Source organism: Triticum aestivum, chromosome 3D (genome assembly GCF_018294505.1).
Source record: "Triticum aestivum cultivar Chinese Spring chromosome 3D, IWGSC CS RefSeq v2.1, whole genome shotgun sequence".
Classification (NCBI taxonomy): Eukaryota; Viridiplantae; Streptophyta; class Magnoliopsida; order Poales; family Poaceae; genus Triticum; species Triticum aestivum.
In genome coordinates, this window is record NC_057802.1 from 165,561,021 (window position 1) to 165,633,109 (window position 72,089).

Consider the following 72,089-nt stretch of genomic DNA (forward strand, 5'->3'; position numbering starts at 1 on the left):
TGACACTCTACCGGCCACTCCGACACACTCCCCACTGGGCTAGTCCTCGGTGGCCCGGTGTCTACCAAAGACACCAACGGCCACCGTCGTGGCCAAAACAATAAACCGTCCCAAACGCGGACAAACTCTTATCATCCAACTACGGGCACACAAGGTTATGTCTGCTTACCAGGCCAGGGTACCGCACGCCCATAACCTTCCCTCGTTGGAGGCACCGGCGAGAGGCATGACAATAGCATCGCATTAGGGCCTTCCCATAAAGGCAAATGTGGTTGCACTGGAGAAAGCCCGGTTCGGTGGCACCTGACCAACTTAATGACGGAATTTATCCCCAAAAATATAACTGTGATACTGATACTCCAATATCAACTATCAAACTATAATCCAAGTCATGGCAATATCCAACAAATAATCCAAAACATACCATCGACATAACAAAATACTCCAAGGATAGCATAACATCTCTATCATAATGAATCCAAGAACAATAATACTACTACTCAAATATCAAGAACTAGCTACCCAACTATGATCCACATGCAAGCATCATCTCCAACATCATACTCCCAAAACCTAATATCAACTAGCATCATGATGAAAATAACACTAGTCACTAATAATCCAAAGGCAACATGATATCCAAAGTAATACTCCAAAATAATACCAGATACCATCATGAAAATAATCATAATAGCCACTAAGAATCCAAAGGCACATGTCATCCACATAATCATCAAAACATAAGTCCTAGAACTCCAAGCAATATCATGGCAATATCAAGATCAAAACAATACTCCGGGAAATGCCATGAACAAATCATACATACCCAATGCAATATTATAAACAAGTTCAAATGAATAAACCATTTCACTGCATTGCAATCATGCAAATGGAGGGTGTGGCTTGCCTGGGGTGGAAGAAATCACCGGGAGAAAGTGCGAGAAGCTCGCGGAAAGAATCGCCGGAAAACGTTCTCTCTCGGAGGGGCTGGTTAACGGCAAGGGCAAGATGGTCATTTTCAGAATGTTTAAAAATAATGAAAATGATACCAACAGAACGGGCTCGACAAAACGAAGAAGTGGGCTTTGGATTCACCTCATTTGGAGTGGTGGTTGAAAAGTTATAAAGTGTTTTTTGCCAGGGACCCATCTGTAAAGAAATATTTTTCAGCCTGGGCCTAAACAGAAAAACTGAAAGCGTAAAAGGAGGAATACGCTTTCCTAGAACTGAAAATGCATTCCGCCACTTGACGCTTCCACTTACCCAGTCAGCAGAGGTGGGACCGGGTGCACGGTCGCTGACGGGCGGGTCCCACGGGGTGGGGCCCGTCACTTATCCACGTGGGCAGACCGGGTCAATGCGCAGCAGCGGGACCGGCCGCCTGGGTCGCTGCCAGGTGGGGCCAGGGGGCGGGCTGACCAGGTCATCGTCCTCTTCCTTGCTCCCCTCCCCCCGACCAGAAGCAGAGGAAGCCAAGGGAGGGCGCGACGCCGGCGGGGGCCTGGCCAGCTCCGGCCGTCTCAGGCCAGGGGGAGGCAACCGGCGGCCGCGGGCAGATTCCCTGCTCCCGTTGAGACCATTCATGGCGGCCGGGAAGGAGCAGCGGGGCGACGGGGTTCGCGGCGTCCGAGGACAGAGGCGGCGGCCAAGTCTTGGGGTCGCGGCCACAGTGGCTCCGGCGACGAAACGAGGACCTGGGAGGGTCCGCCAGAGTTTGGTGGGGCTCTTGGAGGTGGAAAGAAGGAGAGGGAGGCATGGTTGGCCGGAATTTAGGCCGGAGGGGACGGCGGCCATGGCGGCGATGGTGGATACAGAGAGCTCCTCGAGCTCGACTGAGAGGCTGGGGAGGGGTGTGGTGTGTGGGGAGGCTGCTGGTGTGCTCGAACGGCTCGGGGGAGGCCTATATATAGGCAGGCGAGAGGGATGGGCTCGGGTGCCGCCGGGCATGTCCGGTCGAGGCTCTGGCGGCAGCCAGCGGGCATGGGAGGGCGCGGGAACACAACAAGGGAGGCAACGGACGAGCTACAGAAGTGCACAGGGTAAGGGGGGCCGAGGGCGCAGAGGAGAAGCGGCCACGACGCCTTTAAAGCTCGGTCGGCCACAGTGCGCCCGAGGGCGCGCGGCGACGAGCGCTGACGGAGGGGCTGACGGAGGGGGAGATGGCTCCAGGAGGACGGCGACGACGCGGTAAAACTGCTAGACACACTTACGAGCGCGAAGACGACGAGATGGAGAGGGGCCGGAGCTAGAAGACGCCCTGGACGCGGCCAACGCCAGCAGAGCGCGCGCATTGCATGCCAAAGCTTGTGATCACCGCGTGCACTGGTGCACACAGTGCCACATGGCCGGCCAAACGATGTGTGGGGGTTTGTCCTTCCTGGGGAGGTTACAACTGCGGTGGTAGTTTGGTTAAAAAGGCTCTGGTTAAATGGTAATCACCCTCTGAAGTTTACTGCAGTAAACTTGGATGAGAACTGCTGATCAACAGAAAGGAGTTTGGGAGCAATGGAGTTGTCTACGAGGTTTAGGGTAAGAAGGACTTTCATCCTGGTAACTTTGAGAAGATTTGGACCAATTGTTGATATAGTTGCTTTGCAACTGACCAAAATGGTCCAGAAACTTGAGCATGATGATGCACTCACATGAAGCATCAACTTGAGCTCAAATTTGGCAAGGCTTAGTGATTTGATCATATAAAGATGCTATAAAAGTTTCATACCAATTAGATTCACCAAAATGGTACTTGCTTCAGAAACATCTTTGCTGACCAGAATCTTGCAAGAATTTTGGAGAAATATTGGCTAGGTGAAATAGTGCCAAATTTGGTGGAGAGAGGTTATTTGGGTAGGAGAACAATCTGGTATTTTCTCAGAATTAATGAAGCAATATAAAATGCACTTGCTTCGCAACCTGAAAATATTGACAGAATCAAACATTTGGTCCTGTGCTCACATAGATCAAGGGATGGAGCTGAAATTTGAAGGAGGCTAATTATATGAGCACATGAAGAGGCATGCAAAATTTCAAGTTATTTGGGTACTCCTAGCTAGCACTTCCTTAACACTGGCTTCTGTTTGACAGAAACTTTGAAAAATCACTGAGGAAGATTGGCTAGGCAAATAAAGTTGAATTTTGGCATGAGGCAATTATTTGGACATAAGAAAATGCCCAAAAGGTTTGGGAGCAATCAGAAAAGGATAGGTGACACTTCCTTCACAGAAAGCCACACTGGACAAAAATGAAGAATAATTTTGGAGAATTATTCTTGGGCTAGAACAGGAAAGGTTGGGCATAGTTGAGCAATATATGACCCAAAGAGATTATGAGAATTAATTGAGATTTTTGGGAGTGACAGAAACGTAGGTTGCTTCACAACCTAGGGCAGACAGGGTTATTCCTTTAATAGAAAAAGGAATATTCCTGAGAAAAAGAAATTAGGGTTTGGTCAAGGAGTGAAGTGGCATGATCTTGGCAAGGTTTTGAGAATGATGAGCCACTTGGGAGAGGAAATGAAGATGATTTCCCAGGTGGCAAGGCCACAGAACCACTCCAAAAAGAAAAACAGAGCAAAAACCAATTAAATCAAAAGAAAAAGAAAAGGGCCAAAATCCAGGCTGTTACACGCAACCACCGGATCTAGGAACCAACCCCCGATCTGCCCTAGCGCTGACCGCCTCATGGCATGCTGCACCTGCACGCCAGCCCTCGACGCGCCTTGAGGAGTGCCATCCTCCGAGCAAGGATGCATGCACCTGCACCAACGCGCGCATCCACCAGCACCAACGTGGATCTGCGCGGAGCTCCACGCAACAGCCCGCTGAGGGACTCCTTGATTATGTGGTCGTCGGGTGTCCGGGCTATGTGATATGGGTCGGACTGATGGGCCGTGAAGATACAAGGTAGAAGACCTTCCCCCGTGTCCGGATAGGACTCTCCTATGCGTGGATGGCAAGATTGGCGTCCGGGTGTATGATTTCCTTCCTCGGCAAGCCGACTCTATACAACCCTAGGCCCCTCCGGTGTCTATATAAATCGGAGGGTTTATTCTGTAGAGGCTATCAGAATTAGTATAGGCTAGACATCTAGGGTTTAGCCATTACGATCTCGAGGTAGATCACCCCTATACTCATCAAAGTCAATCAAGCAGGAAGTAGAGTTTTACCTCCATTAAGAGGGCCCGAACCTGGGTAAACATCATGTCCCCTTTATCTCATGTTACCTTTGATCCTCAGACGCATAGTTCGGGACCCCCTACCCGAGATCGGCCGGTTTTGACACCGACATTGGTGCTTTCATTGAGAGTTCCACTGTGTCATCGGCAGAAGGTTCGATGGCTCGTTCGATCATCAACAACGATGTTGTTTCCGGGGAAACTTTCCTCCCCGGTCCACTTTTCATGTTCGACGTCTTCGCTCTGCGTGCCAATTCGATTGGTCACCTTGAACATATCGACAGCTACGCCCCTGGTCATCAGATCAGATTTGGGAGCCTGAATTATGTTGTTGATATCCGAGGAGACTTAATTTTCGAAGGGTTCATGGCCTCGACCACTGTCCCTCATCTCCAGGAAGGAAACCAATCGGATCCATCATCAGGCACCGCTCAAAACCAACTATCCTCCCTACCCTGGCCGTGGATCCAGAGCAGACCACCTCATCCGAAGATGGGAGTTTGAAACCCACTGGACTCTCTCCTACTACGGAGCTCTTTACCGGAGACCCAGAGGCGACCATATCTTCGGCAAGCCTGGAATCAAGCAGGACTTTCCCTGTCATCTGAGAGCCAAACTCACCCCTGGAGGCTAGCTCCAAACTCTCAAGGTCTGCGCCCGTAGAGCATGGCCAGGTGTCATGTACCACGCCCAGCTCTGCAGGACCTCAGTTCCTCGTCCGGCCTTCGTTGCTAAACGAGGCCCTGGACTTAATGTGATCTCTTGCCATTACAGAAGTATCACCTCCGAACTACGCCCAGCCCGGATTAGGGGCTGAGAGCGGGGAATTTTACGTCCCACCCACCACCCACATAATAGCCACTGTCGAAGACTTAACCGACATGCTAGATTACGCCTCCGAAGACATCGACGGTATGGACGACGATGTCGGAGACAAACCAGGCCAAGACCCGCCATTTATCGGGCGCTGGACGGCCACCTCCACATACAATGTGTATATAGTGGATACACCGAAAATGGACGACGACGACGGCTGCAAGGATCTGATCGAGGACAAGCCCATCGAGGCACCACCAAAACGTCGACGTCAACCGCACCGCTCAAAATCGCGCCGCAAAAAGGAAAGCAACACTGGCACCGGAGACGACAACACTCTGGATATGCCGAAGATCCCGCAGACCCCGCTGAGCCTGCATCCAAGTAGGATGAATGGGAGGAGGGACAAGTTAACCCCGATGAGCCAGTCGGGAATGAGGATTCAGAGGATAGTAACTATCTACCGATCTCCGAGGAGGATGTCAGCCTCGGCAATGAAGACTTCATCGTGCCAGAGGAACCCCTCGGGCAAGAGCGCTTTAAGCAACAGCTCATCGCAACTGCGAGGAGCCTGAAAAAGAAACAGCAATAGCTTCAAGCCGAATAGGATACGCTCAACGACAGATGGACCCATGTCCTAGCTGCCAAGGAATATGGCCTCGAGCGCCCAACAAAGTGTTATCCGAAGCATCGGCTACTGCCACAATTCGATGATGAGGCCCTTGAGCCAGTACCGTCAAGATATAATCGTGCTGATGAACCAGACCGACCACCACGTGGGCGAGACAAAGCGGCTGCTTATGCCGAACACCAGCCCGCACCACCTCGCCGTCGAGGCAGAGAGGTAGCGGCTCCGGGCTACACCTATGACTTACGCCAGGACCTGGACAATAGAGCCGGTCAGGCCAGATCAATCTACAGATCAAGGGGGCGTGCTCCAACGCGGGATGACGGCCATCAAGCCTGGCGCGACAAGCATAACCTCACCCAGGCTAAGAACCGAACACGGATGTCATCCGAACTCCGTCGTGATGTTGCCCGATATAGAGGCGCCGCACACCCCTTATGCTTTACCGATGAGGTAATGCAGCACTAGTTCCCAGAAGGGTTTAAACCCATAAACATTGAAGCATACGATGGAATGACAGATCCCGAGGTATGGATTAAAGACTTTCTTCTCCATATTCACATGGCTCGCGGTGACGATCTCCATGCCATTAAATACCTCCCCCTAAAGCTAAAAGGACCAGCACGACACTGGCTAAACGCCTCCCAGAGGACTCTATTGGTAGCTGGGAGGATTTGGAGGATGCATTTCGAGACAACTTCCAAGGTACTTATGTCCGGCCACCGGACGTCGATGACCTTAGTCACATAGTCCAGCAACCCGGAGAGTCAGCCCGCAAGCTCTGGACTAGGTTCTTAATTAAAAAAAAACAAATCGGCGACTGTCCGGATGCCGAAGCCCTCGTGGCCTTTAAACATAGCGTCCGCGACGAATGGCTTGCCCGACACCTCGGCCAAGAAAAGCCGAAGTCTATGGCAGCCCTTACTGCACTCATGACCCACTTCTGCGCGGGAGAAGACAATTGGTTAGCTCGTAGAAGCAACAGTACCAACGACCCCGGCACCTCCGAAGCCAGGGAGGGCAACGGACGGTCACGACGTAATAAGCACAAGCGTCGGAACAACAATGAAGAAACCGAAGATACAGCAGTCAACGCCGGATTCAGCGGCTCTAAACCCGGTCGGCGGAAGAAGCCATTCAAAGGAAACAGGGATGGCCCATCCAATTTAGACAAAATACTCGATTGGCCTTGCCAGATTCATGGCACCCCCGACAAGCCTGCAAATCATTCCAACAGAAACTCTTGGGTCATCAAACATGCGATAAGTTAAATACCGAACATAAGGGGAAAGGGCCGCCAAGCGAGGATGATGATGAGCCCCACCCACCGAACACGGGGGGGGGGGGCAGAAGAAGTTCCCCCCCGAGGTAAAAATGGTGAACATGATCACTCATATCCCCAAGAGGGAACGCAAGCGCGCACTAAGGGACGTCTACGCCGTAGAGCCGGTCGCCCCAAATTCCACCCTTGGTCGGCTTGTCCGTTCACCTTCGATCACAGGGACCACCTGACCAGTATCCGTCATGGAGGGTCGGCAGCTCTGGTCCTCGATCCAATCGTCGATGGATTCCATCTCACTCGAGTCCTTATGGATGGCGGCAGCAGTCTTAACTTGATTTATCAAGACACTGTTCGTAAAATGGGTATTGACCCATCAAGAATCAAGCCTAGTAACACCACCTTCAAAGGAGTGATACCCGGAGTCAAGGCCCGCTACGCGGGTTCATTAACATTGGAAGTAGTCTTCGGTTTACCGGATAACTTCCGAAGTGAAGACTTGATCTTCGACATTGTCCCCTTCCACAGTGGTTATCACGCACTGCTCGGACGGACCGCCTTCGCCCGCTTCAATGCAGTCCCGCACTATGCTTATTTAAAGCTCAAGATGCCCGGACAGCGTGGCGTTATCACAGTCAATGGAAACATGGAGGGCTCCCTCCGTACTGAGAAGCATACCCGACCCTTGCGGCCGAGGTACAGAGTGGCCTGATCAAGCTGAACACTTCATCGGCCATCAAGCCCCCGGACACTGTTAAACGAGTCCGGCCTACTCTGCAGAATGACAGCTTGGTGAATCCAGAGCTGGCCTAGCAGTTCCGCCTCCGTCAATCGCACCATTTAACCGCGGCATATGTACTTCATGTGCATAACTACGCACTCAAAATACCTTGGGCAACGACGGAGGCATATTGCGGACAAGGTTCATGGTGCGGCTCGACCCTATTTGGACCTTAACATTTTTTTCCTCCCCTTTTTCCCGCTCATATTATAGGTTCATTAAAACCTAATCACTTTACGGTCGTACAAGGGCTCTTTCCCAGGTCTCTTTTATATAAATGATCGTCGATTGCTCCTCTCAAAGGATCTTGCACCAAGGCGAAAGCGGCGCAGACGTGCGGCAGGGTATCCAGGAGACCTTCAAGACTACCTTTTCTTTTTTTGGCCCTGTATACGGCTTTCCCTTGTTTACAAATTCTCGGCATGTAAAATAGCCTTGATGTTTATGGCATTATCTGTGATAGCACGTTTTGACGTACCAATCAGATTATAAAGGAAACAGTTTCTTACTAACCCCTGTTCGGTATTGATTTATTTCATAAACTGTATTCCCTCTTTGCGTCAGATTGTCATATATACTTTGGTACGGCTTAAAACGCCAAGGGCTCTATTCGGCCACATATATTTTCAAAAAGTCTGAACACTTCTAGAGTATACTTCGGCATCCCGAACATTGCATTATATGCATCAGCTTCGAATCATGTCTTTGGTCAATAGTTGGGTTGCTCGGCTCCTGTGATTACTACCTTACGTTCCGCTTGTTCGGCTAGGGTAGTAAAGGGAGAACTACTGCGATTGTGTTTCTGGTTCGTCCGATCAAACACCTCAGTAGAGAAAGCCGAAAATTGGCTGTCATGATATGGCGAGAGCTGGTCAGCAATTCGGTGACTTGCTATAAATCACTTGCAATTTATTCTATATTATACGAAGGACTGGCCTTCGTCCAGTCACGCGCCTAAGGCATCCCGGTTTGGATAGCCGCATACGGACCAGGGGCTAGTACTTAGTCCCATCGTCAAACTCCTATGGCTAAGTGAAAGTGATAAAGCCGCATAGTCTGATTGCCTGGTTCGCTGGCAGACACCTCATTTACGGACCAAGACGTTGGGCCAAGTGTGATTGTGCGTTATCCCGAACACCCCCGTAGCATCTACGTGGGGGCTGAAGCCGACAACTGGCAAACTTTCAGAATAATAAAAAAACGGCCGCACAGGAGGAAAGTAATTTCATATAACAACATATATATATTACAGGTACTGGTTCATAACACAAAGTCTGGATATATATATTACATTCACTCAAAGATGATATCCTTTGAGCATTGGCCCTCCACTATCCGGGCACCCTCCAGGATGTCGTCAAAATAGCGCTCCGGCTTGCGGTGGTCCTTGCCTTCGGGTGGGCCCTCGGTCGCCACGACGGTGGCCTTCATCTTCGCCCAGTGCATCTTGACATGGGCAAAGGCCATCTGCGCACCCTCTATGCACGCCGAGCACTTTACAGCTTCAACTCGGGGCAGTGCGTTGGCGAGTCGCTTCACCAGGCCGAAGTAGCTGCTAGGAGTGGGTTCGGTTGGCCATAGCCGGACTATGACGTCCTTCATGGCCAATCCGGACATCCTATGCAGCTCCGCCCATTGCATCATCTGGTTGTTCAACAGCACCGGACGCTCCGGCGCCAGGAACTATGACCAGAAGAGCTTCTCCGTTGTGTTCCCCTCTTGGGCCCGGAAGAACTGCGCGGCGTCAGCCCACTCTTCGGGATATCCGCAAAGGCGTCTGGAGAACTCCATAGTCGAGTGAGCAAGGCATATCTTTGACCGCCAAATATACTCTGTAGAAGAAAGGGTTTACCAGCCGCTATCTGTTCAGCCTGCCGGATCTCCTCCCAAGCCGCCCGGGACTCGGTCCGTGCCTCCTTGGCCTCTTGGAGAGCCTTGGCGAGATCGACAGCTTGGGCCGCACTCTTTTCCTTCAAGGCCTTGCACTTGCCGATGGCGTCCTTCAGCTCTTGCTCTACCTCGGCCACCCTCTCCTCGTGCTGGCGGCGGGCGACCTATTCGGCCTTTAAATCTGTAGCTGCTTTATCAGCGGCCACCTTGCTCGCCTTTGCCTGCTCCTTGGCTTGGGCAAGGGCGCTCTTGAGGGTCTCAACCTCGGCCGCGTTACCTACAATCATATCCATAGCAGTGTATGAGCTTAACTCTGAATTTTTATAACACTTCAGACGTATAAAAGATCTTTTAAAAACATATCTTGCACCTCATCGAACCGCTTATTAATGCGGTCGATATCATCATCAGCCAGCTTCAGCTTCCGCTTTAGTTCAGAAACTTCAGCGGCTTGGGCGGTCGCTGCCAACAGGGAAGCCTGTTAACCAATAGACAAGTATGTCACCTCTTCCGAATCCTATGAGATCCTCTATTCGGCTTTTTTCAAAACCGAACACAGTCTCAGGGGCTACTATCTATATACAGGTATATATCCGTCATATAAAAAGCTTCTAAGAGTATTACGTCGCATACCTCGAAGCATGTTAACAGGCTGGTGAAGGCTTCGTTCAGCCCGCTCTTGGCGGCCTGAACCTTCTCAACCACCACACCCATTAGGGTGCGGTGTTCTTCTACGATGGAAGCACATCTTAGTTCCTCCACCAGAGCATTCGGCGCCTCCGGATTAGTGGAGGTCGCCACTAGAGCCGACGCTCCCCCCTCCTTCGAAGGGGGTTGCTTGCTCGATTCCGGAGCCACATGGGTCTCCAGAATGGTGTTCGGCTAGGGGTCGGACTGGTCAGGGCCCCCGTCGTCAGTCTCCATGGGGGTTACACCCCCCATGTTCTCGGCAGCCGAGGCATTACCCTCTGGCGTCGTCTTGGTGGCCTCCCTCACCTCTCCGTGACCCGGCGAGGCCCTTTGGGAGAACACCTCGGTGTCATCCATGGTGGTTGGCGGAGAGGCTCGCGGAGGCGTCTCGCTCTCCACCATCTCTGGCGCCAGTGAGCTCCCCTCAGATATAGATGGATTGGGGAGGTCGCGGGCAGGACTGAAATACACACACCATAATATGTTATATAGAAAACATAAAAGACCGGATATATGTGAGGTATCCTTGGATACTTACGATGTGACCAGGGGCTTCGCCCTGGGGCGCCGCTCGGGGAGGGCTTCGGCATCCGAATCCGAGCCATCCGAGAGGGATATCTTCCCCCTCTTGGATGCCTCCGCCTCCGGGTCTATGGAGGCTGCCCTTTTCTTCTTCCTCCCCTTAAGGGGAGAATCACGTTCTGCCTCCTCCTCCTCTTCGTCTTCATCTCCCTCGTGGGAGGAGAGAGCTTCGGTCTCTCCGGACACTGCGTCCGAAGTACCTTTACGGCGGATGCCACCCTTGGCCTCCTTGCTCTTCTTCTTGGCCTTCTTCTCCGGTGCCTGATACGGCGCCGGGACCAGCATCCCCATTAGTAGAGGAGTGGTTGGGTCTTCAAGTAGCGGAGCCGGACACTTGATCCGCTCCGCCTTCGCTGTCCAACCCTGAATGAAGGATGGAAAACTCAGTATACCCTTTGATTTATGAACCGAATTTATGTTCGGAAAAAAATACTTACCGGAGTGGCCGGATTCGCGCTGTCGAGGCCGATATCGTTGGTCTTCTTCGGCCACGTCTTCTGGGCCTTGAAGAGTAGCTTCCAGATCTCTTCGTACGTTGTGCCGAAGAAGCGTTGAAGGGTCCGCGGACCTTCCGGATTGAACTCCCACATATGGAGAGGCCGGAGTTGGCAGGGGAGTATCTGGCGGAAGAGCATCACCTGAATCGCGTCAGTGAGACTGGTGTTCTTGCTTATCATATTTTTGATGCGCTTTTGCAGCATCACCACTTCCGCGGTCGACCCCCAGTCCAGACCCTTGTTGGTCCACGACACGAGCCGCATAGGGGGCCCGGATCTGAACTCATGAGTGGCCGCCCATCTGGCGCCGCGGGGTTCGATGATGTAGAACCACTCCTGCTGCCACACCTTGACGGTCTCCACGAAGGCCCCTTTAGGCCAAGTGGTGTTGGGGAGCTTGCTCACCATGGCGCCGCCGCAGTCCGCATACTGCTTGTCGACCACCTTCGGCTTCACGTTGAAGACTTTTAGCCATAGGCCGAAGTGTGGGGGATGCAGAGTAGCGCCTCACACACAACGATAAACACCGAGATGTGCAGGAAAGAATTTGGGGCTAGATCATGGAAATTTAGCCCGTAATAGAACATGAGGCCGCGGACAAAGGGGTGGAGGGGAAACCCTAGTCCGCGGAGGAAGTGAGTGATGAACACAACCCTCTCGCCGGGCTCCGGGGCGGGGATAACTTGCTCTTTGGCAGGGAGCCTGTGCGCGATGTCCGCAGTCAGGTACCTCGCCTCCCGAAGATCCTTCAAATCCTTCTCCGTGGCGGAGGAGGCCTCCCACTTTCCCTTCGAGCCGGATCCGAACATGGCTAGAGAGGTTGGCTACAGGTGGGAAGGATCAAAGCTTGAGCGTTGGAGCTTGGAGATGGGAAAGCAGGAGAAGGAAGAAGGCGTGGGGAGAAAATAGGGATCTTTATCCACTTATATAGGCAATGAATATCAAGCGCCCCCCTCAAGCCTTAAAACTCGCCTGTTCCCAAGGGGTCGTGTGAATGACACGGTTGGATTACCCAAAACCGTATTGATGAGGATCCTGCGATAAGCGGACACGATCTCTGTTTTGACAAGACGTGTCAATGGAGGCCTTGCCTCGAAACACGAAGCGGGAGGTGGAAAATGGTTCAAATGTTAAAGGGGCCAAACATGGCGTTTTGCCGAAAAAGTTGTCAATTGACAGACATTATTTTGATTAAACATTTTACCTACGTGGTTGAGGGTTGTGACTGTTATGCAGAGCCGGATACAGTTCTTTTATTCAGAAGATTACATTGAAGTATTAGAGAGGAGGAACCCGCCTTGAAATGTTGAAGACAATCTGCGTGCCGAACAAATCGTCATTGAAGACTGGTTCAGGGGCTACCGAGGGAGTTCTGGATTATGGGGTCCTCGGGCGTCTGGGCTATGTGATATGGGCCAGACTGATGGGCCATGAAGATACAAGGTAGAAGACCTTCCCCCATGTCCGGATAGGACTCTCCTATGCGTGGATGGCAAGATTGGTGTCCGGATGTATGATTTCCTTCCTCGGCAAGCCGACTTTGTACAACCCTAGGCCCCTCCGGTGTCTATATAAACTAGAGGGTTTAGTTCGTAGAGGCTATCAAAAATAGTATAGGCTAGACATCTAGGGTTTAGCCATTACGATCTCGAGGTAGATCAACTCTTGTAACCCCTATACTCATCAAAGTCAATCAAGCAGGAAGTAGGGTTTTACCTCCATTAAGAGGGTCTGAACCTGGGTAAACATCGTGTCCCCTTTATCTCATGTTACCTTCGATCCTCAGACGCACAGTTCAGGAACCCCTACCCGAGATTGGCCGGTTTTGACACCGACACCCGCCACAGGGTAACGCAACACGCCGACGCGTCCAGGCGCTGCCCTGGACCTCCATGCCATGCAGCCCAGTTGCACGAAGCAGCTCCCTTCCACGTGCCCGCCAGCCATCATGTCGTCGCGCAAACCCACACCTTTGCCTGGAAATGGCGTCCTACGCCACCTAGCCCAAGCGAGAGGAAAAAGAAGACCGCCCCGCCGCCGCTGTCGCATGGCCTTTGGTCGGCGACGTCCTTCGGCGGCGGCGAGGGGAGGAGCGGCGGTGTGGGGGTGGTGCCCGGCGACGGCTAGGGTTAGCACCCAGGCCGCTCGCAAAAGCAACATATGGCTGCGGAAAATCCTTTAAGGCCTCATTTGATTTGCAGGATTTGCATAGGATTTTTTGTAGGATTTAGATCCTGTGGAAATTTTCATGCGATGTCGTTTGATTTCCAGGATTGTGTTCAACTGGAACCAGTACTACAGGAAATCCATAGTCCAGTTTCACAGGAAAAAAAAGAATGAGGTTGGACTTCATGGAAAAATCCTAACTGGAAGAAAACCCGCGCGCATGAGTTCCTATGGTTTTCCTATATACTACAATCAAGGAGGTGTTTGGCTACAGAAATGGTAACGACACTGTTAACGTAATCAGATTACAGCGTTTAAGGAGGTGTAATGAGTTTTTTTGAAGTTTGTTTGGTTCACGTCTGGTAAAGGAATCGATTACCTTCGCTCTCTTGCTTCGCCCAGGATCTCTAGCATCGCCGGCCATCTCTGAAATCAAGCGCCGCCGGCCATCTCCGAAACCAAGCACCACCGGCGGTCGTATCTTGTGCGCCACTGGCCATCCCCGGGCATGTTCAGTGCCAACGGCCTCCGATCTCAAGCACCGCCGGCCCTTCCCGAACACCGCCGCGGGCTGCTCCAATCTCTGTAGGGATTCGAAGGGGATAGGGAAGGCACCGGCGCCGGACTCAAAGAGGATCATGGAGGCGGCGGTGGAGGAGCAGGAGGGGTTCGTGCGGGGAGGAGGGTGCTCTCGGGGGAGGAGGGGGTCGTGGGCTCGGTACCGTAACCTTTACCGATGGGTTGTGGGCGGTATCGAGCAATAACTGGGTCAGACCCGTTAACGGCGGGATGTGTTTAAGAGTTTCAAAACAAAGGTAGCATTTTTCCTTTACAGTGTAAACAGGTCCGGGGCAAAAATCTCTGAACCAAACACCTCCCAAATAGCAATTGCGTGAGAATTCCTCTGTTTTGCTATCCATGGGATTTCACTGGACAGGGCATCCTAGTCCTCTAGTTTTCATGTTCCTACACTTTACCAATCCTGTAAATCAAACAAGGCCTAAATTTGATCACGCTTGATTTTTCACCTTTTCTCCCTCTGTATTTCAAAATTAGATTTGCACTTTTTATGGTTGCAGACACATCTCTCGTGAACATTCGAAAAGAAAAAATATGTGAGCATGTGAGCACCTGATACTTTCCTGGTAAGCAGTGACCGCAGCTTCTACACCTTGTTTTGTTTGGCTCAGTAAATGAACTTGCTCGGCTCATGGGGACTTGTCTAAAATGGAACTTAGAGAACAAATTCACAGCAAGAACATAATGCCACACAACCAGATCTCAAGCCGGATTTTTTGGCTGATCTTGTACGTATTTGCGGGAGTGAGCAGCTCCCAATCCTCGTTGGGGGCGATTTTAACATTATTCGAAGGAGGGAGGAAAAGAATAATGATAATTTTGACGGCAGATGGTCGTTTATGTTCAACACCATAATCGAAAGCCTGTATCTTAGAGAGATCGAGCTTTCGGGTAGGAAATTTACTTGGGCTAATACGTTACCAAACCCGACATTTGAGAAGCTGGACCGTGTCCTTGCTAGTGTCGAATGGGAACAGAAGTTTCCCCTGGTCACGGTCCAAGCGTTATCGCGCGCAATCTCGGATCACACCCCGTTGCTAGTTGATTCTGGCGAGGCCACTCACATGGGGAACAAAAACACTTTTTCTTTCGAATTAGCATGGTCCGAAAGAGCAGGGGTCCTGGATCTAATAGCCAGAGAATGGGCTAAAGAGTCAGGTGGGAGATCTCCTGTTGAAAGATGGCAGAATAAGATTAGGCATCTATGAAGATTCCTTCATGGATGGGCTAAGCACATGCATAGGATTTATAAGGCTGAAAAGGAAAGACTCCTTATACTAATTCAATCCCTAGATTTAAAAGCTGAGTCCACCATTTTAGATACCAGAGAGCTGGAAACTAAAGTGGAGGCGGAGTTGAGACTGAAAGAACTCCTACGAGAGGAGGAATTGAAGTGGGCACTGCGGGCTAATGTTCGCAAAATCGTCCAAGGGGATGACAGCACTCAATTCTTTCATATGATTGCTAATGTCAAACATCGAAAAAAGAGGATTTTTCAATTGGAGCAGGACGAGGGGACGATCTTAGGACAAGAAAACCTTAAAGTATATATAACCAATTACTATAAGCAGCTGTTTGGGCCTCCGGAGGACAACTTTGTGTCCTTAGATGAGTCCAGGGTTGAGGATGTCCCTCAACTCGCGGCGGATGAGAATGATATTTTAACCGCCCCATTTACGGAGAAAGAGGTGTTTGAGGCTATTTCACAAATGAAGAACAATAAGGCTCCAGGGCCGGATGGTTTTCCGGCGGAGTTTTATAAAAAGTGTTGGCACATTGTCAAAGGGGATTTACTTCCGATGTTCCATGATTTATTCTCCGGACAGCTTCAGTTGTTTCAATTGAATTTTGGAACGATAACTTTACTTCCTAAGAAAACAGAGGCCGTTCGTATTGAGCAGTTCAGGCCTATCTGTCTTCTTAATGTAAGTTTCAAAATTTTCACCAAGGTCGGGACCAATAGGCTTACGCAAATTGCGCACTCTGTAGTGCAACCGTCCCAGATTGCTTTCATGCCGGACAGAAATATCCTAGAAGGGGTGGTCGTCCTGCATGAAACGCTCCATGAACTCCACACGAAAAAACTTGACGGAGTTGTTTTCAAGTGGACTTTGAGAAAGCATACGATAAGGTCAAATGGCCTTTCCTTCAACAGGCCTTGCGAATGAAAGGTTTTGATCAGGCCTGGAGGCACCAGGTCAACTCTTTCACGCAAAAAGGGAGTGTTGGGATTAAAGTGAATGATGATATAGGTCACTACTTCCAAACACACAAAGGATTAAGGCAAGGCGATCCGATGTCACCTATTCTATTCAACATAGTGGTTGATATGTTGACAATTCTCATAGGAAGGGCTAAGAATGCGGGACAGGTAGGTGGCCTAGTTCCGCACTTAGTAGATGGAGGTGTATCCATCCTACAGTACGCTGATGATACTATCATCTTCACGGAGCATGATTTGGCAAAAGTGTGAAACATGCAGCTTGTGTTATGCCTATTCGAACAATTGACCGGGTTAAAGAATAACTTTCATAAGAGTGAGTTGTTCTGTTTTGGAAGAGCTAATGACGATCAAGAGGCATATAAACAATTGTTCGGGTGTGAATTGGGGGTTCTACCTTTCACTTATTTAGGTATACCAATCCACCATCGTAAGCTGACTAACAGAGAATGGAAGTGCATTGAGGATCGATTTGAAAAGAAGTTGAGCTGCTGGAAGGGCAAGCTGATGTTATACGGAGGCCGATTAATTCTCATTAATTCGGTCCTCACGAGTATGCCCATGTTTCTTCTTTCCTTTTTCGAGATACCTGTTGGGGTCCGGAAAAGGCTAGACTTCTATCGATCACGATTCTTTTGGCACAGCGATGAACTAAAAAGAAGTACAGACTTGCTAAGGGGGATATCATTTGTCGGCCAAAAGACCAAGGAGGTCTAGGCATTGAAAATTTGGAGGTGAAGAACAGATGTCTTCTTAGTAAGTGGCTGTTCAAACTTTCGATTGAGACGGAGGCCACATGAGCTCAACTGCTGCGTAATAAGTACCTTCACTCCAAGACCTTGTCCTAGGTGACAGTAAGGCCGACTGATTCGCCTTTTTGAAAGGGATTGATGAGAGTCAAATCACTCCTTTTCAACAGGACAAGGTTCATAGTTGGAAACGGTACCACTACGAGATTTTAGGAGGATACATGGCTAGGGGACACGCCCCTTGCACTCCAATATCCGTCTCTGTATAGTATTGTTCAGCGTAGAGACGCGTATGTGGCTTCAGTACTCCAGTCCATTCCGCTCAATATTCAATTTAGGAAGACGCTAGTGGGACACCGTTGGGAAGTTTGGCTCAATCTTGTGAGAAGAGTGATGGATGTTCAATTGTCTCAACAACCCGATCGGTTATGCTGGAAGCTAACTAAGAATGGAGAGTTTTCAGTCAAATCCATGTACTTGGATGTAATCAATTCTATCGTGATTCCTCGTTCAAAGCATGTTTGGAAAGTTAAAGTATCTTTGAAAATCAAAGTGTTTATGTGGTTTGTGCATAAACAAGTTATTTTAACTAAGGATAATTTGGCAAAACGCAATTGGATAGGATCTTTAAGATGTAGCTTTTGCGACCAACATGAGTCAATCAAACACCTTTTTCTGGATTGCCCTCTGGCAAAAATACTATGGCGGTCGGTTCACATAGCTTTCAACATCACTCCTCCCGAACTCTATCAACACGTTATTTGGGACGTGGTTAGATGGGATAGATTTCACAACAACGAGACATATTCATGTAAGAGTATGTGCTTTATTATGGGCAGTCTGGAACTGCAGAAATGATTTAGTATTTAACAGAACAACAACTATTCATTTTTTGCAGGTTATATTCCGAGCCACTGCGTTGATCCGTATGTGGTCGCTACTCACTCCGACGGAGGCCAGAGAGCATTTGGTTACTGGATCTATCCGATGAGAGATGGTAGCTCGGGATATTTTTAACCGGTTTGGATGGCGGTCATGTAATAGGATAGGCTTTTAGTTCCTATCGTTTTTGCCAGCCGGTTGTGGCTTCTCTTTTACTTTTTAGCTCTTTGTGAGCCTTTTGTTCCTTGATTGAGACAACAAGACATGTGTAAGACCTTTTGCTTATTAATAATCATGGCCGTATGCATCGTTCTGCTGCAGAGGCCGGGGCGAACCCCCCTTTTCAAAAAAAACAAAGAACAGAATGAGCCACAGAACTGGTGTTACCTACTGACAGACTCAAACTTGTACCGATGAACAATTAAGCAACTGAGCTGACTTAGCTGCAGATGATTCCATTGAGGGTTCGAGGGTTCCATTACGACGTTCTTATGTTCGCATTATGAATATACATATACATATTACAGAAGTTGTAGACTCGTAGTTGCATAACACATATGAGATGGTTAAATGAGCAAAGATTTGGGCAAGATTGCCGAACCCAATAGTCTTCAGGTACAAAACCTCCCTGTAATGATGCATCTTGTGGCCTCCTTCGATAATTATGTACCGATAGAATGGGCACCAGTTAAGTGGATTTCAGGATTCTCCCTCTTCCAATTCAGCAACGAACAGAAAAATGGCAGGGTACGAGCTTGCCACTCCCCATCTATGCATTTATTCAGATGGCAAAGACTGCCACCTTGGCCGTCGTTGTCTATGTCAGCTCCAGCCATATTCACATTGGGTGGGGGTTCTGGGTGAACAGATGCTGAGAGGGGAAGTGGAAACAGATTTGCTGTAGAACCGAATCTGAGCAAAAACGAGCCGAGATCTCATCTCATCTACGCCAAAAAAAACATCTTGAGAAGCTTTCTGAACATCCATTTTCATCCCAGGAATGGGATCAGAACTCTCCACCATGGATGGTGACAGTGGCACCGGTTGCAGAAGTTGGAGGACGGAGAAGCATGTGTGGAGCATAGATTTTTGACAACTGTCCAGCATTTCCAAATGTAGTTCCAGGTGACGCTGGCTGATTTGCTGAGGAGTCCTTGGCCAGAATGTAATCTGGCCGCAGACCAGAAGATGATGGAGATGGGGCCATAGGAGCAACAGGGAGACTGAGAGGATATGGAGCGATAGGCACGTCACCAAGCGATGATGCTGAAGGACTGTAGCTCAGAGCACCCAGTGGGTGATCAAATTTGCATCCGGGACCAAATTTGCAAAACCCATGCTGTGAGTAGTAAAGACATGGCTGGGCACCCTGCAAATTAAAGGAAACTTGATCATAATTTTGCTCTATATGCAAAACTAAAAAAAATGTGCAATGTGCAGTGCCATATACCAGATTATCTTGTGTATTTGCATGTTTTGTCATAATGAATCCAATAACAGATTAAATTCTACTGTGCATTTTATAACTTGCAGCCAAAATGAACTACTACAGGAACATTACATTTATGAGAAGTGTGCTTTCCCAGATAAGTTTGGACGAACATATTGCGATGTGCCAGAAATTAAAGTTAACATAATTAAATTCATAACCATTGCGGCTAAGACAAAAAGAAATCGATACTGATAGGTGCTAACACATCACACCAAAGGATGTCTGTCAACTGTTGATCAGGTATAGAAATAACCTCCCAGTAACCTGCACTTCCGGGTTTTTTCTGTGAACTCTAGTGAAAGCAAAAGAGGTTTTCCTGATTAACAGGGAATCATAGATAGGACAAGGTACTCCAATACAAACTTTCTACTCCCTCCGATCCATATTAATTGTCGCTGATTTTGTCAAATTTTACTAGTGATTTAGGCTAATGCGGTAACAAGGCTCAAAGGGCTTCAGTATGCCAAGAACAAACATCCATCCCTAAGTTCGTCAAGAATCAAGATACTTGCGACTAAGTCAGAGGTAGTTTCGTTTTGCAAATATGCAAAGGAAGAAATGGTACACATACACGAGATTGTCCCAAGGAAGTACCCACCAGAAAAATAATATAGTACTGGATAAACACAGTGAAAACACAATCATGGATGTGTTGTATGTTCCATTAATAAAAGCCTCCATCTTCAAAGAATTGACAGTTTTTTTTTTTTGAGGAAGGAAGAATTAAGAGATTTCATCATAAGATATATGTTCGCAATTTTAAACTTTGTATGTCAAATTTACACAGATGCAGAGCCATTTAAAGCACGAGCACCTGGTCAAGCTAGTGAGCAATAAACAGAAGACACAAGTTATGCAAAAACCCAGAAGAGTAGTTTCCAAAAGCATGCAATGCAGCAAGAATCCTGCATGCAGCGAGTATCCTATCTTACTATTTTCCAATGCTCAGAAGTTTCTTCCCTACCCTTTGCCATCATTATTTTCCGCGTTGGTGCAAAGAAACCGTTAAACTTGCACTAAACACAATCTACACTGGACACTGAATTTAAGAAGAATCAAATAAGTACCACAAGGTCAAAACTCGTATGCCTCCTACCTAAATAATATGAACATCGATCTGCATTTGGTTGACGATTCACAGAACACTGTCCTACACATAATATTCTTCGATATACAAAAACTAGAAGAGAAGGTCAATGGACGCAGAACAGACCCTCTTGCATGCACATGTTCTGCTACGGACTTAAAAAACAGTACATTTTATATAGTTGCCTTTGCTTCACATTCTAGTCAACTATACAATGGGCTAAACTCAGACTTGAAGGTGCAATTACATGGCAGAACTTTCAACAGTTCTACAAAGTATATGGAAGGTGTATTTGCTGATGAACTAAAGCAATGGAATCCGTTCTTTAAAGTATGGCTACTTGATCGATGTTTGATCCAAAATCATAGCATTCACCAATAATTCCTCTATGACAGAATACCACCTAGCTGCACTGCTTTCAAGTCCTACAGTAAAACTCAAAACCTGTAATAACTGGAAACTGAATGATCATTACTTCCCTGACTATACAATTTGCAATTCGACTAAACTACACGAGTAAATGAAACTTCACTTATCAACTTTGCAGTATCAGAACAATAAGATGTGATGTCAATCTGATCAAGGACAACATCAAGATGATGATTCAGCAGTATGCTTTTGGTTTAACTTCCATTTGAAGATAACATAGTACTTCAATGCAAAAAAATCAGACTGATGTATAGAGCTACTCACCGGACGAATTGGAAGACCTAGAGGGCTCAGCATATAGTTGGACCTAGGTGTACTCAGGTATTGAGGATGATTGTATTTACACGTGGATCCAAATTTACAGGTCCCTGTCTTCATGTAGTGGTGGCATTCAGGCTGCCCAGGGCGCTCTGGAAAGACAACTTCTTGTTTGTCACTTGAAGGCCATGCTGAAGAAGACAACGATGCATAATTACTGCCATAAGCAACTGCAGATGGAGGCCCTTGGTGTGATAAGCCATACAATGGTCCTGCCTGAACAGTTTGCTGTCCCCCAGCTGACGCGACTTGGTTGATAGGTGGCTAATAAGAAAATAAAAGATAATGAAGTCATCAGGGCAGTTCAGTATTTTCTTTTTCTGACAATGCATCACAATCTTCATAACACATAAGTACAAAATGATGTTTTGGGTCATTTTTGTAATCTTCTTGTACAACACAATGCTCCCGATACATTGTGAGTTTGCGAAATTAGACAGTAAACGTTGTATCATTAATAAGAGACCTTCCAAATTTAATTTCTTAATACTTTGGTCCAGATTAAAAGATTCATTTTATATAAAACACCCTTGCTCGATGATCTACTATTTGTAGCACAAAGTTCAAAATGAGAAGGAATACAGTATTAGAAACTTACCATGTAAGGGTTCCATCCCTGCATTGGCATGACTGCAGATGGGTGCATCATTGGAGGATAAGAGCCCGGGAAAAATGATCCTGGCAGAACAGAAGGCCTCCCCAATTGCCAACTGGCTAGAGGTGGATATGGAAGAGGGGAAGAGACAGGCAGTTGTTGCACTGGTGGATACATGTTTGGTGTCTCTGAAACAACACCATGTTCTGGCCCTTCTGGATGATGAAATTTACATGTTGATCCAAATTTGCAATGGCCAGTTTTGATATAGTAGGAACACTCTTTCTCACCCTGCATGACGAAAAGAATCTTCATTAGATATTGGACAAAGAAGGGCCAAGACTAGATCAAAATTTGGATTGAACAAACAGTCCCACCAGACGCAGAGGGTAACCACAGGAATTTAAGACAACTGGTTGTACAGAACCGCCTTCTCTGGGATGATTATACTTGCAATTAGAGCCAAACTTACAAGTCCCATTCTTCATGTAGTACTGCAAAAAATATATGAAAAAATGATACTGTAAGCAATCCACCAAATAATTAAAAAATGCATATATGATGACTGAAATAGCAAGTATCAGCTTCTAAAGGAAAGATCTTATATTCCATACAATTTCATATCACTGTGTGAGCGAGTTTTCGACTATTGGCAAGATGAGGACTAGTTTCATTACCTCGCACGGTGGCTGACCTGGGCGTTCTGGATACTCCACTGTGCGTGCGGTCCTTGTCCCTCCATCAAACTAAAAAAACAGAGCACAAAACATGTTTATACCTTCAATTCAAGCTCCTTGAATAGGTAGTATACTCTATATAAAGTTCTCACTTCTACAACAACTCACTGGAAACATGTGAACACGGCTATCTACTTGTGCTGCAAGGTAAAAATAATCCTAATAGAAAAATGGCCATATGACCGAGTGCTGATCAGGCCTACAACATAAGCAAGTGGCAGCGTAAGCAGAAAGTGGGCCTTCGAATTATCAACATCAACAGCGAGACTAAGACAAGAAGGCTTATTATAGAATGAGTCAATCACATAATCAACGACAGCAACCGACGACTGCACAATCAAGTTTCACTTCCATGGGCTCGTGACAGGCTCCTAAGCCATAACTAGAATCAATTCAATTCAATCACAGCAAGAGGCTTGAGCTGGAAGCTCCCCTCCGCACCGACCAGCTGTAATTGAACCTGTCGGTCATTATCAGGGACTGGCGAGTCGTAAGTAGCAAGTCCCAACTGGACTGAAGTGAAGCAGAGCATGATGGGAGAAATAAAATCGGGAGAAGAGAAGCGGCCCAGCTCACCGCGGCGGCGCGATCGCGAGGGTGGTTGTAGCGGCAGGTCTCCCCGTAGCCGCAGGCCCCCGTGCGGAGGTAGTAGACGCAGTTGGCCTCGCCGGGCCGCTCCGGCAGCCCCTCCCCGGCCGCCTCCTCGCCGCCGGCCAGCCCCAGCCTCCACATCGACTCTGCGAGAACACAAAAGGCCGCGGCACGCAGCGACATTCGTACGGATCAGGCAGCATCGAAGATCCAAAACCCTAGCAAGCAAACGACACACAAACCCCCTCCTTTCCCAAAACACACGCGCAGAAACAGCGGGCCCGAAATTGCGCACATCGGGGCCGGAATTGAGCGCCGTACCTTCCAGGCCAGTGGCAGCGTCAGCGCGGCCGCCCTCGGCGCCGCCCCCGCCGCCGTCCTTGGGGGACGCGGCGTACGACTCCATCATCGAGCAGCTCCCCGAATGCTCCTCCCGCCGCGGCGATCGGGCGGGGATCGGGCCGGACCGTGCTCGCCCGGCGGCCGCGCGAGCGGGGGGAGGCTCGAGCAGGGGCGAAAGCGAAGCAAAATCTCTCTCGCTCTTGGGTGTTGCTTCCTCCGGACTCCTCTTCTCCCCCTTCCCTCTCCCTCCCTTGCAGTCGCAGCCCCCGCTCGTCCCGTACTACGCTCGCGTCGTGTGGCCTTTTCTGCGTGAGTGGGACTCACTCACTCCCTCTCTCTCGCTTGGGGTGGGGGGTGTCGTGGCTCGGACAGCGCGTGGTGACGTCGCGTAGGCGCCAAGAAGCGGGGCTGGGTGGTGAAACCGAGGGGAAGGCGGGGGTGGAAACGCAAAAGGGAAAAGTGGTGGGGGGAGTGGGCAGCAAGCCGCGGGCCGCATTCAATGCGCGGTCGTCCTGACGGTCGGTCGCTCCTCCTGCCCGCTGCTGCTGCTGCTGCCACGGCCCTGGCCCGGGGTGGACGGACCCCACCGCGGCGGCACCGTCATGTGCCCACGCGCCCGAGTCCAGTCCCAGCTTAGGATGCTCGGTCGACATCTTTTTTATTTGTTTGTTTGTTTTTTGGCCAGGACGAACAGCGTGTGGAACAATCTTTGTCCACCGTTTATTCGGTGCATGGATAGTTTGGTGACCTGGTAGGTGGTGGTCCGGCGGACGCACTCCCCTCCCATCTTAAAAACGTTTATCTTTCCTGTGTATGTTTTTTTAACTTCCAATCTATTCATCATCAATCATGATTGTACAGACCATATTAGAAATAACCCTCAAAAATAATATTAAAAATAATAAATCACATCCAGATTCATATACCACCTAGCGGCGACCACACGCACTGAATCGAGCCGCAGGCACGCCGCCGTCATCGCCCCTCCCTCACTGGAGCCGGGCAAAACTTATTGTAGTAGACAACCGGAAAGTCGTCATGCTAAGAGCATCTCCACTCGTCCCCCCAACATGTTCCCCAGGGCGCCTTTGTTAGCACCGGCGACGAAAAATCGGCCCAGTCATGCCCCCGGATCGTTGTTTATCGTCGGTTTGGGCCGAAATAACAGCCGGCGAACCCAAACCGAACCCAGCGCGCCGGGGGGGAGCCTAGGGCCGCCGGATGAAGCGAAAAGGCGCGTGGGCCCGCGCTGTCGGCGACATCGGCCGATTTCCCGCCGTTTTCTCCCCCCTTTCCCTCAATTTCCCACCTTGTCCCTCCCTTCTCCCGCGCCGCTCCCTCCATTCTTCCCTAGATCCTCGGCCATGCCGCCGGAGAAATATGCGGCCCCTCGCCTAGCCACCGAGGGCGCCGATGGCAAGGCCCCCCGGCATGTCGAACGCCGAGTGGAAGGCCGACGTTGATCGTCGGGAGGCGGTCACCGCCAACCGGCGGAACAGGCTCATCATGAAGAAGGCCAGGGACGCGACGGAGCAGGAAGAGGTGTCTCGCGCGGGGATGATGAACCTTCCACCCGGCCACTGCCGCAAGACGCGTGGGGGGAGCCAGCAGAGCGTTGCTTCGCCGCCCGGCCACTGCCGCAAGACGCGTGGGGGGAGCCAGCAGAGCGTTGCTTCGCCGCCCGGCCACTGCCTACATGGAAGACGAGCTCGACAACGCCGAGGAAGAGGTGGAGGAGGATGAACAGGCGGAGGCGGAGCCGGAACCGGCGCCGAAAGGAAAAAATAAGAAACGGTAGTGCCTCGCCGAAGCGTGGAAGACCGTCAGCATCGACCCGATCACCGGCTCGAATCAGAACGCCGACACATACTGGAGAAGGATCAAGACGTCTTTCGACGAGCGCAAGTTGGTCGATCCCGACTACGCCATCATCCACATGGATCGCGGTGAGAAGGCCATGGCGAACCATTGGGCGACCATCCAGGCGGCCTGTAACAAGTGGCATGGGATCCTTGAGGAGGTCGCGGCTCGCCCGGAAAGCGGCGCCAATGTCGAGGGGCAGGTATGGCCAGTCGCGACTCATTTCTTTCGCCGTGTTCTTCGCCGACACTTGTTCTTTGGCTGTGCCGATGGTTCGGATGTTCAACATGTTTCGCCGGGACAACAGCGACCAAGAGTTAAAGTTCCTTCGCGTGTTCTCTAGGATCGAGTCATGCGAGAAGTGGAGGGAGTGCCGGATCGCTCAGGCCAAGGCCAAGGAGAGCTACAAGCCGGACGCGCCTGCCCCGGCGACGGCAGAGGGGCTCCCTGATGGCAACAAAAGAGCCAATGCGGCGAGGGACGCGGCACCAGCTGTCGCACGGCTGCAATTATCGATTGAGCAGTGCATCATCGACGCCAAGAACAGCGTCGCCAAGAGGGAGGAGAAATCCGACACGAGGTGGTCGGCGTTGATGACGAAGCAGGATGTTAAGCTCGACATTCCCAGGACGAACGTTGCCGCGAAGAAGAGGAACACCGACTTGGCATTCTTGATGGCGGCAGACATGTCGACGATGGACGACCAGGTGAAGGCGTGGTACTTGGCAGAGCGCGGCCTCATCTTGAACCAGATGCCCGGACCGGCGGCGACCACCGACCCTACGCCCACGCCGACGCCCACGCCGAGCCCGAGCACTGAAGCCACGCCCATGCCGACACCCACCCCGGCCAGTCCCATGGCAGAGGAGCCTACCGTTTGATGCGTTCGTTCCATGTCTACATTCCTTTCCTTTTGATCGTCGAACTTTTGGTTATGTTTAGATCACCGACCTGTGGCATGATGGTCGCCGACTTGTGGCATGATGATCGCTGAACCTGTGGCGTTTTTTTGGCAGCGGGAAAGACAAGTTCGAATTTTTGGGTGTCTGGGGGCCGAAACCTGGGGCGCGGCTGGAAACTCGATCGCCCCCAGGGCAAAAAACCACCAGCGTAAACGCCAAAAGGCATTCGCCGGGTGTGCTGGGGGGAAACGGTTGGAGATGCTCTAAGGCCCTATAGGGCTAGCACACCAGAACAGCAACCGCCACCGTTGAAAAGAAGCTTAGATCATAAGGATCCAACATATAGACACGCGATCCACGTGGATTCACCGAAGACAAATGTCGAACAAATCCCGCGAGATCCGCTGGAGATAAACCTCCTTGCGCCCTTCGATGATGCTAGAAGCACCACCGAGACGGAGGCTAGGCGGGGAGAACCTTATTCCATCTTCAGAAAGCTCTGAGCAGGATACAAATACTAACAAAACTTAGAAAAGCATCAAAAACGAATCCCTCCTGCCAACAAGGGCCGGGATCCACCACGCCTCCATGGCCCTAAGGCCACAGGAGACGAGGCAGACCGGCGCTAGTGCTGCCGAGAGGAAGGAGAAACCCTGGCGGCGACTGTGTCTAGTGCACTTTCCTTGGCGGTTGGGTAAGAGTGCACATGGTAAAGTCGTCCACACACCTTGCTTTCAAACATTGATATGGTCTCTCTTTTCTATCTCGAAACAGGCTTTCGTCCCGCTTTATATATAAAGCAACAACCAAAAATAGTACACGGTCGAACGATACAAGGAGATGGGTGACCATCAAACAATGTCGATCCTAGGAAAACCGGATCATGCACTGGTGCAGAGACGTGCTATACAAACGGTTTTTACCCCCTTTCCATGACGGAGTTTTAAACCGTTGCCTAGTGAGTGTGCGTGATAGGGGGGTCCTTCCCACATGACCTAGAAACCATCGGAGATAGGCCCTCCGGTCGCACACGTGTGCTAGAATGAGCTCGTCTGTGATCGGGTGAGGCATTGAAGACAATTATACAGGCCCAATAATTACCGTTCGTATGTACATCCCACACAGTGAATCCCAGAAAAATGTTTCCGTTCGTATGTATATCACACATAATTTTTTATGTGGAAACGTTTGTGCAAGGTGACCTAACGCAAAAAGTTCTCTGGCGGAAGCCGTGTGTGATTGTTAATTGATCCAATACGCCTACTTTCTGGAAACCTTGTGGGTTGTATGAGTTCATCTTGTTGGGGAACGTAGTAATTCAAAAAAAATTCTACGATCATGCAAGATCTATCTAGGAGATGCATAACAACAAGACGGGAGAGTGTGTCCACGTACCCTCGTAGACCGAAAGCGGAAGCGTTTAATAACGCGGTTGATGTAGTCGAACGTCTTCACGATCCAACCGATCCAAGTACCGAACGTACGACACCTCCATGTTCAGCACACATTCAGCATGCTGACGTCCCTCGAGCTCTTGATCCAGTAGAGGGTTGAGGGAGAGTTCCGTTAGCACGATGGCGTGGCGACAGTGTTGGTGATGTGATCAACGCAGGGCTTCGCCTAAGCACTACGACAATATGACCGAGGTGGTAAACTGTGGAGGGGGGCACAGCACACGGCTAAGAAGCAACTGTTGTGCCTTTGGGGTGCCCCCTGGCCACGTATATAAAGGAGGGGGAGGAGGAGGCCGGCGGCCAAGGAGGGCGCGCCAAGGGGGGAGTCCTACTTGGACTTCCAGTCCAAGTAGGATTCGCCCCCCCCCCCCCCCCGTGACGCCCGGATAGTTAGGCTACAGTAATCCCACGTTAATGTCGCCACGTCACCTTGGTTACTATTGCTAATCTCGCGCTAGTTCGAAACCTGATTCAAATTCAAATTTAAAATATAGGCAAACAACAAAAGTTTTCAAAAACTAAAACTAAAATGCTCGAGAGATGACATATAATGCATAGGTAATTATGCTAATGAAACCACAATTTTTATAAAAGGTTTAAATGCGCTAAAGTAATTAAAACAGTAGGTAAAACAATTAAGTAAATGCCTTTTGTATTTTGTAAAATAACAAACTATTCATTTAGTTGCCCCAAAAGTTAATGGGGCACTAGCATAATTATTAGTACTAAATTCTGAACTATTTTTATACTTTATAAAACTAAAACCAGTTAAAACAAAAAGAAAACAATTAAACAAGAGCTATGAAGAAAATAAGAAAAGGAAAATAAATAAATAAAAACAGAAGAAAACCCCTCGGCCAACTGGGCTTCGGCCCAGCCGGCTGGCCCATCGGCCCACCCGCACCCCTGGCCTATATGGCCTGCCGTGCCCGAACCCTAGCCACGAACCCCACTTTCCCCACTCACCTCGCTCTCCCCCTCCGCCCCCTCGATCTAGATCTAGATCAGGAGCAGGAACCAGAGGAGGCCGCGACGCCGCCGCTCGTCCCCGACACCACGCCTCGCCGCCGCCACCCGGAGCGCCTCCGCCTCGACCACCCCGACGTCGACCCCGTCGCCGCCACCTCGCCCCCGTCGTCGATCTGCCTCGCCGGACCACCCCGAGCCCACTGCCCTCCTCGACCGGCCCCCTGTGAGCTGCCACCTCCGGCCTCCACTCCCTCCTCTCTTCCCTGCGCACTGCGCTGGTCGTCGATGCCGCGGTCACCACCCCCCTCGTCGCGCCCCAGGTCCCTTGCACACGCTCGGCCTGCACCCCCTAGTCGACGTGCCCACGCCCCGCTTCGACCCTCCGCACTCGCGCCCGCCGGCGCACTGCTCTACTACTGCTACTGCCTAGCTGCTGCTTCTCTACCTCCTTGACCACGCCGGCCCCATGCTGCTGCTGTTCTACTCCGCTGTCGTCCCGCAACGTCCTCTACAGCCCAGCTCGCCCTACTCGCGCTGGATCCGCCTTGGTCGCGCCCGGCCTTTTCACTGCTCCACCCACACGCCGCCCGCGTCGGCCTTGGCTCCGCCAGCCGAGCGCCGTCGCCGCCGGCGCTCTCCTGTACCCGCACGGTGCTCCTAACCAGCCTTTGTGCCGCTGACTAGTGGGCCCGAGGCCATTAGGTTAAATGCTAATGACTAATTACCACTAATGACACTGCTAATAGAAACTGACTGGTGGACCCCATCTAGTTAATTAAACTAATAAATTTTATGTCAAAACTTGTACCTATGACACATGGGTCCCACTGGTTCCTTTGACCAGTCAAACTGCTGACTGGGATAACCCAGCCAATGACATGCGGGCCCCCTGAGCCTTTGACTAGTCAACGGTCCTAGTTGAGTGCTGATTGGGCAGTCAACTGGACCCCACCTGTCAGCACCTGGTGCAAATAGCTAGGTACAATTCTGTGTACCCGTAGCGATTTAACCATTTATTTCTAATTTAAATGAATTCCAGAAAATGTTTTAATCTTTAAAAATTAATTTAAAATAAACGGTAGCTCGGATGGAAATACTTTGTACATGAAAGTTGCTTAGAACGACGAGACGAATCCGGATGCGCAGCCCGTTTGCCGCCACACATCCCTAGCATAGCAAACTCGCAACTTTTCCGTTCCGATTCATCTGTCCGAAAACGCGAAACACCGGGGATATTTTCCCGGATGTTTTCCCCCTTCACCGATATCACCTCCTACTGCGTTAGGGCACTCCTAGCACCGTTACTTGTCATGTCATGCATCGATATGCATCTATTTGCATTATATTCATTGTTTCTTCCCCCTCTTCTCTCCGGTAGACTACGAGACTGACGCCGCTACTGGTGCCCCGATCGACTACGGTGTTGACGACCCCTCCTTCTTGCCAGAGCAACCAGGCAAGCCCCCCCCCCTTGATCACCAGATATCGCCTATTCCTTCTCTCTACTGCTTGCATTAGAGTATTGTAGCATGTTACTGCTTTCGGTTAATCCTATTCTGATGCATAGCCTGTCATTGTTGCTACAGTTGTTACCCTTACCTGCAATCCTAAATGCTTAGTATAGGATGCTAGTATTCCATCAGTGGCCCTACATTCTTGTCCGTCTGCCATGCTATACTATTGAGCCTTGATCACTTCGGGAGGTGATCACGGGCATATGTTATATACTTTATACTGTTACATTACTTATGATACTATTCAGAGATGGGGGCTAAAGGGGCAGGTGGCTCCATCCCGGTAGAGGTGGGCCTGGGTTCCCGACGGCCCCTGACTGTTACTTTGTGGCGGAGCGACAGGGCAGGTGGAGACCACCTAGGAGAGAGGTGGGCCTGGCCCTGGTCGGCGTTCGCGGATACTTCAATTAATACGCTTAACGAGATCTTGGTATTTGATCTGAGTCTGGCCACTGGCCTATACGCACTAACCAACTACGCGGGAACAGTTATGGGCACTCGACGTCGTGGTATCAGCCGAAGCCTTCTTGACGTCAACGACTGAGCGGCGCACGCCGGATTGGACTGGAACGCCTGCTCTTGTATTAGGGAGGTTAGGTCTGCTTATCGGCCGCGTTCGCAATGTGCAGGTGTGCAATGGGCGATGGGCCCAGACCCCTGCGCCATAGGATTTAAACCGGCGTGCTGACCTCTTTGTTGTGCCTAGGTAGGGCTGCGACGTGTTGATCTTACGAGGCCGGGCATGACCCAGGAAAGTGTGTCCGGCCAAATGGGATCGAGCGTGTTGGGTAATGTGGTGCACCCCTGCAGGGAAGTTTATCTATTCGAATAGCCATGTCCCTCGGTAAAAGGACGACCCAGAGTTGTACCTTGACCTTATGACAACTAGAACCGGATACTTAATAAAACACACCCTTCCAAGTGCCAGATATAACCCGGTGATCACTCTCACACAGGGCGACGAGGGGAGGATCGCCGGGTAGGATTATGCTATGCGATGATTCTTGGTGAACTTACCATCTACTCTCTTCTACATGCTGCAAGATGGAGGCTGCCAGAAGCGTAGTCTTCGACAGGACTAGCTATCCCCCTCTTATTCTGGCATTCTGCAGTTCAGTCCACCGATATTGCCTCTTTACACATATACCCATGCATATGTAGTGTAGATCCTTGCTTGCGAGTACTTTGGATGAGTACTAACGGTTGCTTTTATCCCTCTTTTCCCCCTTTCCCTTCTACCTGGTTGTCGCAACCAGATGCTGGAGCCCAGGAGCCAGACGCCACCGTTGACGATGACTCCTACTACACCGGAGGTGCCTACTACTACGTGCAGGCCGCAGACGACGACCAGGAGTAGTTTAGGAGGATCCCAGGTAGGAGGCCTGCGCCTCTTTCGATCTGTATCCCAGTTTGTGCTAGCCATCTTATGGCAACTTGTTTAACTTATGTCTGTACTCAGATATTGTTGCTTCCACTGACTCGTCTATGATCGAGCACTTGTATTCGAGCCCTCGAGGCCCCTAGCTTGTATTATGATGCTTGTATGACTTATTTTACTTTTAGAGTTGTGTTGTGATATCTTCCTGTGAGTCCCTGATCTTGATCATACACGTTTGCATGTATGATTAGTGTACGATTGAATGGGGGCGTCACAAGTTGGTATCAGAGCCAACTGCCTGTAGGAATCCCCCTTTCACACTCCTTGGCCGAAGTTGAGTCTAGTTGATGAAAATTGTTTTACTAACTTGGTTGTGCGGCCCATGGGCCCACGTCGCCATTGGGTGGTATTAGGATCTTTTATTCCTCGTCTTTACTCTGGGACTCCAATCTCTCTTCTATTCGGGTTAAACGATTTTACTAACTCTGACTCTAGGTTCTCGATAATACTTTCTCCCAGAGCGCCTTACATTCCAGATGATCGACTGCTTCACCAGAAGGTTCCGAAGATGCTATTCGATGTTTCCCCGAGACGCTTGTTCCCACCGCCTTTACAAATCCCCTACCACTATTATATCCGTATGGATAACTGCACTCACTTGCCTACATTCAATCCCACTGTTCTTGTTATTACAAGATGCCCCGAACTGCTCTCCGTTGTTCTGAGAATCCTTTGAGCTTACTGCCCTGCAGTTCTTGCCTCATGAATACCCCCTACGGATAATTCCCCGCACTTACCGAGTATGCGTTCTTTCCCCCGTTGTTCATATGATGCACAAGATGCATTGATATGTTATCTGATCTTCCGGTAATCCTCTGCCCGCTATTGCTCTGCAATTGTGTGCTTGCATTTTGGTTGTGTTCCTTAAGACCAGCAATATTCATTTAGTATCCTTTGTCATTATCATTTCGAGTCTCTTGATTCAATATGTTGCGAATGCTCGCAATCCTCAATCGGATCCTAGAATTCATCCTTCTGGCTCAGATGTCATTTTGAACATGAGCTGGATCTCGACCAATCGAATTGCCATCGATTGTACCCCTAAGCCTGCTCAACTTATCCATCCTTAATCAGAGCGTTTGCTTCTGATCCCTTGATTTGGAAATCATAATTATTTTGCATTTGAGCTTTGAATTAGTCGGTTGTTTCTACAATCTGATCTCCTTGCATTCTTTCTTCCTCTGGTTGAGTACCGATACTCACATCAGATCCCTTGCGAACCACCAGATCCATTGTTGGATATTATCCGACAGCGTCCTTCCAATTCAATCACTTCGGAAGTTCTTTCCCTGTTACATAATGCCATTTGTAAATCCTATTCTCGGATTTGGCCAACCATACTCTGTTTTCGAGCTAGTGATAATTACTATCGAAGCTTGTGGTATATGTTCCTAAGATGCCCCGATGGGTTGAACCAATGCCTTCCCTAATCTGTATGAACTCGGGAAACTTCTACGGGTCATACTCTACTGGTGTTATGCCAGATAAATTTCTACACTATAACTTCATCAAACGCGAGAAGTGAATGAAGGATTATGCATTGAAGAAGTGGGAGTCGACCTTGAACTTTGTGTTCATGCCCATGGACACAATGTAGATCTTGTCATGGAAGCTTCTCGTAACAATAATTATCCCCTTGATATAATTTCATCTTATATCTGGGATTTGGTCATTTGCAATCGTGGTTTCCGACCATATTGTTCTTCTTTGATCCAATTTCTCAGACAAGTTCAAGCACTTGTCTTCTGGAGAGCAATAACTTAGTCCAACATCTACTTTGATCTGTCATCGAGTATTACCCCCTGGTATCTCGAAATTATCATGGAACTGCATAACTTCTTATGAGTTCTTCATCAAGTACTACATTCTCACTGATTCCAATTTTTCACGGGCTCTGAGTTATTGAACACTCAAAGACACCAATAACTGAACCGAGTACACACTATGGTTCAACAACTTTTAGTAATCTTCTTTACTTACGAGTTTGTACCAGATCACGTCATTCCTAGCCTGTTCGGCTATATCATTATCATGCTGATTTTAACTATGCTACCTGGTCCTTATTCCCGGAGCACAACTTTTGACGGTGAGCTAAGGTTACATTGAATTCCTCATCTTATCGTTCCACCTCAGACAACATGCTTGGTTCCAAGTTGGTGATGTATCCGTGGATCTACATCAGTCCTTTTGCTTGATGCAGCCGCTGTTCGATTGCTTCTTTGTGGAGCCTCTCGACAAAATTTATCGTGATCATCATCAACATTTTGACTCCTTCTAGGATAACAATCGTATTCATGATGTTAAGTGTCATCCTCATCCCTTGGTAATTTGAGTTACCATCGACAACATCCTTACCTTCCTTTCGTCACAAACTTGTTCATGTTATGGATGCAACTTGCTTTCGAGCTTGTATTATGTTCTACCTTGAAGTATTACCATCTTTTATGTCAAGGATGTAGTGAGAATTGCTCCACCTCTTAAGAATTCTTGTTACAGTGATGCTTCTCGCCATCACCATCCTTTTTTTTGGACCCCGTGTTGCTTCCAACCGAAACACCAACAAGAGAACTCTGTTGTGAGACTTTAGTATTTCTAGCAACCCTATTGCTTTGAAGTTAATGGTTGATAGTTCATTCTTAGACTATTGGTTATTGAATCACCATTCTAACATTGATCGCGCTACCGAGCCCATATTTCGGGTGCACCTTTCAACCAATGTTTAAATATGTATGTTTTCCTCGAGCATACATCATTATACCATTTGATCTCACAAATGTTATCTCCTTGTTCACATAATTGTGGAATCCATCTTGTTGGTAATCTCGATGAATTGTCACTGAGACCATCAGCCACCTCCTCACCCTCTCCTTGATTTAATGCTGAACTCTTGTTTCGGAACTAGCTTCCATAGTTCAATTCCCGAGAATCTTACAATGTCATCTCGACAATTTGTGTTGCACCTTTCTTCTCAGGCATCCTGAGTCTGAGTTATCCTGATGCGTCTCTTGATGTGTTTGGTTCTCTTGTGAAATCTGGATTCCTTCGCCAAGGCTATTGCTCCAGTATTGTCACAAAAGATTTTCATTGGTCCCAATGCACTAGTATTACACCTAGATCGGATATGAACTCCTTCATCCAGACTCCTTCATTTGCTGCTTCCGAAGCAGCTATGTACTCCGCTTCACACGTAGATCCCGCCACGACGCTCTGTTTGGAACTGCATGTAACGTCCCCAGCATCACACTACAGTAATCCCTTATGATCAATGCCAAGTCATCTTGATTTACAAAGCTTAATCATATTGGATTAATATCTCATTTCAAATTCCTTCTCTGAATCCAATTCAAATTCAAAGTGAAAATTTCAAGTTGCACAAAGTTGCTGGAAAAATGTTCATCATTTAGGAAATATTCCAAAACAATTTATATTTAAGGGAAAACAACTTCACCACAATTCTAAGGTGGACAGAAGCAACTATTACAGTGCAAAACAGCATTTTAAAATGCCTTTCCAATTAGGAAATTTCCAAATGGATCCAAATAAATCCCAAGCTTATGGTGGCAGTGCACCACTTACCCTAGTATTTGTTTTCACCAGTGGCACATTTTTGCAAAAGGTAATTATTGCAAAAGAAAATGTAAAAGGCTATTGTTAAATGAAAACAGAAAAGTTTTCAAAAGAAAAACTAAAAGAAAAAGAAGAGGTGTGAGAGAGAGAAAGCTCCTGCCCACTTGGGCTTCGGCCCACCCGAGCCAGCTGGCCCAGCAGGCCGGCCCACACCCCCTCCCAGGTCGCTCTCCCTCCCTCCTGTTCCACCGACCCGGTGCACGTGCCAAGAGCGCCCCCACCGCACCCGCTTGCCGGCGTCGAGGTGGATAAGCCTCCCGATGCCTTGGTCCCCTCCTCCCCTGCCACTCTCACTTCCCCTCGCCCGCTCCGCCTCTCCCTCTCCCCACCAGATCCATCAGGCGCTCACTTCCTCTCCCCCTCGTTCCCCATCGACGCCCGAGCACCATCGCCGCCGTTCTCCGTCATCCACGCGACCACTGCGCCCCATTCGTCTCTCCGTCTCGTCCTTTGGGCTCGCCGACGTCGGCCACTTCTTCCTCGACCATGTACGAGGGACGAGGAGCCCTGCATCGCCGGCAAGCCACCTTCTTCCTCCTTAGATCCCGACGCACCGCCGCCGCCGATCCACTCTGCTCTGCTGCTCCTAACCTGTCGAGGGCTTTTCTTAGCCGCTCGGTGAGCATTCCCCTCTCTTCCTCTCCCTCTGGCCGCCTGCTTTTTGCCGTAGCTTGCGGTCGATGCCGCCGTGCCATTGCCGGAGCTTTGCTCCGCTGTTGAACTCGTCGCCGGCGCTGTGGTAGCTGTCGTGGTCACCCGAGCCCACTGCCGTGCTCAGGGCACTTCTGTGGTGCGGCCGGGCCTCTTAGATCGCTCGCGCACGCGCCGTTTCACCGATTCCGAAGAACGACCGAGAGCTCCGCCGCCCGCCATGGCTGCCGCCCGCGCGCCGTACGCGCTCCCGAGCCCCAGCGCAAGTCACTGGCGTGCTCCAGGACGCGCGCAGCACCCAGTCGCTGCCCCAACCGCACCACTAGGCCGCTCCTGCCATGTTTCAAACGAGGCCCGAACACCACCGCCGCCACAGCTTGTCGCCGGCGCCACTCTGGCCATCCCCGCCCCTGCTGCTTGCTCCATCGGATGCGCCGCATCAACAGCTAGCTGTAGCCGCAAACCGCGTGCGTTTTGGTGCCCTGTGGCGCCCGCGCGGTGAAGTTCCGCCGTCGGTTGGGTCGTCGCCGGCGTAACTCCGGCGGCGCTGACGTGTCCGACGTGATTAGGCGCTAATGACGCTGATTAGGATAGCCTGGTGAGAATGACAACCGTCAGTGACTAGGCCCACGCGTCAGCTTTGACTTTGCTGACGTGGCCTTTGACTGGGCCCAGCCGTCAGTGACTACGGCCAGATGACATGTGGGCCCCTTTGACTTCGTTGACCAGTCAACGGGTCAACGTTGATTGCTGGCTGGGCAGCCAACGGGGCCCACTGTCAGCTTCTATGCTGCTTTGTACACTTTGTGTATGCACGTAGCAATTTAATCTTTATTTTCGAATTAGTATTAATTCCAGAAAATGGTTTAATCTTTGAAAAATCATAATAAATAATCCGTAGCCCGGATGAAAATGTTTTCTACATGAAAGTTGCTCAGAATGACGAGATGAATCCGAAAACGCAGCCCGTTTACATGTCAGATGCCTCTAACTATCTGAACATGGAACATTCCCCCTCCGGTCATTTGTGTGACACAGGTCCGGAATCGTAAATACCTTCCCGGTTGAATTCCCCCTTCACCTATATCGTGCAACACTACGTTAGAGCAACCTAGTTCTGCTTTTCGTCATGTAATGCTTAGTGGTACCTCTGTTTGCTTATATTTACTGTTTCTTCCCCCTCTTCTCTCCGGTAGACCCCAAGACCGATGCTGCCCCTGTGATCGACTACATCACCGACGACTCTTCTTCCTTTGCAGCAGAGCTTCCAGGCAAGCCCCCCTTTGATCATCTCGCCCATTCCATTCTCTCATGCTTGCATTAGATTTTGTTACTATAATTGATTGCTCCTATTCTGATGCATAGCCTGCTTTTGTAACCTGCTTATTGTTACCTACCTGCTTATCCTAAACTGCTTAGTATAGGTTGGTTAGTGATCCATCAGTGACCCCCACCTTGTCCTTGTTGCCCCTGCTTCATCATCGAAGACCCGATCAACGGGATCGAAGACCAGGCCTCGGCACCGCACATCACTTTCCCCTTAGTTGCTCGACACTACTGGGTTACTATCGAGTACCGAGGGTGAGACCTCATCAGCACTTCTGATGTTAACCCTGTAGTGTAGCTATTCGGTCGTGGTCATCGAGGGTGATTCCGCCTTAACCACTTCCAATACGACTCTGTCGTGCAACCCCTCAAGTGTGAACCTCGAGGGTGGATCCTCTTACGTTCACATTGATGATTACATCATGTGGAATCCGTCAAGGGTGATTCCTCAGGTTTTCCCCTTGGTGTTAGACACACAATTACTATGGTTACTATGAATTTACACTGAACCCTGTTACTAAAGACGGGTCGGCCCTGAGGGGTACCCGCGCGAGCATATTTGCAAGTGATGAGGAGTCGGGTTGACCTGGAGGGTGCCCGTGAGATAATTACGAGGCGTGGCCGGGCATTCTTAGCCCTTGCCGCAAGTCCTCGAGACGGGGCGACGGGGTCACATCTTTCGTGAGTCTCTGCTTGTTACCGTGCGTTCCTAATCCACTACGATTTGGATATTTGATCCGAGGGGCCTCTGTCCTGATAGCACTAACCATCACGTGGGCATAGTATGGGCGTTCTGCGTCGTATGCATCAGCCGAAGCTTATTAGACGTCAGCGACTGAGCGGCGCGCGCTGGGTTGGACTGGTAAGCACCTGCCTTTTTTAAGGAGGTAGCTAGGTCTGCTCACCGGCCGCGTTCGCAACGTGCATGAGTTCCCGGGGCGATGGCTCATGACCCCTGGGGGCATAGGTTTAGTCCGGCGTGCTGGCCTCTCTATTAAGCCTAGGTCGGGTTGCGGCGTATTGTTTGGCCGAGGCCGGGCATGACCCAGGAAAGTGTGTCCGGCCGGAGTTAATCGAGCGTGGTGGGTAAGTTGGTGCACCCCTGCAGGGAAGAAAACATCTATCGATAGCCTGTCCTACGGTAACGGGCACTTGGAGTTGTATCCCGATCGATACAACTAGAACTGGATACTTGAGATGAGAAATGGATATGAGAAATGGATTGTATGGCTCTGGGATTGCTTTCTCGTAGGGAGTCGAGAAAGGATCTCTGGCCGAGGTTGATAACACTACTACTACTTTACATTATGTTGATCTGTACTCTTCTAATGCTACAAGACCGCGGAAGATGTTGAAGTTGCTAGTCTTTGATAGGACTAGGCTCTCCCCCCTATTATGGCATTTCTGCAGCCCAGTCCACATATACAGCTCTCTTTGATAATGTTGCATATGTAGCGTAGATCCTTGCTTGCGAGTACTTTGGATGAGTACTCACGGTTGCTTTGCTCCCCCTTTTTCCACCTTTTTCCATTCTTCTCGGATGTTGCAACCAGATGGTGGAGCCTAGGATCCAGACGCCACCTTCGACGACGACTGCTACTACCCCGAGGGTGCCTACTACCACGTGGAGACCGCCGACGACCAGGAGTAGTTAGGAGGCTCCCAGGCAGGAGGCCTTGCCTTTTCTATCGTTGTTGCTTTTGTGCTAGCCTTCTTAAGGCAAACTTGTCTAACTTATGTCTGTACTCAGATATTGTTGCTTCCGCTGACTCTTGTGTATTCGAGCTTATGTATTCGAGCCCTCTGGTTTGTAACATAAAGCTTGTATTATTTTAATTTGTGCCTAGAGTTGTGTTGTGATATCTTCCCGTGAGTCCTTGATCTTGATCGTACACATTTGCGTGTATGATTAGTGTACGATTGAATCGAGGGTGTCACAAGTTGGTATTAGAGCCGACTGCTTGTAGGAAGCCCCCTTTCCAACTCCTTGGCCGAAGTTGAGTCTAGTTGTCCAAAACTGTTTTACTAACTTGGCTGTGTAGCTTACGGGCCCACGTCGCCATTGGGTGGTATTAGGATCTTTTATTCCTCGTCTTTACTCTGGGATTCTGATCTCTCTTCTATTCGGGTTAAAGATTTTACTAACTCTAACTTTAGGTTCTCGTAACCACTTCCTACCGGAGAGCCCCTTCAGTCCAGATGATCGCTTGCTGCTTCAGAAGATTTCGAAGATACTCTCCGATGTTTCCCCGAAACCCTTGTGCCCTTCGCCGTTGCAATTCCATATCACCGATAAATCCCTCTGGATAACTACATACACCTGTCATTCATATTGTCATCCCCAGTTGATCTTGTTATTACAAGATGCCTTGTAATACTTTCAGGTATTTCGAGAATCCATTGTGCCTGCTGTGTTGCAGCTCCTTTTCCGCCTGAATACGTGTATGAATAATTCCTCACAATTATCGGGGATTCGTTCATCCCAATTGTTTAGGTATTTCACAAAAGTCTTCGAAATACCATTCGATCTTCCAAAAATCCTCAGCAGCCTATTGTTGTTGAAATTCTTGTTTGCTTGCATTATGGTTAATTCCATATTTCTAGCATCTTCTTGTTTGATCCAATATGTCGCCAATGCTCGTAATCCTCAATCAGATCCTAGCATTCATCCTTCCGGCTCAGACGTCACTCCAAACATGAGCTTGTTCTTGTCAAATCAAACCTTGATTGATTGTCGATCTGTGTCGATTCAACTCAATTATCTTTTGATCAGAGCCTCTGCTTCAAATCTTCTGATTTGAAAATCGTAATTCCTTTGTATTCAAGCTTTGAAGTTATCCAGTTATATCTATAACCCGATGCCTTTGCATTCTTTCTTCTTCTGGGTGAGTATCGATACTCACATCAGATCTTTTATGGACCGCCGTATCCTTGGTTGGATTATTATCCGACAATGTCCTTCATATTCATTAAACTTGTGAGTTTTGCCCTGACACATAATGCATTTGGTAAATTCTATCAACTGCTTTTGTCAACCATGCTCTGCTTTCGAGCTGGTATATTTTAATCCTGAAGTTTGTGGTATATGTTCGTAAGATACCCCTACGGGTTGAACCTATGCCTTCCCTAATCCGTGTGAACTCCAAAGATATGTGAGTCTTACTCTTCTAGTACTTCGCCAGATAAATCTTCTGCACTACAATTTCTTCGAAAACGAGGAGTGAATGAAAGGTTATGCATTGAATAAGTGGGAGTCGACCTTGAACCTTTGTGTTCATGCCCATGGACCCGATGTAGAACTTATCATGAAAGCTGCTCGTAAAAATAATAATAATAAACTCTTGTCATAATCCATTTGGTATTTTGCTTTGATTCTTTACAGTCATGGTCCCGACCATGATTGTTCTTCTTTGATCCCATTGGGCGGACAAGCTAAAGCACTTGTCTTCTGCAAACCAATATGCCTGCCCAACCTCCATTCTGATTTACCCTCGAGTGTTACCCCTTGGTATCTCGGGAATATCGCAGGAACTACATAACTTCTTATGAGTTCTTCATCGAACTACTCTTGATCACCAAATCCAATATCCCCGGGTTCTGAGTGGTTGGTCACTCGAGAACACCGGTAAGTGAATCGATTCCGCACTCCGATTCGATAACTCTAAGTAATTTTCATTGCTTACGAGTTTAATAATCCTTCCAGTCATTCCAAGCCTGATCGGCTATATCCCTATCATGCTAAATTTTAACTGTGCTACCTGGTCCTTTTTTCCCGAGTACAATTTTCGACGATGAGCTAAGCTTCTGTCGATCTTCCTCGTCATACCATTTCACCTTGAACAACAAGCTTGCTTTCAAGTTTGTGTTGTACCCATGGTTCCAATAACTTTTCACTTCATCATTCCTTTGACTTGATGTCATCGCCGATCGATTACATCTTCCTGAAATCTCTCGACAATTGTGTTGTGCTCGTCAACATTCTGAGCTCTTCCAGCATATCAATCGAATTCAGATAAGAAATACCATCCTTGACCTTCGATGATTTGAGTTGTCATCGACAACCCCTTGTCTTCTTTCCAACACAAATTTGATCATGTCTTGGTTATACCTTGGACTCCTTGCTATTCCTGCAATTGTTCCTTGAGTATTTCTTGTGATCTTCAACTCAAACCACTACTTGGAACACCATGTTAATGCTACCTCGAAGCATGACTGAGGTATTCCGAATATCAACAAGAACATTGGAAGCACATTGCCGAATGTTCTTGATCTATTATCCAAACACCGTTGTATGGGTAATATCATGATTCTCATTGCCCCATTAACTAAATGGATAAGTACTTGATGTACTGTCATGTATATCTTGCTCTGTTTGTTCTTGGGAAGCATATACTCTAATACTTTTGTATAAGCACCTTTTCCTTTCCATTGGTCTGGTTAAACTAATAATCACATTTTCCTTTCCATTGGTTTGTTTAACCATTCTCGTAATCTAACTTATCGGAGCAGAGTTAATTCTCTGCTTAGGTAAACACCTCGGTGTACAACTCTGTCAGGAAGACCTTGTTACTATTGTTGATAACATTCCGGTAGCCACCTGATAACCCACAAGTATAGGGGATCGCAACAGTTTTCGAGGGTAGAGTATTCAACGCAAATTTATTGATTCGACACAAGGGGAGCCAAAGAATATTCTCAAGTATTAGCAGTTGAGTTGTCAATTCAACCACACCTTGATAACTTAGTATCTGCAGCAAAGTGTTTAGTAGCAAAGTAGTATGGAAGTAATGGTAACGATAGCAAAAGTAATATTTTTGGGTTTTGTAGTGATTGTAACAGTAGCAACGGAAAAGTAAATAAGCGAAGAACAATATGTGAAAAGCTGTTGGAAATATGCCCTAGAGGCAATAATAAATAGGTTATTATTATATTCCTTGTTCATGATAATCGTTTATTATCCATGCTAGAATTGTATTGATAGGAAACTCAGATACATGTGTGGATACATAGACAACACCATGTCCCTAGTAAGCCTCTAGTTGACTAGCTCGTTGATCAATAGATGGTTACGGTTTCCTGACCATGGACATTGGATGTCGTTGATAACGGGATCACATCATTAGGAGAATGATGTGATGAACAAGACCCAATCCTAAGCCTAGCACAAGATCGTGTAGTTCGTTTGCTCAGAGCTTTTCTAATGTCAAGTATCATTTCCTTAGACCATGAGATTGTGCAACTCCCGGATACCGTAGGAATGCTTTGGGTGTACCAAACGTCACAACGTAACTGGGTGGCTATAAAGGTGCACTACAGGTATCTCCGAAAGTGTCTGTTGGGTTGGCACGAATCGAGACTGGGATTTGTCACTCCGTGTAAACAGAGAGGTATCTCTGGGCCCACTCGGTAGGACATCATCATAATGTGCATAGTGTGACCAAGGAGTTGATCACGGGATGATGTGAGTTACGGAACGAGTAAAGAGACTTGCCGGTAACGAGATTGAACAAGGTATCAGGATACCGACGATCGAATCTCGGGCAAGTAACATACCGATAGACAAAGGGAATTGAATACGGGATTGATTGAATCCCCGACATCGTGGTTCATCCGATGAGATCATCGTGGAACATGTGGGAGCCAACATGGGTATCCAGATCCCGCTGTTGGTTATTGACCGGAGAACGTCTCGGTCATGTCTGCATGGTTCCCGAACCCGTAGGGTCTACACACTTAAGGTTCGATGATGCTAGGGTTATAGGGAAAGTATGTACGTGGTTACCGAATGTTGTTCGGAGTCCCGAATGAGATCCCGGACGTCACGAGGAGTTCCGGAATGGTCCGGAGGTAAAGATTTATATATGGGAAGTCCTGTTTTGGTCACCGGAAAAGTTTCGGGTGATATCGGTAATGTACCGGGACCACCGGGAGGGTCCCGGGGGTCCACCAAGTGGGGCCACCAGCCCCAGAAGGCTGTGTGGGCCAAGTGTGGGAGGGGACCAGCCCCAGGTGGGCTGGTGCGCCCCCCACCAAGGCCCAAGCGCATGGGAGAGTGGGAGGGGGCAAACCCTAGGTCCAGATGGGCCTTAAGGCCCACCCTAGTGGCACCCCCCCTCTCGTCCCCTTGGCCGCCTCCCTTAGATGGGATCTAGGGCTGGCCGCCTCCCCTTGGGGTGGGAACCCTAGAGGGGGCGCAGCCCCCTCCCCCCCCTATATATAGTTGAGGTTTGGGGCTGCCCAAGACATGAGAACGTCTCTCTTTCGGCGCAGCCCTACCCCTCTCCCTCCTCCTCCTCTCCCGCGGTGCTTGGCGAAGCCCTGCGGGATTGCCACGCTCCTCCACCACCACCACGCCGTCGTGCTGTTGCTGGACGGAGTCTTCCTCAACCTCTCCCTCTCTCCTTGCTGGATCAAGGCGTGGGAGACGTCACCGGGCTGCACGTGTGTTGAACGCGGAGGCACCGTTCTTCGGTGCTTAGATCGGAATCAACCGCGATCTGAATCGCTACGTGTACGACTCCTTCATCCGCGTTCTTGCAACGCTTCCGCATCGCGATCTACAATGGTATGTAGATGCACTCCCCTCCCCCTCGTTGCTAGATTACTCCATAGATTGATCTTGGTGATGCGTAGAAAATTTTGAATTTCTGCTACGTTCCCCAACAAAAGCTCGTAGGCATTGGATCGGTGATGGAGAATTATGCCAGATGCGGTTCATCATGTAACAATCGTAACATAGGGTGACATAGAACTAGCTTCAATTCATCAATGTAATGTAGGCATGTATTCCGAATATAGTCATACGTGCTTATGGAAAAGAACTTGCATGACATCTTTTGTCCTACCCTCCCGTGGCAGCGGGGTCCTAATGGAAACTAAGGGATATTAAGGCCTCCTTTTAATAGAGTACCGAACCAAAGCATTAACACATAGTGAATACATGAACTCCTGAAACTACGGTCATCACCGTGAGTGGTCCCGATTATTGTCACTTCGGGGTTGCCGGATCATAACACATATTAGGTGACTATAGACTTGCAAGATAGGATCAAGAACACACATATATTCATGAAAACATAATAGGTTCAGATCTGAAATCATGGCACTCGGGCCCTAGTGACAAGCATTAAGCATAGAAAAGTCATAGCAACATCAATCTCAGAACATAGTGGATACTAGTCTTATCTTGTTTCGGCGGCATTGTGGGATGAAGCGGCCCGGACCGACCTTACACGTACGCTTACGTGAGACAGGTTCCACCGACTGACATTCACTAGTTGCATAAGGTGGCTAGCGGGTGTCTGTCTCTCCCACTTTAGTCGGAACGGATTCGATGAAAAGGGTCCTTATGAAGGGTAAATAGAAATTGGCATATCACGTTGTGGTTTTACGTAGGTAAGAAACGTTCTTGCTAGAAACCTTTACAAGCCACGTAAAAACTTGCAACAACAATTAGAGGACGTCTAACTTGTTTTTGCAGCATGTGCTATATGATGTGATATGGCCAGAAGATGTGATGAATGATATATGTGATGTATGAGATTGATCATATTCTTCTAATAGGAATCACGACTTGCATGTCGATGAGTATGACAACCGGCAGGAGCCATAGGAGTTGTCTTTATTTTTTGTATGACCTGCGTGTCATTGAATAACGCCATGTAAATTACTTTACTTTGTTGCTAAGCGCGTTAGCCATAGAAGTAGAAGTAATCGTTGGCGTGACAACTTCATAAAGACACAATGATGGGGATCATGATGATGGAGATCATGGTGTCATGCCGGTGATGAAGATGATCATGGTGCCCCGAAGATGGAGATCAAAGGAGCAAAATGATATTGGACATATCATGTCACTATTTGATTGCATGTGATGTTTATCATGTTTTGCATCTTATTTGCTTAGAACGACGGTAGTATGTAAGATGATCCCTCACTAAAATTTCAAGAGACGTGTTCCCCCTAACTGTGCACCGTTGCGAAGGTTCGTTGTTTCGAAGCACCACGTGATGATCGGGTGTGATAGATTCTAACGTTCGAATACAACGGGTGTTGACGAGCCTAGCATGTACAGACATGGCCTCGGAACACACGCAATACACTTAGGTTGAATTGACGAGCCTAGCATGTACAGACATGGCCTCGGAACACAGAGGACCGAAAGGTCGAGCATGAGTCGTATAGAAGATACGATCAACATGGAGATGTTCACCGATGATGACTAGTCCGTCTCACGTGATGATCGGACACGGCCTAGTTTGACTCGGATCATGTATCACTTAGATAACTAGAGGGATGTCTATCTGAGTGGGAGTTCATTAATCAGATGAACTTCATTATTATGAACATAGTCAAAAGGTCTTTTGCAAATTATGTCATAGCTTGCGCTTTAGTTCTACTGTTTAAGATATGTTCCTAGAGAAAATTTAGTTGAAAGTTGGTAGTAGCAATTATGCGGACTGGGTCCGTAAACTGAGGATTGTCCTCATTGCTGCACAGAAGGCTTATGTCCTTAATGCACCGCTCGGTGTGCTGAACCTCAGCATCGTCTGTAGATGTTGCGAAACATCTGACATACACGTTTTGATGACTACGTGATAGTTCAGTGCGTAATGCTAACGGTTTAGAATTGTGGCACCAAAGACGGTTTTGAAACGTCGCAGAACATATGAGATGTTCCGAAGACTGAAATTGGGATTTAGGACTAGTGCCCACGTCAAGAGGTATGAGACCTCTGACAAGTTTCTTAAGCCTGCAGACTAAGGGAGAAAAGCTCAATCGTTGAGCATGTGCTCAGATTGTCTGAGTACCACAATCGCTTGAATCGAGTGGGAGTTAATCTCCCAGATGAGATAGTGATGGTTCTCCATAGTCACTGCCACCAAGCTATTAGAGCTTCGTGATGAACTATAATATATCAGGGATAGTTATGATGATCCTTGAGCTATTCGCGATGTTTGACACCGCGAAAGTAGAAATCAAGAAGGAGCATCAATTGTTGATGGTTAGTAAAACCACTAGTTCTAGAAGGGCAAGGGCAAAAGGGATACTTCATGAAACAGCAAATCGTTTGCTGCTCTAGTGAAGAATCCCAAGGTTGAACCCAAACCCGAGACTAAGTGCTTCTGTAATGAGGGGAGCGGTCACTGAAGCAGTACTACCCTAGATACTTGGTAGATGAGAAGGCAGGCAAGGTCGACAAAAGTATATTGGATATACATTATATGAATGTGTACTTTACTAGTACTCCTAGAAGCACCAGGGTATTAGATACCGGTTCGGTTGCTAAGTGTTAGTAACTCGAAATAAAAGTTGCGGAATAAATGGAGACTAGCTAAAGGTGAGATGACGATATGTGTTGGAAGTGTTTCCAAGGTTGATGTGATCAAGCATCGCATGCTCCCTCTACCATCGAGATTTCGTGTTTGCGTTGAGCATGATTGGATTATGTTTATCGTAATACGGTTATTCATTTAAGGAGAATAATGGTTACGCTGTTTATTTGAATAATACCTTCAATGGTCTTGCACCTAAAATGAATCTCGATCGTAGTGATACACATGTTCGTGCCAAAAAGATATAAAATAGTAATGATAGTTCCACATACTTGTGGCACTGCCATTTGAGTCATATTGGTATAGAACGCATGAAGAAGCTCCATGTAGATGGATCTTTGGACTCAGTCGTTTTTGAAAAGATTGAGACATGCGAACCATGTCTATTGGTATATATGCATGAAGAAACTCCATGCAGATGGATCGTTTGGACTCACTTGATTTTGAATCACTTGAGACATGCAAATCATACCACATGGGCAAGATGACTGAAAGGCCTCGTTTTTAGTAAGATGGAACAAGAGAGCAACTTATTGGAAGTAATACATTTTGATGTATGCAGTCCAATGAGTGCTGAGGCATGCAGTGGATATCGTTATGTTCTTACTTCACAGATGATTTGAGTAGATGCTGAGTGTATTTACTTGATGAAACACAAGTCTGAATTATTGAAAGGTTCAAGTAATTTCAGAGTGAAGTTGAAGATTGTCGTGACAAGAGGATAAAATGTCTATGATATGATCATAGAGATGAGTATCTGAGTTACGAGTTTGGCACACAATTAAGACATTGTGGAAAGTGTTTCACAATTAATACAGCCTGGAACACCATAGTGTGATGGTGTGTCCGGACATCATAGCTGCACCCTATTGGATATGGTGCATACCATGATGTCTCTTATCGAATTACCACTATTGTTTATGGGTTAGGCATTAGAGACAACCGCATTCACTTTAAAAGGGGCACCACGTAATTCCATTGAGACGACACCGTTTAGAGAAACCTAAGTTGTCGTTTCTTAAAAGTTTGGGGCTGCGAAGCTTATGAGAAAAAGTTTCAGGCTGATAAGCTCAAACCCAAAGCGGATAAATACATCTTCATAAGAATACCCAAAAACAGTTGGGTATACCTCCTTCAGATCTGGAAGCAAAAGTAATTGCTTCTAGAAACGGGTCCTTTCTCGAGGAAAAGTTTCTCTCGAAAGAATTGAGTGGGAGGATGGTGGAGACTTGATAAGGTTATTGAACCGTCACTTCAACTAGTGTGTAGCAGGGCACAGGAAGTTGTTCCTGTGGCACCTACACCAATTGAAGTGGAAGCTTATGATAGTGATCATGAAACTTCGGATCAAGTCACTACCAAACCTCGTAGGACGACGAGGATGTGTGCTACTTCAGAGTGGTACGTGATCCTGTCTGAGATATCATGTTGTTGGACAATACTGAATCTACGAGCTATGGAGAAGCGATGGTGGGCCCATATTCCGACAAATGGTTAGAAGCCATGAAATCCGAGATAAATGGAACTTTGAGAAGAAGACGGACGTGGACGGTAATGTTACCGTCTATGAAGCTCGACTTGTGGCAAAGAGTATTTCCACAAGTTCAAGGAGTTGACTACGATGAGATTTTCTCACCCGTAGCGATGCTTAAGTCCGTCGGAATCATGTTAGCATTAGCTACATTTATGAAATCTGGCAGATGGATGTCAAAACAAGTTTCCTTACCAGTTTTCGTAAGGAAAGGTTGTATGTGATACAATCAGAAAGGTTTTGTCGATACTAAGGATGCTAAAAGGTATGCTAGCTCCAGCGATCCTTCCATGGATTAGAGCAAGCATCTTGGAGTCAGAATATACGCTTTGATGGAGTGATCAAAGTTTTTGGGTTTATACAAAGTTTGTTAGAAACTTGTATTTACAATAAAGTGAGTGGGAGTGCTACAACATTTCTGATAAGTATATGTGAATGACATATTGTTGATCCGAAATGATGTAAAAAATTTGGAAAGCATAAAGGGTTGTTTGAAAGGAGTTTTTCAAAGGAAGACCTGGATAAAGCTGCTTACATATTGGGCATCAAGAACTATAGAGATAGATCAAGACGCTTGATGATACTTTCAAAGAACGCACACCTTGACATGATTTTGAAAGAGTTCAAAATAGATCAGCAAAGAAGGAGTTCTTGGCTGTGTTACAAGGTGTGAGTATTGAGTAAGACTCAAGACCTGACCACAGCAGAAGAGAGAGAAAGGACGAAGGTCGTCCCCTATGCTCTAGACGTAGGCTCTACAGTATGCTATGCTGTGTACCGCACATAAAGTTTGCCTTGCCATGAGTTGGTCAAGGGGTACAATAGTGATCCAGTGATGGATCACATAACAGCGGTCGAACTTGTCCTTAGTATCTAGTGGACTAAGGAATTTTCTCGATTATGGAGGAGAAAAGGAGTTCATCGTAAAGGGTTACATCGATGCGAACTTTGACACTAATCCGGATGACTCTGAGTAGTAAACCGGATTCGTATAGTAGAGCAATTATTTGAAATGGCTCCAAATAGCGCGTGGTAGCATCCACAAGATGACATAGATATTCGTAAAGCACACGGTTCTGAAAGGTTCAGACCCGTTGACTAATAACCTCTCTCACAAGCATAACATGATCAAACCAGAACTCATTGAGTGTTAATCAGATAGTGATGTGAACTAGATGGTTGACTCTAGTAAACTCTTTGGATGTTGGTCACATGGTGATGTGACCTGTCAGTGTTAATCACATGGTGATGTGAACTAGATTATTGACTCTAGTGCAAGTGGGAGACTGTTGGAAATATGCCCTAGAGGCAATAATAAATAGGTTATTATTATATTTCCTTGTTCATGATAATCGTTTATTATCCATGCTAGAATTGTATTGATAGGAAACTCAGATACATGTGTGGATACATAGACAACACCATGTCCCTAGTAAGCCTCTAGTTGACTAGCTCGTTGATCAATAGATGGTTACGGTTTCCTGACCATGGACATTGGATGTCGTTGATAACGGGATCACATCATTAGGAGAATGATGTGATGGACAAGACCCAATCCTAAGCCTAGCACAAGATCGTGTAGTTCGTTTGCTCAGAGCTTTTCTAATGTCAAGTATCATTTCCTTAGACCATGAGATTGTGCAACTCCCGGATACCGTAGGAATGCTTTGGGTGTACCAAACGTCACAACGTAACTAGGTGGCTATAAAGGTGCACTACAGGTATCTCCGAAAGTGTCTGTTGGGTTGGCACGAATCGAGACTGGGATTTGTCACTCCGTGTAAACGGAGAGGTATCTCTGGGCCCACTCGGTAGGACATCATCATAATGTGCACAGTGTGACCAAGGAGTTGATCACGGGATGATGTGAGTTACGGAACGAGTAAAGAGACTTGCCGGTAACAAGATTGGATAAGGTATCAGGATACCGACGATCGAATCTCGGGCAAGTAACATACCGATAGACAAAGGGAATTGAATACGGGATTGATTGAATCCCCGACATCGTGGTTCATCCGATGAGATCATCGTGGAACATGTGGGAGCCAACATGGGTATCCAGATCCCGCTGTTGGTTATTGACCGGAGAACGTCTCGGTCATGTCTGCATGGTTCCCGAACCCGTAGGGTCTACACACTTAAGGTTCGATGATGCTAGGGTTATAGGGAAAGTATGTACGTGGTTACCGAATGTTGTTCGGAGTCCCGGATGAGATCCTGGACGTCACGAGGAGTTCCGGAATGGTCCGGAGGTAAAGATTTATATATGGGAAGTCCTGTTTTGGTCACCGGAAAAGTTTCGGGTGATATCGGTAATGTACCGGGACCACCGGGAGGGTCCCGGGGGTCCACCAAGTGGGGCCACCAGCCCCAGAAGGCTGTGTGGGCCAAGTGTGGGAGGGGACCAGCCCCAGGTGGGCTGGTGCACCCCCCACCAAGGCCCAAGCACATGGGAGAGTGGGAGGGGGCAAACCCTAGGTCCAGATGGGCCTTAAGGCCCACCCTAGTGGCGCCCCCCCTCTCGTCCCCTTGGCCGCCCCCCTTAGATGGGATCTAGGGCTGGCCGCCTCCCCTTGGGGTGGGAACCCTAGAGGGGGCGCAGCCCCCTCCCCCCCTATATATAGTTGAGGTTTGGGGCTGCCCAAGACATGAGAACGTCTCTCTTTCGGCGCAGCCCTACCCCTCTCCCTCCTCCTCCTCTCCCGCGGTGCTTGGCGAAGCCCTGCGGGATTGCCACGCTCCTCCACCACCACCACGCCGTCGTGCTGCTGCTGGACGGAGTCTTCCTCAACCTCTCCCTCTCTCCTTGCTGGATCAAGGCGTGGGAGACGTCACCGGGCTGCACGTGTGTTGAACGCGGAGGCACCGTTCTTCGGTGCTTAGATCGGAATCAACCACGATCTGAATCGCTACGAGTACGACTCCTTCATCCGCGTTCTTGCAACGCTTCCGCATCGCGATCTACAATGGTATGTAGATGCACTCCCCTCCCCCTCGTTGCTAGATTACTCCATAGATTGATCTTGGTGATGCGTAGAAAATTTTGAATTTCTGCTACGTTCCCCAACAAAAGCTCGTAGGCATTGGATCGGTGATGGAGAATTATGCCAGATGCGGTTCATCATGTAACAATCGTAACATAGGGTGACATAGAACTAGCTTCAATTCATCAATGTAATGTAGGCATGTATTCCGAATATAGTCATACGTGCTTATGGAAAAGAACTTGCATGACATCTTTTGTCCTACCCTCCCGTGGCAGCGGGGTCCTAATGGAAACTAAGGGATATTAAGGCCTCCTTTTAATAGAGTACCGAACCAAAGCATTAACACATAGTGAATACATGAACTCCTGAAACTACGGTCATCACCGGGAGTGGTCCCGATTATTGTCACTTCGGGGTTGCCGGATCATAACACATATTAGGTGACTATAGACTTGCAAGATAGGATCAAGAACACACATATATTCATGAAAACATAATAGGTTCAGATCTGAAATCATGGCACTCGGGCCCTAGTGACAAGCATTAAGCATAGAAAAGTCATAGCAACATTAATCTCAGAACATAGTGGATACTAGGGATCAAACCCTAACAAAACTAACTCGATTACATGATAAATCTCATCCAACCCATCACCGTCCAGCAAGCCTACGATGGAATTACTCACGCATGGCGGTGAGCATCATGAAATTGGTGATGGAGGATGGTTGATGATGACGACGGCGACGGATTCCCCTCTCCGGAGCCCCGAACGGACTCCAGATCAGCCCTCCCGAGAGAGTTTAGGGCTTGGCGGCGGCTCCGTATCGTAAAATGCAATGAATCCTTCTCTCTGATTTTTTTCTCCCCGAACACGAATATATGGAGTTGGAGTTGGAGCAACAGGGGGCCCACGAGGCAGGGGCGCCCCCCCCACCCTCATGGACAGGTGGTGGGCCCCCTGGCCTTGATTCTTTCGCCAATATTTTTAATATTTTCCAAAAATAAGTTCCGTGGAGTTTCAGGTCATTCCGAGAACTTTTGTTTCTGCACATAAATAACACCATGGCAATTTTGCTGAAAACAGCGTCAGTCCGGGTTAGTTCCATTCAAATCATGCAAGTTAGAGTTCGAAACAAGGTCCAAAGTGTTTGGAAATGTAGATACGACGGAGACGTATCAACTCCCCCAAGCTTAAACCTTTGCTTGTCCTCAAGCAATTCAGTTGATAAACTGAAAGTGATAAAGAAAAACTTTTACAAACTCTGTTTGCACTTGTTGTTGTAAATATGTAAAGCCAACATTCAAGTTTTCAGCAAAGATCATAACTAACCATATTCACAATAACACTTAGGTCTCATGTTTACTCATATCAATGGCATAATCAACTAGCGAGCAATAATAATAAATCTCGGATGACAACACTTTCTCAAAACAATCATAATATGATATAACAAAATGGTATCTCGCTAGCCTTTCTGAGACCGCAAAACATAAATGCAGAGCACCTTTAAAGATCAAGGACTGACTAGACATTGTAATTCATGGTAAAAGAGATCCAATCATAGTCATATCCAATATAAATTAATAGTAATGAATGCAAATGACAGCGGTGCTCTCCAGCTGGTGCTTTTTAATAAGAGGGTGATGACTCAACATAAAATTAAATAGATAGGCCCTTCGCAGAGGGAAGCAGGGATTTGTAGAGGTGCCAGAGCTCAATTTAAAGCAGAGATAAATAATATTTTGAGCGGCATACTTCCATTGTCAACATAACAACCAAGAGATGGCGATATCTTCCATGCTACACACATTATAGGCGGTTCCCAAACAGAATGGTAAAGTTTATACTCCCCCTCCACCAACAAGCATCAATCCATGGCTTGCTCGAAACAACGAGTGCCTCCAACTAACAACAGTCCCAGGGGGAGTTTTGTTTGCAATTATTTTGATTTGATTTGCATAAAGCATGGGACTGGGCATCCCGGTGACCAGCCATTTTCTCGTGAGTGAGGAGCGGAGTCCACTCCTCTTGAGAATAACCCGCCTAACATGGAAGATAAGGACAGCCCTAGTTGATACATGAGCTATTCGAGCATACAAAACAGAAGTTCATTTGAAGGTTTAGAGTTTGGCACATACAAATTTACTTGGAACGGCAGGTAGATACTGCATATAGGAAGGTATGGTGGACTGATATGGAATAACTTTGGGGTTTAAGGGATTGGATGCACAAGCAGTATTCCCGCTTAGTACAAGTGAAGGCTAGCAAAAGACTGGGAAGCGACCAACTAGAGAGCGACAACAGTCATGAACATGCATTAAAATTAATAAACATTGAGTACAAGCATGAGTAGGATATAATCCACCATGAACATAAATATCGTGAAGGCTATGTTGATTTGTTTCAACTACATGTGTGAACATGTGCCAAGTCAAGTCACTTGAATCATTCAAAGGAGGATACCACCCCATCATACCACATCACAACCATTTTAATAGCATGTTGGCACGCAAGGTAAACCATTATAAACTCCTAGCTAATCAAGCATGGCACGAGCAACTATGATCTCTAATTGTCATTGCAAACATGTTTATTCATAATAGGCTGAATCAGGAACGATGAACTAATCATATTTACAAAAACAAGAGAGGTCGAGTTCATACCAGCTTCTCTCATCTCAATCAGTCCATCATATATCATCATAATTGCCTTTCACTTGCATGACTGAACGATGTGAATAATAATAAGAGTGCACGTGCATTAGACTAAGCTGGAATCTGCAAGCATTCAATAAACAGGAGAAGACAAGGCAATATGGGCTCTTGGGTGATTCAACAATGATGCATATAAGAGCCACTTCAACATTTTAATTATGGTCTTCTCCTATCGACCCCCAAAGAAACGAAAAGAAATAAAACTATTTACACGGGAAAGCTCCCAACAAGCAAAAGAAAAACGAGAAATATTTTTGGGTTTTCTTTTAAATTATTAGTACTACAACAAGAAAGGTAAACTAACTAAAAGCTACAACTAATTTTTTTGGTTTTCTTTCTTAAGGTTTATCAAACTCACAAGAAGAAAGCAGGAAAAAGAAAAATAAACTAGCATGAATATTACAGTGAAAAGGTATGAGCACCGACAACTAGCAATGAGTGTGTAAACATAAATGTAATGTCGGTGGGAAATACATACTCCCCCAAGCTTAGGCTTTTGGCCTAAGTTGGTTTATTGCCACAGATGGCCTGACGGATTTCCATAGTTGTAGTTGGGGTCATACTGAGATGCAGCGGCTATTGCATCGTGGGCTGCCGCTTGGAGGCGAGCTGCCCTCGTCCTCCTTTCGTACTCATTTGCCTCCTCTCTGGTTATAAAATGTCTCCCTTTTGCCTGAAAGTCAAAGAGAGCAGGAGCAGGGAGAACAATATTGACGGTGTGACGTCTGTCAAAGATTAGTCGGTACTGGAGAGGCGGTTCATTCCTCTCAACAAACTGGTGGTGAACCATAGCATTAAAGTCTAGATAAGTAGGAGGCAATTCAATATCATCATCACGTATGGTTACACCAAGAAAATCAGCTAAGAGGGTTGCATAAATTCCACCAAAGAAATCTCCATTAAATCTATTATGATGCAACCTACGTGCAACAATGGCTCCCAAATTATAAGATTTATCTCCTAACACAGCACTCCTGAGAACACTGAGGTCAGGGACACACATATGACATCCTTCATCTTTACCATTTATGCACCTACCTATGAAGAGAGCAAAATAATGTATAGCAGGAAAATGAATGCTCCCTATGGTATCTTGGGCTATATCTCTAGATTCCCCCACAGTTATGCTAGCAAGAAAATCTCTAAATTCAGATTTGCGAGGTTCACTAGCACTACCCCATTGTGGAAGTTTGCAAGCAGTGGTAAAATCCTCTAAGTCCATAGTATAAGAATTTTCATAAAGATCAAACAGGACAGTTTGAGAATTACGTGAAGATGAAAATTCAAACCTCCTCACAAAGGAACTAGTGAGATAGTGGTACTGACGACACTTTTCTGCCTCGAAGCTCACAAGATCAGCGTTACGCAAATATGCGTTAAATTCTTCCTTGATTCCTTCTTGATCCATAAAGTCTTCTGAAGGCCATTCACAAGGCCGCACTGGAGCGTCCCTTGGTGGTTCATCGTCAGCATCAGGCATTGCAAGCCTGGGTCCTTGTTTCCTTGAAGAACCACCTTGGTACATTTTCCTAAACATATTTCTTCCTCTGAAAAATTTCTGAAAATTTTAGTAACTTCAAATAAAAGTGAAGCAAACTCAACAAAATTGATAACAACTACTCCTACAAGTGCCTAGGGCCTATATCATGCATTAGAATTACTTGGGACCATATAAATTTGACATGCAAGCTCAAGAACATGGTCACCTAGGCAGCACAAATTTGCAATGAATAAAGCACTAGAACAAAAACTAATTGGACCAATGGCGGAGTCACATACCAAGGAACAATCCCCCAAAGCAGTTTTGTGAGGGGTGCTTTGAGCAAGGAGATCGAAAATCGCAGCAAAATGAGCTAGAACTCGTGCTTGAGCTGGATGGTGATTTTTTTGGGAGGAAGAAGAAGTGTGTGGGTGCAGGAATAAGTGGAGGGGAGCCACCGTGGGCCCACGAGGTAGGGGCGCGCCCTGGACCCTCGTGGCCAGGTGCTTGCTCCCCCTGGTGTGTTCTCAGTGCCAGATATTCTCAAATATTCCAGAAAAATCATATTAAATTGGCTGGGCATTTGGAGAACTTTTATTTTTGGGGTATTTTTTATATTGCACGGATAATTCAGAAAACAGACAGGAAAATACTATTTTTACTTTATTTCAACTAAATAACAGAAAGTAAAAGGAGGGTACAGAAGGTTGTGCTTTCTACATCCATCTCATGCTCATCAAAAGGAATCCACTAACAAGGTTGATCAAGTCTTGTTAACAAACTCATTCCGACTAACATGGAGCCGGAGAAATTTTGAATAACACTATGTTACCTCAACGGGGATATGCACATCCCCAATAATAAGAATATCATATCTCTTTTTGACAGTAGGAAGAGGAAATTCAAAACCTCCAAAAATAATCGATGGAATTTTTCCAATAGAACTGATACTATGGACTTGAGGTTGTTTCCTCGGAAAGTGTACCGTATGCTCATTACCATTAACATGAAAAGTGACATTGCCTTTGTTGCAATCAATAACAGCCCCTGCAGTATTCAAAAACGGTCTTCCAAGAATAATAGACATACTATCGTCCTCGGGAATATCAAGCATAACAAAGTCCATTAAAATAGTAACGTTGGCAACCACAACAGGCACATCCTCACAAATACCGACAGGTATAGCAGTTGATTTGTCGGCCATTTGCAAAGATATTTCAGTAGGTGTCAACTTATTCAAATCAAGTCTATGATATAAAGAGAGAGGCATAACACTAACACCGGCTCCAAGATCACATAAAGCAGTTTTAACATAGTTTCTTTTAATGGAGCATGGTATAGTTGGTACTCCTGGATCTCCTAGTTTCTTAGGTATTCCACCTTAAAAGTATAATTAGCAAGCATGGTGGAAATTTCAGCTTCCGGTATCTTTCTTTTATTAGTGACAATTTCTTTCATATACTTAGCATAAGGATTCATTTTGAGCATATCAGTCAAACGCATACGCAAGAAGATATGTCTAATCATTTCAACAAAGCGCTCAAAATCCTCATCATCCTTTTTCATGGATGGTTTCAGAGGAAAAGGCATGGGTTTCTGAACCCATGGTTCTCTTTCTTTACCGTGTTTCCTAGCAACAAAGTCTCTCTTATCATAACGTTGATTCTTTGATTGTGGGTCAAGATCAATAGCAGGTTCAATTTCTACATCATTATCATTACTAGGTTGAGCATCAACATGAACATCATCATTAATATTGTCACTAGGTTCATGTTCATTACCAGATTGTGTTTCAGCATCAGAAATAGAAATATCATTTGGATTCTCAGGTGTTTCATCAATAGGTTCACTAGAAGCATGCAAAGTCCTATCATTTTTCTTTTTCTTCTATTTAGAAGGACTAGGTGCATCTATATTATTTCTCTGAGAATCTTGCTCAATTCTCTTAGGATGGCCTTCAGGATACAAAGGTTCCTGAGTCATTTTACCAGTTCTAGTAGCCACTCTAACAGCATAATCATTATTCTTACTGTCCAATTCATTGAGCAAATCATTATGAGCTTTAAGTACTTGTTCTACTTGAGTGGTGACCATAGAAGCATGTTTACTAATGAGTTTAAGTTCACCTTTAACTCTAGACATATAATCACCCAAGTGTTCAAGCGTATCAGAATTATATTTCAATTGTCTACCAATATAAGCACTGAAGTTTTCTTGTTTAACAATAAAATTGTCAAACTCATCTAAGCATTGTCTAGCAGACTTATATTGAGGAAAATCACCTTCATCAAACACTACTAGGAAAAGGCTAATTAGTGGCGCACCTGTTTTGGCCATTAATGGCGCACTATAGGTGCGCCACTATTATCACGCCATTAGTAACAAATAGCAATGGCGCACCTCTCGTGCGCCATTAGTATCCCAGATAGTAATGACGCACCTATAGTGCGCCATTACTATGCCTATCTAGTGCGCCATTACTATCTGACTTAGTAATGGCGCACCACATAGAAGTGCGCCATTACTAACAAGTTTTTTTCAAAAAAAAATTCAGAATATTTTTTCAATTTTTTTCTTAATCTCGGGTCACTATGGCTTAATCTCGGGTCACTATGGCTTAATCTCAGGTCAATATGCTTAATCTCAAGTCAAATCGCACTTTGTGGTCAAACTTCCCGAAAGGTCACCCATCCTCACACTACTCCGAGGTGCGCCATTAGTATCCCAGATAGTAATGACGCACCTATAGTGCGCCATTACTATGCCTATCTGGTGCGCCATTACTAACAAGTTTTTTTCAAAAAGAAATTCAGAATATTTTTTCAATTTTTTTCTTAATCTCGGGTCACTATGGCTTAATCTCGGGTCAATATGCTTAATCTCAAGTCAAATCGCACTTTGTGGTCAAACTTCCCGAAAGGTCACCCATCCTCACACTACTTCAGCCCGAGCACGCTTAACTTCACAATTCTATCCAACCCTAGCACCAACTCACTTCACAGGCACTTGTTGACATATCTATCATATCAATCCTATTAAACCTTGTTGATGTCTAGGACCTTGTTCATGTTCATGAGTGTGATGAAATTTTGAAAAAATATTTCAAACTTCCCTGTCATATTACGTATCATATTTTGAAAAAAAATTCCAAAAAAAATTCAAAACCAATTTTTTTTCTGTTACTAGTGGCGCACCATTTGCTAGGTGCGCCACTAGTAAGTTTGAAACTTTTTCCATTTTCCCCCCTCTAGATCTTGAAAGCCCCATATCTTTCGTTCTGTTAGGTTTTTGGGGATTCTGAAAATCTTGAACAAAGTTTCCCCAGTTCAATTCGGATGTAACTTTTCGAGTAGATGATTTTTCATATAAAAAACTTTTTAATCCGAGTTCGTATGCAAAAGTTATGCCCATTTTACTAAATTCCAGTGAGATTTTGTAAATAAAGTCGAAATTCATATTTGTAAATTTTCCCAACAACTAGACCACATATCACATGGGAAACTTATTTTCTTTTATTTTTTTGACATTTCCATCATTTTCTTTTATTTTTTTAAAACTGAAAAGGCGGTCAGGGGGGGTGCAAAGAAAGTTAGTAATGGCGCACCAGGGGATAGTGCGCCATTACTAGTTGACATAGTAATGGCGCACCTTCACCAAAATGTGCCATTACTATGTGTATGACTTGGTCAAACTTAGTAATGGCGCACTTTGCATAGGTGTGCCATTACTAAGTTTGACCAAGCTTTGACCAAGTCATACACATAGTAATGGCGCATTTTATGAAGGTGCGCCATTACTATGTCAACTAGTAATGGCGCACTATCCCCTGGTGCGCCATTACTAACAATTTTTTTTCTAAACTAGTAATGGCACACCACACATCAGGTGCGCCATTAGTAATATGTCAATAATGGCGCACCTGTATCTGGTGTGCCACTGCTATATAGCAGTGGCGCACCACATACATGGTGTGCCATTAATATCCATATTAGCTATAGCCCTTTTCCTAGTAGTGAAATCTATAGAGAGAATTTACCTTTACTACCTGTGTCGGGTTATCAAGACCATGAGTTTCTTTAATAGGTGATGGATTAAGACCATATATTTCTTCAACAAGCGGTAAATTAAGACCATGTATTGCTTCAATAGGAGGTAAATTCTTAACATCTTCAGCTTTAATACCCTTTTCTTTCATAGATTTCTTTGCCTCTTGCATATCTTCAGGACTGAGAAATAGAACACCTCTCTTCTTCGGATTTGGTTTAGGAATAGGCTCAGGAGTTGGTTCAGGAAGTGTCCAATTAATTTCATTAGTCAAAATATTATTCAATAGAATCTCAGCTTCATCCGGTCTTCTTTCCCTGAAAACAGAACCAGCACAACTATCCAGGTAATCTCTGGAAGCATCGGTTAGTCCATTATAAAAGATATCAAGTATTTCATTTTTCTTAAGAGGATGATCAGGCAAAGCATTAAGTAATTGGCGAAGCCTCCCCCAAGCTTGTGTGAGACTCTCTTCTTCAATTTGCACAAAATTATATATTCCCTTAAAGCATCTTGTTTCTTATGAGCAGGGAAATATTTAGCAGAGAAGTAATAAATCATATCTTGGGGACTACGCACACAACCAGGATCAAGAGAGTTGAACCATATCTTAGCATCACCCTTTAATGAGAACGGAAATATTTGAAGGAGATAAAAGTAATGAGTTCTCTCATCATTAGTGAACAGGGTGGCTATATCATTTAATTTAGTAAGATGTGCCACAACAGTTTCAGATTCATAGCCATAAAAAGGATCAGATTCAACCAAAGTAATTATATCAGGATCACTAGAGAATTCATAATCCTTATCAGTAACAAAGATAGGTGAAGTAGCATAAGCAGGATCATATTTCATTCTAGCATTCAGAGTTTTTTGTTTAAGTTAAGCTAATAATTTCTTAGGATCACTTCTATCATTGCAAGCAAGAAAGTCTCTTTTAGTTTCTTCATCCATAACATAGCCCTCAGGCACAACAGGTAATTCATATTTATTAGGGGGGGAGTCTTCATCATTGAAAGGATCGATATAGTTGACTAGAGGGGGGGGGTTGAATAGGCAACTAACAATTTTTAGCTTTTCTTTACCAATTTAAACTTTGCATCAAAGTAGGTTGTCTAGAAATGCAACTAGGTGAGCAACCTATATGATGCAACAACAATAAGCATACACGCAAGCAAGAGATAAGGCACAAATAAGCTTGCACAAGTAAAGGCACGAGATAACCAAGAGTGGAGCCGGTGAAGACGAGGATGTGTTACCGAAGTTCCTTCCCTTTGAGAGGAAGTACGTCTCCGTTGGAGCGGTGTGGAGGCACAGTGCTCCCCAAGAAGCCACTAGGGCCACCGTATTCTCCTCAAGCCCTCACACAATGCGAGATGCCATGATTCCACTATTGGTGCCCTTGGAGGCGGCGACCGAACCTTTACAAACAAGGTTGGGGCAATATCCACAACTTAATTGGAGGCTCCCAACGATACCACGAAGCTTCACCACAATGGACTATGGCTCCACGATGACCTCAACCGTCTAGGGTGCTCAAAAACCCAAGAGTAACAAGATCCACAAGGGATTAGTGGGGGATTCAAATATCTCTTGGTGGAAGTGTAGATCGGGGCCTCCTCAACCAATCCCTAGAGAATCAACAAGTTTGATTGGCTAGGGAAGGAGATCGGGCGAAAATGGAGCTTGGAGCAATAATGGAGCTTGGAGGTGGAAGAGGTAGTCAACTAGAGGAGGAAGACACCCCTTATATAGTGGAAGAACAAATCCAACCGTTATCCACCAACTCAGCCTGCGCAGCGCGGTACTACCGCACCTGAGGCGCGGTACTACTGCAGGGGCACGCCGTACTACCGCCCCTGAGGCGCGGTACTACCGCAGGGGCACGCGGTACTACCGCAGAGCGCCGTAGTACTATCGCCCACGCAGCAGAGACCAGAACAGCCACACATGCACTAAGGCAGAGGGCGGTAGTACTGCTGGCGCGGTACTATCGCTCCCCCTTGCGGTACTACCGCAAGGCAGGGGCTGTCTAGGGATGGGAAGGCACGAATATAAAAAATTACATCCGTGGCTACTTCCGTAGAGTTGGAGTCGATGCAAAAACCCGACGCGGTAGTACCGTAAGCCAGCCGCGGTACTACCGCGCGAGGTGCGGATGAAAAAAATTACATCTGCCCCTTACAGCCGCGTAGTTGCGGAACTAAGCAGGGACCACGGTACTACCGCTTACCAGAAGCGGTACTACCGTGGGGCCTTGTGGTACTACCGCAAGGTCCTGCGGTACTACCGCTCTGACGAGAAGTACTACCGCACTTCCTAGTTCGGCAGAAAAGAGCTATAATTGCATAGACAAGGAAAACTTAGGATGCTCCAAAGGCAAGAGGAAAGGAGGTGCAAGGGACGATGTGTACGTGATGAATCCACTCAACCTTTCCAAAGCGGACCCCATCTTAATAGTACGGCTTCCCTACGACTCAATACCACCGAAAAGAACCGAAGAGAAACGCCGTCTTCTATAGCCTTTGAGGGGAACCCAATCATCTTGTGCCTAGTCAATATATCTGAAATATCTGATGCACATGATTAGTCCGCAAAAGCATTGTCATCAATCACCAAAACCAACTAAGGGATAAAAATGCCCTTACAATCTCCCCCTTTTTTGTGGATTGATGACAACACGGGATTTGCACGAGGGTATAACGCAAAGAGCAAGGGCAAACCCCAAGTCTCTAAAATATAGACGGGCTCCCCCTAGATGTGTGCTATCTCGATGAGTGCTTTGGACTGCACGGCACACATACTAGGATCAACAATCCCCCTATATTTTATAGACATGGAAAATCTTGCAATTAGGCTAAAGCTAAGCAAGATAGACAGGAGCAAAATGTAATAAGCACAAGATAGAATAAGCTCACTACGGTACGATAGAGTGCATATGTCTTACACCATATGATAGAAGGTCTCACGAGCACAAACCAAAAACCAAAGCAAACGAAATAAACGAAGTTCAACTGACCCAAACACGACATAACTCGCAGCAAATCCTACACTCTCTCCCCCTTTGGCATCGAGACGCCAAAAAGGCAGAGAGGACACCTACAGCAATAGTGGTGGCTCAAGCGGAGTAGTCACTGGCACGCTCCTCGTCGGACTCTGCAGCTGGGACGGACTCCTCCTCAGACTCGGTCCACCGATAGCCCTGCTTGTGCAGCCATTCTGCCTCTGGGGTGATGTTCACCTCTGACCCGCTAGATATGTTCTCGCCAAAGGTCCTGAAAATCCGCTTGTCGCGGCGGCGAGTCTCCTTGGAAGCCACATGGGTCTGGTACTGCCCCTTTGCTTGCATACAGAACAACATCTTCATCTTGTTCTTCAGTCGCTTAGCCCAAGAAGGCTCAGAGGTGGGAGGGATGTAACCCTCAGAGCTGTCCTCGTCTGCTGCCTCCTCCTCATCCTCATCTGCATCCACGTCCATGGCAGCCGCAGTATCAGCACGAGAGGTAGTGTTGGCCCACTGAGGCTTGATACGGAGGTTGATGGGCTCATGCCGGATCCAACCAGGGGCCTCAAACTCATCCTGAGGGTAGACCCGCTCCCAAGTAGCCGAGATCAACAGAAACAAATAAGGTCCATAGATGGGGACCTTGCGGTTGTAGACCGCAAACCGAAGCTCAATCCACATGATATGTGAGACATCAAGTGGCTGTGTCTGAGAGTTGCGAGCATCTTCACACAGGAGCATCATATCCACCAGATAGGCATGCACCTTGTCCTTGTCCCCAATGCGTGGGAAGAGAGTGTTGCGGAAGATCCGGTGCATGATGTCAAGAAAGGAGTTGAGTACCCAAGTTGACTTGCCATTGGAGAGCTTCTTCTCCACAAGGTAGGGCATGAGCTTGTTCTTGTTGGCAGACTCGGGATTGGCATGAGGGCGAACACCTTGGGGTGTGGCGAGCCCCTCATCCGGAACCCCAAGCAGGGTCATGAATTCCTTCCAAGTAGCAGTCAGCTGTCGGCCATTGGTCATCCAAGTCATGGTCCTTTCCTCATTGGGATGAAAATGCACGGAGGCAAAAAACTGAGCAAGGATCTCAGGATCATAGTCTTTGTGGAATGAGATGATATGCTCAATGCCAAATTGCTCTACGAGGTCCAAAGCCTCACCAAAGTATTCCCGGTGCGCCTCTTTGCGCATGTGATGCATGTTGATCCACTTCACCTCCACATGGGTATTTTGATTGGCCTTGATGACATCCAGGTAAATGAGATTCTGCTGCTTGGTCCAGAATAGGTCATTCCCTCGAAAGTTAGCACGAGGGTTTCCATACGGATTGATCTTCCTCCGAGCGATGAACTCAGCAAGCGGTATCTCATCCATACCCTTGGCTGGTTCCTTCTCTTTGGTGGCAGAGGTCTTGGTTCTGCGTTGGGGGGCATTGGAGCCCTCTGCTTCCTCTGTGTTGCGCATACGCTTGGATCCCGTGTCACGGCTTGGATTGGAGCGGCGAGCCGGAGCACCTGAGCCACCACCTAAACACACACCACAAAACAAACACGCACGAAACGCGAGAAGGATCAATGCAAAGACCACAACAAAGCAGGAGAAACAAATAGACTTGGCACGTGAGAAGTGCCACAAGATGGATTTGAGACAATGGTAGTAACGCATGTTGTGCCACGTGCGGTAGTACCGCTCCAAGGAGCGGTAGTACCGGACGTGCGGTAGTACCGCACCCGTAGGGCGGTAGTACCGGACGGGCGGTAGTACCGCACCTGAGGAGTGGTAGTACCACACGGTTGCAGATCCGAAATAGCCATGGAGATCTGAGCACAACCGTGTCAACACGCGGTACGACGGTCGATCAAATCCATCACGGGACAACTATAGCAAGTACCAACACTACACAAAACTACTCTCCTACATCCTACTCTTGCATAGATTTGGCCTAAAATCTCAAGAACAACTTGCATCTCCCCAAAACCTAAAAGCAACAAGACAAACAAGAAAAAGAGAGGGATTGGGGAGAAACCTTGTTCCATGGCAAGAGGGAGTTGGGGGGGGGGGACGATCCCACCGGTCGGAATCCGAGGAGAGCGGCCGGAGACGGAGATCCGGCGATGGCCTCCGGCGCCGTTCTTGAGCGAGAGAGAGAGAGACAAAGTGGGGAGAGAGACGAATGGGTATGGGGGAGTTAGAACCCCCCGCCCGTGTTTAACCCCCACGTGCCCTTGACCACACGGTTGTACCGCACGTCATCGTGGTACTACCGCCCGGGCGGAAGTACCGCACCGAGGCCGTAGTACCGCTCCCCCAGGCGGCAGTAAAAAATTACTGCGGCGCTGGGTGCGGAAGTACTGCTCACTCCTCTCGCGGTAGTACCGCACGTCATCGCGGTACTACCGCCCGGGCGGAAGTACCGCACCGAGGCCGTAGTACCGCTCCCCCAGGCGGCAGTAAAAAATTACTGCCGCGCTGGGTGCGGAAGTACCGCGCGCCCCCCTTGCGGTAGTACCGTGGTAGGCCGCGGTAGTACCGTGGGCTAAAAAAAAGGTTTCAACCAAAGATAACTCCTAAGCACAGAACCTTCAAGCGAGAGACCACAATAAGGAACTAACACACTGGACACCACAAGCACGAGCGCGCCACGAAGAAGGAGAGGCAAGAACCAACACAGACCAAAAACGAGACACAACCTCTCCAAGGAGAGGGCGGTGGCCGGAGCCACCTATGTTTGAGTCAATTGGTATGGCACCGCGAAGAATTATCCTTGGGCCCATGACCAAAACTCGTCTTTGAAGCACAAGTACCATAAAAAATGGCTAATGTGAAAGAGTTGATCACTTTATGCATAATGGGGGGAGGGAGAGTTCATTGAGAGAACAACACTCCCCCTATGTCCATGCCTACACCTAGATTAGACAACAAGTTGAGTGTGGTGGGGTGTGCAAGGGGTCAAGCAACATTGCTCGAATCAATGATATTTAGCTCATGCCTTAACTCGCGAAATCTTGCTTCATCCAAAGGCTTCGTGAAAATATCTGCAAGGTTATCATGGGTGTTGACGTAGTTGAGCTCGATCTCCCCTCGCCTAATGTGATCTCGGATGAAGTGATACCGAATCTCAATATGCTTCGTCTTGAAGTGTTGCACGGGGTTGAGAGAAATCTTGATGGCACTTTCATTATCACACCAAAGAGGCACTTTGTCACAAATGACACCGTAATCCTTTAAAGTTTGCCTCATCCATAAGAGTTGTGCACAACAACTCCCGGCCGCCACATACTCCGCTTCGGTGGACGAGAGAGACACACAACTTTGCTTTTTAGAAGACCAACTTACCAAAGAGCAACCAAGGAATTGGCACCCTCCGGAAGTGGACTTCCTATCCACTTTGTCTCCCGCCCAATCGGAGTCCGAATATCCTACAAGCTTGAAGTTTGCTCCTCTTGGGTACCATAAGCCAAAGTTTGGGGTATGAGCCAAATATCGAAAGATTCGCTTGACCGCCACAAAGTGGCTTTCCTTAGGTGCGGCTTGAAACCGTGCACAAATTCCCACACTCAACATGATATCCGGTCTAGATGCACAAAGATAAAGCAAGGAACCAATCATGGAGCGATATACCTTTTGATCCACCGCTTTACCATTGGGATCGATGTCAAGTTGGCACTTGGTGGGCATTGGAGTGGACGCCGGCTTGACATCACTTAGTTTGAATCTCTTGAGCATGTCTTGAGTGTATTTGGCTTGGTTGATGAAGGTTCCTTCTCTTCTTTGCTTTACTTCGAAACCGAGAAAGAACTTCAACTCTCCCATGGAAGACATCTTGAACTTTGAGGTCATGAGTGCGGCAAATTCCTCATTGAAAGCTTTGTTAGGGGAACCAAAGATAATGTCATCAACATATAGTTGGCATACAAACAACTCCCCTTTGACCTTCTTAGTAAAAAGAGTGGGGTCGATTAGCCCAACTTCAAACCCACGATCTTGTAACAACTCGGTAAGGTGGTCATACCACGCACGTGGGGCTTGTTTAAGGCCATAGAGTGCCTTATCGAGTTGATACACATGATCGGGAAAGTAGGGATCCTCGAACCCGGGGGGTTGCTTGACATAAACCAACTCATTAATGGGACCATTAAGAAAAGCACTCTTCACATCCATTTGTTGCAACTTAAAGTTGTGATGAGAAGCATAAGCAATCAACAAACGAATAGATTCAAGGCGAGCAACGGGAGCAAAGGTTTCACCGTAGTCGATACCCTCGACTTGGGAGTAGCCTTGTGCCACCAATCGTGCCTTGTTGCGAATGATGGTCCCATGAGCATCTTGCTTGTTCTTGAATATCCACTTGGTTCCAATGACATTGTGGTTCCCCGTTGGCCTCGGCACTAATCTCCACACCTTGTTGTACTCGAAGTTGTTGAGTTCTTCATGCATGGCATTAAGCCAATCCGGATCTTCGAGTGCTTCATATACCTTATGGGGTTCAACACAAGAGACAAACGCGTGATGTTCACAATAGTTTGCCAATTGTCTACGAGTGCTTACCCCCTTTTGAATGCTTCCAAGCACATTCTTCATGAGATGACCCTTGGTGGAGAGCTTGGATGCAATCTTGGCGGCACGACGCTCCAATTCCTCCTCGGTGGTGAGTCGAGGAGCGGTCACTTGATCATCTTGAGCGCCGTCTTGAGCTTGTTCTTGATCTTGAACTTGCTCGGAGGAGAGAACTTGACCTTGGGCATCACTTGGTGTGTCACCACCGTCTTGAGCATGATCTTGCCCTTGGTCTTGTTCATGAGGTTGAGGGTCTTCACTTTGTTCTTCGGAAGCGTGTGGGCCTTGGGTTGGTGATGGCTCCACTTGAGTGGAGCATTGTCCTTCTCCTTCGGCCACAAGGGGTTCCTCAATGGGTAGAATAAAACCAACACCCATTCTTCTTATGGCTTGAGGAGGAATTTCATCACCTACATCACAAGTGCCACTTTGCTCCACTTGGGAGCCGTTATTCTCATCAAACTCCACGTTACACGTCTCCTCAATAAGTCCCGTAGATTTATTGAGGACACGGTAAGCATGAGAGTTTGTAGCATAACCAACAAATATGCCCTCATAAGCTCTAGCCTCAAATTTAGACAACCGAACACCTTTCTTGAGAATGAAACACTTACACCCGAACACCCGAAAGTACTTGAGGTTGGGCTTGTTACCGGTGAGTATCTCATATGGAGTCTTGTTCAAGCCCTTGCGGAGGTAGAGCCGATTGGATGCATGACACGCGGTGTTGATGGCTTCGGCCCAAAAGTTGTATGGAGACTTGAACTCCGCCATCATGGTCCTTGCCGCATCCATCAACGTCCGGTTCTTCCTCTCCGCAACACCATTTTGTTGAGGGGTGTAAGGTGCGGAATATTGATGCTTGATCCCCTCATCACTAAGAAACTCATCCAAGGTGTAGTTCTTGAACTCGGTGCCGTTGTCACTTCTTATTGTCAAGATCTTTGTATTGTGTTGACGTTGGGCTTCATTCGCAAAGTCAATGACGGTTTGTTGGGTCTCGCTCTTCCTCTTGAAGAAATACACCCAAGTGTATCTTGAATAGTCATCCACAATCACCAAGCAATACTTCCTACCCCCAAGACTATCAAAGGATGGAGGCCCAAAGAGATCCAAATGAAGGAGCTCCAAAGGCCTCTTCGAGTAAATGATAGTTGTGGGAGGGTGAGCCGTCTCATGTAGCTTTCCTTCGATACAAGCACTGCAAGCACGATCTTTAGCAAAACTAACATTCGTTAGTCCACGGACATGGTCCCCCTTGAGAAGACTTTGCAAAGATCTCATATTGACATGGGCTAACCGGCGATGCCAAAGCCATCCCACGTCAACTTTAGCCATTAGGCATGTCGCGGTCTTAGTGGGTCGCTCCGAAAAGTTAATCACATAGAGACCGTTTTCGACATGCCCAACAAAGGCTACTTTAAGAGTCTTGCTCCACAAGAGGGCCACGGTATCAATATCAAAGAAAGTGGCAAAGCCCATGATTGCAAGTTGACGAACGGAAAGTAAATTGTATGCAAGGGACTCAACTAGCATGACCTTCTCGATCGTGAGATCATGAGAAATGACAACTTTGCCGAGTCCCAATACCTTAGAAGACGAGGCATCACCCCACTCGACATTGGTGGGCATAGATGGAATCTTGTGCACGTCCACCACCAAGTCCTTGCTTCCGGTCATATGATTTGTAGCTCCACTATCGAGCAACCATGATCCCCCACCGGAAGCAAACACCTACAAGAGATCAATGCTTGGTTTTAGGTACCCATTTTGTAATGGGTCCTTTGATGTTAGTAACAAGGGTCTTAGGAACCCAAATAGACCATTCAATATACTCATGAGGAGAACCAACAAATTTGGCATAAACATGCCCATCACTAGCACGGCATAGCACATAAGAAGGATTAAAGTCGCCGGCTTTGTTGGAAGGGGTGGCATTGCCCTTCTTGACACCGCCACCCTTCGCATTGTTCTTCTTCTCCTTGGAAGCACCCTCTCCCTCCTTCACAAAAGTTTGCTTGAGAGGAGGAGGTCGTTTGGTCTTGTCATTCTTCTTCTTGTTCTTGGGCTTGGGTGCGAACCCAATCCCCTCCTTGGCCACAACTTCCTTTTGATTGCTCAAAAGGTCGTTGAGGTTCTTCTCACCTTGTATGCATGACACAAGGCCTTTCTCAAGTTGCTCCTTCAACTTAGCATTCTCCTCAACAAGATGCACATGCTCACAACAAGGGTTAGTAGCATTTGCATTATCAATTAACACCATATGAGGAAAGGTGGCTTTCTCCTTAGTTAGCTTCACTTGGAGTTGATCATGAGACTCCTTGAGGCTAGCATGAACACCCTTCAAGACTTTGTGAGCCTTGTCAAGAATGTCAAACTCCTCTTTGAGTCTAGCAAGATCAACCCCAAGCTTTGCCTTCTCGGAGTTTAGCACACGAGACACAACAAGAGCATGATCAAGATCTTTCTTTAACTTAGCATGATCATCGTTGTATGACTCCTCAAGAGCCAAACGAAGACCACGCTCTTCGTCAAGAGCATTGGAAAGATCCGAAATCTCATCGGCATAGTCACGACTATGCCCCTCCATCTTAGAGATGGTATCTTCGTGAGCCTCGATCATGTCATTGGCTTCACCAAGTTGTTCCAAGAGAGCAACGAAGTGCTTCTTGGAACCCTTGAGTTTACCCATAAAGGTCTCAAACTCATTTTCCTCCACATTTGTCCCCTCATATTCATCAATGCTATTCGTCGAAGAAGGATGATTAATGATGGTAGTTTTGATGTTGGGGGTTACCTTGTTGGTGGCTTTAGCCATGAGGCACTTGGCGGTGATGTTCTCATTGGGTGAGTCGAAGAGAGACATCCGTGGAGTCATTGCAATGGCAACGGAGGCCATGGCAACCGACTCACCATCTTCATCATCGTCATCATCCTCATTGTACTCTTCTTGTACCACCAATGCCTTGGGAGGAGTCTTCTTGGTGAAGTTGCTCTTGTTGGGGAACGACTTGCCCTTGTCCTTTCGGATGAGCTTGCCACCATTGTCTTCCCTCTTCTCGTAAGGGCATTCCGCAACAAAGTGGCTCACATTGCCACAATTGAAGCAAGTCCTCACTCGTTGCTTGCCCTTTGCGCCACTTGAATAGTTCTTGTTGAAGTTTGGCCTTGAGTTCTTCTTGCTCCAAAATTGCCTTGAAGCAAGAGCCATGTGTTCATGATAGGCATACTTCGTATCTTCGAGGTTGCTCTCCTCTTCTTCCTCTTCATCCTCTTCCTCCATACTCACCTTGGCCTTTAGCGCAAGGTTGGGCTTCTTTACTCTTTGTGAGCGAAGAACCGCATTGTCGGCGGTCTTGTCCAAGATGCTCATAGCAACGAACTCATCCAACACTTCACTTGAGGACAAGGTGTGGAAGTCCGGCCTTTGACGAATGACGGAGGACATGGCTTTGTGGTAGGGCATCATTGCCTTGAGGAATTTGCGCTTGATCCAATTGTCATCCGTGTCCTTACTACCATGATCTCGGAGAGAGACCGCGAGTTTGGTTACTCTCCGAAAAAGCTCACGAGGTTCTTCATCTTCTTTCATTGCAAACTCGTCGGCTTCATCTTGCACCACTTCATAGTTGGAGCGTTGAATGCTTGCGCTTCCCCGATAGAGGGAAACAACTTGGAGCCAAGCATCTTTGGCCATGGTGTAGGGCCGGAGATGAGGAAGATCTTCGGGTGGGATTGCTTCTTGGATGATGAAGAGAGCATTCTCATTGAATTGATGATCCACAACTTCTCTAGGAGTGAAGTTACTTCGGTCATGCGGATAAAAACCTTCTTCAATGATTCTCCAAAGGTTAGTGTTCACATGATTTAAATGACGCTTAAAACGATAGACCCAAGAATCAAAATCTACATTCTTCTCAATCTTAGGGGCCGGGCATGATTCAAATGAGTGGAAGGGAGCGGTCCACCATAGACAGGTGGAGGTTCCACATGGGCAAAGATGCCGGTGCCATTTTTACCACTAGAAGAAGGAGCTTTCTCGCTAGTAGCTTCCCCTTTGTCGGAGGTAGCATCCGTCACCTTGTTGGCGGGATCACCCACTTTCAACGGTGCGGTGGAAAGTTTAAGCCCTTCTAAGTATTTATTAAACATGCTTTCGACCTCGGTAGTCATGGAGGTTTTCAATGTGTCCAACGCCACATTTAATTCCTCACGAGAGACCGCGGTTCCCCCATCTCCCGTAGACGAGACCGGATTCACACCGGAGTGCTCCTCCACACCGTCTACGATCTCAACCATACTCTTTGGACGGTAATGTCCTTAATAAAGAGACGAGGCTCTGATACCAATTGAAAGGATCGATATAGTTGACTAGAGGGGGGGGGTGAATAGGCAACTAACAATTTTTAGCTTTTCTTTACCAATTTAAACTTTGCATCAAAGTAGGTTGTCTAGAAATGCAACTAGGTGAGCAACCTATATGATGCAACAACAATAAGCATACGCGCAAGCAAGAGATAAGGCACAAATAAGCTTGCACAAGTAAAGGCACGAGATAACCAAGAGTGGATCCGGTGAAGACGAGGATGTGTTACCGAAGTTCCTTCCCTTTGAGAGGAAGTACGTCTCCGTTGGAGCGGTGTGGAGGCACAATGCTCCCCAAGAAGCCACTAGGGCCACCGTATTCTCCTCACGCCCTCACACAATGCGAGATGCCGTGATAACACTATTGGTGCCCTTGGAGGCGGCGAACGAACCTTTACAAACAAGGTTGGGGCAATCTCCACAACTTAATTGGAGGCTTCCAATGATACCACGAAGCTTCACCACAATGGACTATGGCTCCACGATGACCTCAACCGTCTAGGGTGCTCAAAAACCCAAGAGTAACAAGATCCACAAGGGATTAGTGGGGGGATTCAAATATCTCTTGGTGGAAGTGTAGATCGGGGCCTCCTCAACCAATCCCTAGAGAATCAACAAGTTTGATTGGCTAGGGAAGGAGATCGGGCGAAAATGGAGCTTGGAGCAATAATGGAGCTTGGAGGTGGAAGAGGTAGTCAACTAGAGGAGGAAGACACCCCTTATATAGTGGAAGAACAAATCCAACCGTTATCCACCAACTCAGCCTGCGCAGCGCGGTACTACCGCACCTGAGGCGGTACTACGC

The 72,089-nt window shown here is 47.3% G+C and overlaps 1 protein-coding gene across 1 annotated transcript; it reads right to left on the reverse strand.

Moving 5' to 3' along the window:
* Positions 1-18,345: 18,345 nt before the first annotated feature.
* LOC123078063 (zinc finger CCCH domain-containing protein 5) lies at positions 18,346-23,809 on the reverse strand. Its single transcript, XM_044500452.1, has 7 exons — positions 23,502-23,809; positions 23,166-23,326; positions 22,530-22,598; positions 22,230-22,346; positions 21,856-22,143; positions 21,204-21,521; positions 18,346-19,300 (listed from the first exon to the last, which is right to left on the reverse strand). Exons 1-7 carry the CDS (start codon positions 23,587-23,589, stop codon positions 18,938-18,940), a joined length of 1,404 nt encoding a protein of 467 aa, XP_044356387.1. The 5' UTR covers positions 23,590-23,809; the 3' UTR covers positions 18,346-18,937.
* Between the last annotated feature and the right edge of the window lie 48,280 nt (positions 23,810-72,089).

Excerpts from the sequence above, each read along its gene's own strand:
- LOC123078063 (XM_044500452.1), bottom strand. The coding sequence starts at position 23,589 with ATGATGGAGTCGTACGCCGCGTCCCCCAAGGACGGCGGCGGGGGCGGC. Across the intron at positions 22,599-23,165 it reads CTCGCGATCGCGCCGCCGCG|TTTGATGGAGGGACAAGGAC; the intron begins GTGAGCTGGGCC and ends CTGTTTTTTTAG. Across the intron at positions 21,522-21,855 it reads AGGGATGGAACCCTTACATG|CCACCTATCAACCAAGTCGC; the intron begins GTAAGTTTCTAA and ends TTTTCTTATTAG.